Below are 60,948 nucleotides of genomic sequence, written 5' to 3'. Positions count from 1 at the left end.
ACCAAAGAATGAAGTCAATGAAACAAGCAGGTTAATTTGATTTAGGTACAACTGTATTTGTGTATTATTAATGAAATAAGTGTCCTATACTGAGTGTCTGACATTTGTACATAAATTGTCTGCATAAATATACAAGTTTAAAAAATTATAGATATTATTTTAAAAGACGAAGTTGAAAAGACACCAAAAGAAACAACAGAGTAAGAAAAGGATGTTTTTCGTTTCTTTATTTCACTCATCATACAACAAATAAATATGACAAGGAATGTAAGACATTGTAAAACAAACGTACAACAAACTATTGAAGAATGGCCCCCCTTTTCAGCAACCCTGTCAGTTTTATTTTTCAGAAGTGGCGCAAAATCTTGGTATGAATTGTTACTAACACGTAGTCTGATCTACTATAGACAAACAAAAATTTAATAAGAAATAAATAGGCTTAGAAGATTGATGAGATATTTAAATTTGGATACTACAACTATTTCATTCATTGAGGTGGAGCAGGAGGAGGTGACTGAAACAAACTGGGTTTTCCAGCATTAAACTGGCCATACATGTTGGCCATCATGAAGTTAGGCTGTGGAGCTGAAGACTGATTTTGACTGAACTTGTTAGTGTGCCCATTTTGTCGACCATAGTTAGAACCATTGGAATAGCTGCTGCTTTTGTTTCCTCGACTACTGTCTCTGCGGTCATTTCCTCGGGAATTATAATTATTTTGGCTGTAACCACCCCTCCACCGACTACGTCCTGTAATAAATGGGAAAACTATTAGATTATCCTATAAGTATTGGCACTGAAAGTACTTCAACAGTACTGATAACTGTTACAATATTGATTAAAAACCTGACTTCAAACGAAACAAAAGAATTTCACATGAATCAATGTGTAAGAACTATAAATATACAAGGTATAAATTTTTTGTGGGCATAACTACCTATTCTATTTGACTAAATAGATGTTTTCAAAAGCAATTTCTAGATAATTAAAAACAACAAATGCTTGGCAACAAAAAAGGAAATAATTCAGTGTTAACTTTACAGTGATTTGAATTAATATGCCAGATTATTATGTATTTAGATTACATTGAAGAATACAAAAAACTGCTTCTCAAAGAAATTCCTCAAAATTACATTTATGCTTATTAATAGTGGAGCACTAAGACAAGACAGAGTCCCCAAGCAAACTATCATTACTGTATTTATAAAATTAACCCATTAATAAATTCAATTTTAAACAAAACTGGAATACAAATTACTTCAACAGTCACGAAGTACCAGCTCATCACTTCTATTCACAGCCATACCCATTCACAAACAATGAAATTCACTTACCTGACTTGTTTTAACAATAAATAAACTGACCACATTCCACCAACTACTTACGTTGTTTCTTTTTAAAGAGCTTGATAACTAATAACTTGAGTACATGCAGTAACTAATAACAATCCCAAGATTTTAAATACATAGAACACTTAAGATATTTAAATAATTTTATGCTCTAGCAATGAAAATATGATTATCTCTTGAATTACAGATTAACAAACCAACCATATGACCTCCTGATAAATCTTGTCTAATACCTCTACAAACTCTTTTAGTAAATCTGAACTGAGTACACACAAAAATTATGCATCTATTGAATGCAATAACATAATAAGCAAGAGCCTACAAGACCCCCACTCTTATCACAGCCTAGTAAATATTTTGCATGAGGTTTTATGATGCTTTGTTTGTATGCCACTTTCTTTATAAGGTATGGAAGATTTCAGATGAGTAGAACTAGGCCTGATGCACAAGAGATCATGTAGACACACAAGCTGTGCTACTCAGAACGGCTGATATAGGTATCAACACTTATTCAGGTTAACCTGAAGATGACCTAGGAAGGTCAAAACGTTGTTCTCTCCTTATCAATAAGTGTTAATACCATTACCAGCCATTCTGAGAAACATTTTTATTTCAAGTGTGTTTCTCATCAAGATGTGCTACTGTTCTGCAGACCTCTAACCCCAACTTACCACAAATTACTCTTGATATTATATGCATTTGTATTTCTCAGAAAACTGCCTGGAGGGGCAAGAAAACAAGTTGAAAAACTTTTGTAAATAATACATCTTCACATACGATGCATTATAACTAAAATGTCACTGCTTTTTACTAAATACTAGTTCACTAAAACAGACAAGACAGATAACTTTGTAAAGGCCAATTTTATGTTACTGGATATGGTAACATGAATGAATGTGCTCTGTATCATTGTAACGTTTGTAACGTCAGGTAGACAATACTTTTAAAAGTCAATATATTAAAAATAATAAACAAAGATATAATGTTACAAGATTTAAGCTACAGAAAGTACACATGCTTTCATGTTATAATTTGATGTCATTCTAGAACATAAACAATTTATATATCTATTTCACAAGTTTTTATGATGTTGATCAATTGATCAAACCCTTACAGATATAATAGTTTAAAATAATAGATAAATTAGTTTTTTCTAAAAAAAGTTTGATAATAATCCAGGGGTTGTAAAGATTTTGCCTGTGTAATTTAAAAAGATTTTCTTAGGTATAAAGTAATTTTTTTTTCATTTTAAAATTAAAAGTTAGTTTGCAAATTGGATAGTCAACATTTGAAAGAAAAACAATGATTATTCAAAAATTAAAAATATTTATATTTTGCACATGAAAACCATAATGTTTACTGATAATATGCAACATTTCATGAAGATATGCTTATGAACCGAAAAGTTGTAGTATGAAAACTGTAGCATGCACAAAAAGGTTAATTAGTTAGTCCATAGGAGACTACCTCATTGCAATGGTTAATATGTTGGTCCAAACATTGATAATCAAAAAAAAAATTTTTTTTTTTTATATATACATGAATATTGACAACATAATTTTGTAATTTCATGTTCTGATCAGCCATTACCTGTAATGTATTTCCTATGGATAGACTGAGACATGATTCTACAAGAGTTAAGGAGTGGAGAGGACAAGATTGATTTATGCTGCAGTCAAGTCACAATTTTCCAAAATGATGATGCACGAAAGTATCAGCATTATTAAAATTTTATATTTTACAAGCAAATCACTGTGTGTGAAGATGACATAAACCATTTTGATTATGCAGTTTAAACAATTATTGACAAGATAAAAGAATAAACTAATAAATTTACTGTACAGATGCTTTTCATTTACTAAATGCATTCCCCATTCTTACTAGTGTGCACTCTCACATGCTTTTGACAGCATCCAGTGACTGATTCAACAATTGTTTATCTCTATGACTGAATTTTCACTTCATTACAGATGCATTTGGATAAATGAGATTTCAACGTGCATTGGTATACATGAATAAACTACAATCACTAAAACAAGAAATGATAAAAACTGACCACAAAATTAATATCCAAATTTATTGGGTAACAGTATAAGCTAATTTTTCCTTGAATGACCTTCACAACCATTTGATACTTGTTTGTGACAGTTTTATTTAAAACACCCATCATAGTAGGGATGTACTTAATTAGATATCAAGATCAATGATTTATGCTAGTCATGCCAAGTCAGTGCTCCAAAACAAGAATGCACAAAAATAAACATTTAACTCTCTCCAGATGGGCCAAAGACCAAAGGCCATGCCATCACTTTTGTAAGTTACATTCAAAATTTTATTGAACTATATTTTATGAATTTATCTCCTTGAATTTGGTATAAAACTGTAATTATAGTTTAAGTTTTTATATATTTTTTAACTTCTTAATTTAAAAGTAAATATTTAACAAATGCACCTAAACATGGTATTTAAATGCAACACTGGTTCAAACTAGATATTTGTGATGCAAAATCTAGAGTAAATATTTTTGTACAAACCAGAAACTCAAATCCCAATATTTCAAAGCTAAAACAGAAAATAAACCTATCTTTTTATTTGCTGAGCTATCACTATATTTAGTGAACCAAACAGGGGAGTAGCCCCCATTCACCTCTATTTTTGGAAGTGGTCCTTTATATACACCCACTTCTATGTATGACATGTAAATAACCAACTGGAAGCTCAAAATGTCTTTTTAATGATTTTTCAGCAATTTTCAAATAATGGGGTTCTCTCTTTCAACACAAACCTTTGTGCTGATAAGTTGAGTCTAATCTTTTAATAGTTTTGTTTTTCTTTAAGACAGAAAAACAGATTAACTTTAATGGACTCCTATGATATCAAAAAGTAATTTATGATTTTTTGGTTATTTATATGTTTATATAAACCTTAAATTTCATTTTATATCCTCCATGTATGAAATTTCTTAAAGCTTAGCAAGATAAGGCAAGTAGCAACAAGTATAAAGGTCGTAACTGGAAGAGATAATTGTGTACTTTCTTTATTTACTGTTATATGTCTTCAGAATATTAAGTTTAAGAACCTGTTTGCAAATAGTAACAATTTATATACATATTATAATAAAATTGAAATGAGACTGCATTTTACCAAATACTAGTTCACTGAAACACAGCCAAGACAGGCCAATTTTATATCACTGGATGTGGTGACTCGAGTTTATGTGCACCACATCATTGTAACTGTATTGTTAGTTAGGCACAGCTTGAAAGGTCAATATAATAATATATATATATATATATATATATATATATATATACATTAATGTTACAGATTTAAGCTATTTAGTCAACATTTATGTTTTTGTTTTATAATCTGCAGTTATTTTGGAACATGAAATATAATTTTCTTAAATGTTTGAAAAACTATCTGATCATAAGGATCTTGCAAGTAAAATTTGAAAATTTTTGATGCACAAAAGTATTTTATATCTTAAACTGAAAATTACTTTGCATGTCAAATAGGCAACATTCAAAAGTAAAAAAAGGTACGAGAAAAACATTAACACCCTTTACAACTTGATATTTTGTATAGGAGGCTTTTGTAATGTTTTTACTGAATTGCCAAATTTCTTGAACATACTAATTTAAAATTAATTAAACATGATATTTACCCAAAAAAGTAAATCCAATTGCAAGCCTTCATACCATCAATAAAGTTAGTTAGTGTAAAAAGAAATGTCCTCGTGGGAAATTCAATGATATCAACATTCTTAGCAGCAAAGCAAGCAGATAATCTAGAGGGTACAGGCTGCACACCTAATTTGCTTTCTTGTAACCTTACATATAATTATTATTATTGTTGTGAATAACTCAAGTGAGATTGGTCATTTGGAGAAAACCAGTAACCACTGCATAACCATGAAACTGTATATTCAAAACTTTTAATTTAGTGAGTGTACCTTCACAAAATTTGACAACAGTTTTGTAAACATTATAAGTTCTTTGTACACAAAATAATCAGAATTTCTAATTTAGCATTTTCACTCAGTGTTTGAGTGAGAATTTATAATCATAGTTTAAAACTCTGACAAATCTCAATGAAAGGTAATTTTCATGTTAAGATTAAAAATTTTTCTTTTTGTAGCTTTCAAATTTCTTTTGCAGTCTCTAGAACATCCTAAATGAATATCAAGCTGTTTATCCAGTAAAATTAGTTTATTGTTATTTTCTTTACTCTTAACACTAAACAAATCCAGTCCATTTTATCATCCTTGTAACCACCTCCACAAAAGAAAAATTAAATCTAAATTTTTTTTTTCTATAATGACTGTAGATTATAACAGAAAATACTATTTATCACAAACAGCCTGAGACTTAGCAGTTTACACCAGTTTTTAATTAATGTTTTTGCTCTCTGAACACACAATAAGCAAATAAGCTTAAGTTATGTTAAAACACAAGTACAGTCAGATAATGTACTTACAGAAGTACACACCAAACTGATAATCTTTTTTACATAGTTACTTTTATAACAATAAATAAAAAAACTTAGTACTCATTCATGAGCCTTTAATTTTTTTGTATAATCAAAATTCTCATAAAAGTTACCATCAAATGTTTTACCAAATTTTTGATTCAAATATTCAATTACGAGCATAACATTGTATATCAGAATTAATGTGGTAAAGCATTGTAACTACAGCTATTATACTCTGTGTATCCAATAACAAATGTTATTACGTCTTATATAACAGAACAGCCCCTTTAACCCTTTCATCACAGACTGAACAGAGTCCAACCCATTTGTAAGAACAAAAGTATCTATGAAAATAATTGTTATAATTATTCATAATATCAGTATATCCTTACAAAGTTTTCCAGGTTTTTGGTAAACATTATAAAGCTTTTGTACACATAATAGCAAGTTTTTAAATTAAGTGATATGATTTTATTAATTAAAAACATTTTCTTATAATTTTTTTTTAATTTCAGAATGTTGACCATCCAACATGCAGAGTAATTTTCATTTTAAGATTAAAAATTCTTATGTATCAGAACACTAGTAAATTTCATATACAAAATCTTCATAACCTCCACAATTATTAAAATTTAAAAAAACATTTTACCTTATTTTCACTAATGTATCTGTACAGGTAGGTTCTATTTGACTGATTTCATAAAATGGCAGCCAGGACATAACAGTTATGGTATTTACATATCCAACCTTATTTGAATTAATGGTTACATCATTGTAAAAATTTTGTGTAACACCTCATTAATAAAATCTTACCTCGTCCACCACTGAACCCCCCAGAACCCATCAGTTCCATTAGTTTTGGGTTTACTATCTGGTTAGCTTCCTTCAGCACAGACACAAGGTCTTTAACTTGCTTGGCATTACCGGGTGTGAATAATGTGTAAGCTGTTCCAGTCTTGTTTCTACGAGCTGTGCGACCAATACGGTGAATGTAGTCTTCAGAGGAATTTGGGTAGTCATAGTTTATCACAAACATTACATCTTCCACATCTAAGTTGTCACAAAATATGCAACAAGACACATATAAAAAAACAATTTGGTAATTAACACAGTTGCTAAAATACCAATTATAAAATAACTATAACAGAATAAACTAATGCTTTGTGTATAGTATTGTCATACAACCCACCAACACTTAAAAACAAAAGTTTGCTTCAGAAAATACCCAGTGGATTACAGAACCAATCACTTAACACATACTTAACTAATTTTTAGTCCAGGCACGTATATTCACAGGAAGCGTAATTTCAAGTACAACAGCTACAGTTTGACATTCCAAATTTGCTTTTAATAACCAAGAATTCTATGTATATTCTTTTATCTTAAAAGGAGGTATAAAGTAAACCACCAGTTGCATATAAGTAGTATTTTCCCTATATAGCTATAAATAAAATGTTAATTACAAATAGTGTGCAAATCAATTAGAATGCCTAAACAACCAGTTTTAAGAAAGTTAACACAATACTTGTTGATTAACTGCAAAAATTAATTTGTGATTACAGGAAATCAGTCTTACAGGAAAATATTACAAAATTAGTGTATAAATGATGTGCAAGTTTAATTTATTGCTAACAATAAATGCCAGTAACAGCTTGGTATGTTTGTGGCATTGTGTCAGTGTTTTCTTAAGTCTGGTGAAACTTGATTCAAATATTCTTTAAGTTGTGCTCAGAGGTATTCTTTAGTACAGTTTGTAGATTTGTCAAATGTGAAGCCCAACAAATCTGCATTTGTTCTACGAAATTAAGGTTTGAAATTTGTGGCAATCATTAAATACACTGGAGAAATCCTGATGTTCTTTTCTTTGCCAAATATTTTTTTTTTTTTAAGTGTGTTTGAAACATTAAGTTCTGCCTAATATATGGCATGATGGATTAATATGGTATGTTGACCTATACATAATTAAATCAATTTTGAGAAGATGGCTGAAACCATTTCACAGATTCACTACAAATCCTCCTCCATGCTGTGAGTTAAGTTTTCCTTTTCAGGGAATAGAATTCAATTTGAAGATTTCTAATATTTCTTTAAGTGGGCCCTTTCTTTTATCCCTTGCCTTATTAAGACCAAAGGAGCAATGGGGTGTCCTAATAAGTTTGCACACTAGTGTGTATGTTAAAAATAATCATACATGACACTATGTAATAAACTAGATGATGCGTGACCAATCACCTTACTAGTTGATTCTGCCAGTGAATCTTCCAAATTTTTTTTTTCCCTAAAAAGTTCAGTATGTTACAAAGAATACAAACTGGTTGATTTACCTGAGGTTATGGCATCCAGTCTCCTCTGCCCAAACTGCCTGGTGTGCTCTCACTTGGTGTGCTCCAGTCACTGAGAAGACTGCAAGCCCCCAAGGCCTATTCTACAACCACCATGACAGATTAGCCAACAGGAACAAACTGTATTTGTGTAAGTGGAGTTAACAGACAGCTGCTGCTCCCAGTTACCAGACTGAAATACTAGAGCAGCTGTCTCCTCCCCAACAACAGGTACCAAGATGGACGTAGGACCCTCGCTGAGGCCCCAGAGAGAAAGAGGATGACATGACAAATGCACTGATGGTACACAGAGAGAGAGGCTAATTCATTCATGCCCAATTTTACAACTTTAACTAAGGATGAAGGTAACCAACATTAGAGGCACCGCTACATTCACATTACAGTGCCTCTGAAAAAGAAAGAAAAAAATAGTGGTTAGAAAAATAAATTTCTCGTTTTTTTAAACACTATTTTATGTGAGCTATTTGGTAATACTTCAATATTAGAATTCATGAAAAACTATGATACAAGTAATAAAGATGTTGCTACTCTCTCATCATGTCATGACGCACCCTCAATACAATTTTTTTAAAAAATGAATGAAGTATTAATTTGTGGCAAATTTTAAGTATGTGAGGTAGTTGGTAACGATCGATACTTGTATGGAAATTACTTATCTTTTTTGGCAAAATTGGTTAACTGAAGAAGTAAAAATCAGTTACTCTGACTTTTTATTTAATATTAACTATATATTATTTCCTTGAATAAAAAAAAAAATTCATATTAAGGTGAGGAATAACTCCATAAGAATTACAATTAGTGTTAACTTACCTAATCCTCGAGCTGCAACATCTGTGGCTACCAAGATGGGCGACCTGCCTGCACGAAATTCTGAAACAAAATATACAAATTACTATTTGAAAAACAAACAAAACTGATTCTTCCAATATTTAGCATTTTTTCATTTGGAACTTATTTTATTGGGCAAGTACCCATATTTTAACTTTGGAAATACTTCCAATATGTAATGAAGTTACAAGTATGTAAATTTCTGAAGATGTCTTAATAATAATAATAATAATAATAATAATAATAATAATAAAAAAACACCTGTAGAAAGTTACAGTGAAGAACTACATAAAAGTATCTTTAATAATAACTGCATTAAGTGCTTCTGTGAAGCCAAGGTCACTTTAGGTTATCTGAACTGAAATATAATGTAACACCTCAAGGGTGTTAACTTAAATTGGAAACCTTAGTGACCATCTTTACAGCAACTTTTACCCAAGAAAGCACATAATACAAAAGTTGAATGGCCTAAAACAATGGACAGCCAAACAAATTCCTCAATTTTCTTAAGTTAAAAACTAAATACATGTACCCACATGAAAATTTTAAAAAGCAATGTTCTTTTACTGAATAAAAGACAGAAAACACCTAGTTCACTCAAATACTTATATCAAAAAGATTAACACACACACACACTTAACAACTGAAGTACATAAGAATACAATGTTAAAAAAGTTGCTTAAATATTTGATAAATTTTGTTCATGTCAAAAAACTGTGTAAAGTTTCATTCCACTTAAAAATTCAGTAAAAATTACCATTTAAAACCCAGTCTCTTTCTGGTTGGGATTTGTCTCCATGAATACACATAGCAGGCCACCTTTAAGAAAATAAGACAAATTATTTTTTTAAGTGTGTAAACAGTAGCCTGCAAAATGTAAACAAATTGTTCATGTATGCATATATTTTAGGGAAAGTTTAACTTAGTAAGTGAAATTCTATGCAATAATTTTCATCAAAAATTGACAAGTTATACATATACTGCTTCTAACCTATAAATGAATCATTACTAGCTAAAATTTCAGTCAAAAATGATGCAGGTGTGTGCTTACATCTATTTAATACCATTACTTCAGTGGTAAAAACTGCTAAATTACACCACCAGTACAAAAGCCATATAGTCAAAACATCTAGTAAATGACACAGAATAGCTATGAAAAAATAAATAATTGCTCAGATGAAATAAAACGGTTTTTCCATTTCAGATATGATACTTGGACGAGTTAACTCGTCTACCCCAGTTAAGGGGTTAATGTGGCACATGTATTTTCATGAATTTTGGAAAGCTTTCAATAACTGCCACCAGTCTTTAGTACATAAAAAACCAATTACTTTTAAGATTGTATATCCCCATTATAGATTTTTCTGTAAATATATGGTGTTAAGATAAAAAGTACTTTTATTCATTTGAAAAGTTATAAATTTTATTTGCATTACCTGTAAAATGTCCTAAACTTTATATTTTATTTCTTTTCTCTACCTGTTTATACTTTATCTTATCACCCTTTGAACTGTGTCTAACAACTTATCTCACAACACAAGTCGTGAATCATTCAGAAAACACGTAATTCATGTTGTTGTAATAAATAACATAACACACAAACTGCTCACAAATATAATCAGTGAAGAATTTATTTCATTATTCATTATCTTACCTAATGAGCTTTTCATTTTTACATAAGGTCCTATATAACAATAAATGATATACATGAAACAGTAATTACCTTTGACCTAATTATTTTTTTGCTAACAAAGTTTAAGTCCACTATTTTTTTTATTGTGATACCAGTAGACTAAATTTATTTACTTAGCATAATACACCTAAAAACAAAAATTAATCACATCTACAGAGAAAACATCATCCTTTAATTATTATAATGCAATAAATATCTGACTAACACAAGAGAAACTTGACATTACCAAATACTTTCAAACTTAAAAATAGCCTGTATTGCAAGTAACATAGCATCATATAATAAGACTGTTCATCTATTGGTTATGAATGACATGTATAACATCAGACAGAATTACTGGAAATTTATGAAAAATTATTATTAGCTGGGTATGACAAGTGAGCTTTAATTATTTAGTTTATGGCTACCTAAACCAATCTTAAGACTATAAAAAGAGAGAAATTCTCAATAGCTGCATCTGTAATAAGGTCTCAAGTTTCTCAAGAAATGAAACTATGAGCTAACAGTTTATACTTAATGCCATGCCATGACTATAAATTAGTCTTTTCCTTATAATGTCTACTTCAGAGAGAGGTATTAAACAAGTAACTAGAGAGAAGACCCAGAGATCAAATGTCAAGATTTTCAGACAAGGGGAATTTGAGTATGTATTTAAAGATTTCTTTATAAAACTTAATTTATTAACTATGATTTGGTATCAAGTGTATTCATACACATTAATAACAGAGTAGCTTAATGGAACTTTCAATGTGTGTAAAATACTCTAATGTGCACTCTGACCAATCTGTAGCAAGAGGGTTAAAATTTTGTAAATGAATTGTAGTTATTAATTTAAATCACAACTTTGTTTATGCTATAAAAAATAACATACCATAATGGTATATTTGTAATTAACATACCCATCTTTTCTCATTCTCTTGGTGAGATCATCAACTTTCTTTTTTGTTTCCACAAAAATCAGTGTCTACAAACAAGAAAAGTAAAACACAGGCAAAATAACAAACTATTTTTAATCTTAAAGTATTCTATAGTGAATATATTAAAATGTATAAAATTCTAATATACAAAGTTCACACAATTTTTCAAGTTCAAAAATTTCATGTTACTTCAACAATTCTTCCATATCAGTTTCACACTAAATATAAACATATATGAAAACTGAAATATTTGATTACTAAAAGTATTGTACATATATCTAACAGCATGTAATTTATTTTATTCATGTCAATTTTGAAGGTTGATGAAAACTACTTTAGCAGCATTTTCAACAAAACTTCAAATGAAACATACAGAACAAATACAAAATCACTTTTAACAAAAACAATTATTTTACAGACAGTACATTTGGTTATTTATTCAACTTGTGAAATTTGTTAAATAATTATCTCCCTTACAATCAAACTACCAATGGACATCAGATGAAAACACATGGTAACAGACATAAGTTTTGGGTTAAAAATTGTTAATTCAAAAGAAACTTGGGGGAAATGCAGGAGTTATAAATCTGAGTGGTAAGATAGTAATGCTAACTTTAAATGTGTGTGTCTATTATATATATTGTTAAAGTTAACTGAAAATTGTACAAAACTCAAACTATCCAAATCATTCAATTTGAGTGTGATGTCCAAATGCAACTGTTGTTTTACCAGTGAGAAATAATCAGGTGTTTTTCACGAAAATAATGAATTAAAAGCAAGGAAAAATATGTATACTTCAATACTGGATACTTTGTATCTTAAGTATTTAAAGGATAGGATTTTTTTTTAAAAGTTAAGCACAAAGTTACACTATGGTCTATTTTCCTTCTGTCCACCATGTGTATCAAAACCCAGTTTGTAGTGTTGCAAGTCCACAGTCATAGTGCTTTGCCAAGAAGATTTAACATTACTATTCTGTATGTATTTATATGCATTTGGTTGTATATATAAATCACAAAAAATAACTTATTTTCAACAATATTCAATTATAATGCAGATGCAACTTGAAACTCAAAATCTAAGAGGAAACACTATCTACCAACTAAAATAAAAAATCCATACTAATCATTTAGCATAATTACATTTTTTTTAAATATAGGTTTTCATGCTATATACGAGTTCAAAGTCGCTGAAAGTGAGATAATGTTTCTAAATTATATTCTAAAGCAAATACTATTGCAAGAGAGGTAAGACTTATCAGACTCATGTAGTAGCATGGTAGATGCTTTGTTGCTTTAAGTAAAGATTCCCGACAAAATATTTTTGGTATTATTAACTAAACATAGTTAATCCCACAAAAATTAAGGTGTAGTCTATACAAAAATAACCCATTTCTTTTAAAGGTTAGAGTAACACCAATGTTGAATTATTTGATCTAATTCTGCAATCTCATATTTACCTGAAGCACAAACACAACTTTCAAAACTTGGAATTTGGAGAATTTTGAAAGTAAAAATTTTATCTGCTGTAAACAGCTGTAGCTGTACTGATGCAATAACGTCAGTCAGACTATGAGATACGGCAACATAAAACTACTTTGAAGTACATGGCTCTTGCACATGAGGGGTACACAGTGTTTATAATTTCTCCCAAATGTACTCTAATTTTTGACAATTTTGTCAAGAGGAGTGGATGTATCAGTACATTATGTATAATTCTTCTTTTCAGTTTAATTTCAAGCTGTTTCACATCATCCATTGATTGTATTCAAGTGTTCAAGTTGCAATGCTTCATGTCAAGTAATCAACCATAAATGTTTATTTTCACTTATTCTAGTATACAATGTTACAAAAACCTACATGTACTTACACCACAAATATGACAACTAACTACACTGCCAAGTTTTATCACTCGTGCTTACAAATATGGATAAGCATAATTTTTTTTATAATGTTTGATTTAAAACACACACAAAGAATACCTTATTTTCCTTCTCTCCCATAATTTCTTCCAGAAGTTTTAAGAGCCTAAAATTATATTAGAAAAAACAAAAAAAAACAAACTAATTAAAATACAAATTATGCAAAGTAAATTCAATACAAAATACATGTTTATGGGTAAGTGGAGTAAAAATGATTCTTTGTTATGGAATGGTAAAATATTTGAAACATTTTAAGTTATGTTAACTTTACACTTTTTTCTTACTGTAATTAATTTTCACAAGATGACTGAAAAAACATTCAGAGACAGGCTACTGTCAAAATTTTTAAACACCAATTTAAAAAGTCAACATGTAGATACTTTCCTTTTCCTGAAATGTCCTTTATTCATTAACTGCTATGCCTTTCCATAAGTATTAGTTTATATTACTATAAAAAATGGACATTATATTTTATGAAGCTGAAATTTTAACAAATCCACTGCTTAACTTCAAATGTCTGAAAAAAAATACTTACTTAGCATCTTTCTCATGATCATCACAGACATCAACAATCTGGAGTATGTTATGATTAGCACTCAACTCTAGTGCACCAATGTTCACTTGAATGTAGTCTCTCAAGAAGTCTTCTGCAAGCTTACGAACATCCTTTGGCCAGGTAGCACTCCACATAAGTGTCTGACGATCAGGCTAAGAGTCCAGCATGATATCTTAGTATTGGTTTTTTGTTTTTTTTATGATACAATCATACAATAGTGTTATACAGAGATTCTCTTCTAGTGACAGTTCACTTGAAAATTTTTAATACTTTGAAATATTCATGAAATATATCACATTAATTAGTCAGTGTGCATGTGGTTTTCTTAAAACAAAGCCATATTGGGCTATTTGCCGAGTTCACCAAGGCGAATCAAACCCAATTTTAGCATTACAATTTCAAAGACTAACAGCTGTCCCACAGGAGAACAATTAGTGAGAAATCTTGTTATGGTTTTAAAATATGCATAGTTGTGAATGCATAGGTAACAAAAAAATTGTGTGTGTGTCTTGATTATCACAACAAACAATACAATCTATGAACACATGCCTTTGCAGTTTAATCAATTATAAAAAAAATGAAACTATGGTAAAAGTATAAATGGACAGTAACTTTACAGTCTATTCAAATCTCAAACTGCATTTTTGAATCATTGCATGTTTTTACTTTATGCTTTAGTCTTCTCATTCAGCCAGTAATTATATGATATTGAAAAACAAAATAATAAAGCCCAACATGATTATGTGGGTTAAGGCGTTTGACTCAATCTGACGATAGTGGGTTTGAATCCTCGTTGCACCAAACATCCTCTCCCTTTCAGCTGTGGGGGCATTATAATGTGACAGTTAATCCCACTATTTGTTGGTAAAAGAGCAGCCCATAAGTTGGTGGTGTGTGGTGATGACTAGCTGCCTTCCATCTAGTCTTACACTGCTAAATAGGGACGGCTAGAGCAATAGCCTTTGTGTAGTTTTGCGCAAAATGCAAAAACTGTTAAATGTCTTAAAAACTTAATATTTAGTCTAAAATTTATACTTTCTTTATCATAAAATATAATCAATGCCTTAGTGATCTAACATACAAGTTGTATTACAACTGACAAAAATACTTACTCTAATCTGTTCAACAATTTTCCTTATTTGAGGTTCAAAACCCATGTCCAACATTCTGTCAGCTTCATCTAAAACCAGATATGTACATCTTTCAAGGTTAGTTTTCCCCATTTCTAGAAAGTCAATTAAACGTCCTGGTGTGGCAATGCAGATTTCTGCTCCTGAAAGATACAAATGTTTGTTAGCACAAAACTCATTCTGCAGCATAGAGCACTGTTCACACAATCTTTGGTACAATTAACAAAATGAGTACCTTGGTCTCAGTGATCCTTCTTCCATCTCCTATAGTGTTGTATGTAATGGCCACATTTACTGACTAATGCTGTTACAGAATTTTCTCTACAAAAGAATTTTTACATTACACCATGATCAATGTTATCTCTCAAATATACTTGAATGACCTCTTCAACAGTTCATGTGAGCCACTAAGAGGCAGAAAATAGGATTGCACAAATTCCCACTTGACAGAAACTGATGTTTATTTGGATATATGGTTGATACCCCTCTGTCATGGTTGAGTCAATTCTCACTTGCATGGTAATTATTAGCCCACTAGCGTGCAGTGTTCGATTTAAAACTTTTCTCAACTCTTAATATGATTAACTCACTGTTACAGGCTTATCTACTGCCACTATTAAGCAGAAACACTTTTAGAAGATGCTCTTAGTTTCTGCACTAACGTGTAGTGGGATCAAACAAATTAGGTAAAATGAAATCACCTTATATTCTGACATAAAATATCAAAATTTTACTTAATGTATTAACACTTGAAAAATTCTATCTCGGATTGATTTACTCTTGATGTTTGCCATGTTTTTCCCTTCATTTTAAAATACATAATGTTCCATTTGTATCATACTGCCACGTGATGAATTCTGTAGGGAGAATATTTTTGTCCACAAAAACATAAGAAACAGTATGGATATTGTAGTGATGAGTTCAGAAAAAACAACACTCATGCAAATTTCAATTTTTTGAAAACTAACTGAAAAGAATTAAAACATGAAGATAATTTTAGCCCAACTCCTAGCACACCCTATAAAGCAATTTTCTCCATTCATAATGCTATAATTTATATTTGTGTGTTTGTGCAAAAACTGTACTCATCTTTTTGGAATGTTGTATCAATGGTAGAATAAATATCTTGGATTTTGGTACAAGAGTACAGAAACTTTATCTAGTGTGACAATATAAATTTGTCATACCCACTAAGTACCATTCAAACAACTTCAGCAGTTATTCCTCTATTAAGTTATATGATTTAGAGAATCTTGTAACCACACCAGCTGTTATTTTCAAAAAGCTATTTTTGTGTAGATTATCATGTTTACAGTTCCAAGGAAAGTCTCTACTTTAATAGTAGTGACTACTGTGTTCTTGGATTTTTTCCAGTGTGCAACTGATTGCCAGTTATGGAACAGGTTAATATATCTATGACAAAACTAAGTCTTCCTCTGCTACACCTATAATGTTTCAACACCAAATATTTCTTTTTAACAAAGTGCTAAAATGTTTGACTTTTTTTTTTTTTTTTTAAATCACAGAACAGGAAGATCTTCCACCTAAACAGTAAATTTTAGGAAGCATATGCATTGTTCTTTTTAAACTGTAGGCCAGAGCACAGGGATGACCAGAGATAAAGTAAATGGATTAGTAATCATTTATTCAAGATCAAGAACAAATTTCTGAAGTAAAATATACTTTATTACATTAATTACTAGACTTTTCTTATAACCTTAAACAGTTTTGAAAGTTTACTAATAAATCAATTTTTGCTCAAAACTTAAAAATATTTAACTTTACTATGTACAACTTTAAATTCACAATGAATTACTGAGGTAAAAAAATAAATTCCTCAAAACAATTTAGTTGTGGTTCTTCAAAAGAAAAATATATTTTCAAATTACCACGTTCCAGATCTCTTAATTGAGGTCCTTTGGGTGCACCTCCAAATACACAAGTGTTTCGAATACGAGACATTCGCCCAAAATCTGAAGCTACCTGCTGAATCTGTTGAGCAAGTTCTCGGGTTGGTGCTAAAACTAAAACCTTACAAAAAAAAAAAAAAAAAAGCCCAGAATGTTTCAGTAAACCTCGACATTTGATAACTGGCAAAATATAAAGCAACATCAAATAAAAAATTACATAGACAACTTTCCAATAGTTCTATATCATAATTTTCAAAAATATTACAAAACATTTTACATGGAGAACATATTTCACATCTTTTTTAAAATTTATTTTTAACAGTTTCACTGTTTTAGTTTATGTAATGGATACACTTATTTGATTATTTACAAAGTAGATACGAGTAAAATTTATTCATCTTGTATTACTGAAAGTAATGGAGTAGAGTTTTAGTAATTAAAAATCATAGATTTAAACCTTTTTTCGAGTGAAAGCAACTAAATGTACAATTGTTCCAATGTGCTTTGAGTATCACATAATGCTCAAATGAAATTTCTAATAAATTAATTAACCAAAACAACCAGCTTCAATGGTTACATCCAAAGCATCGGCTGCTTATCAAATAAATGCAGCTGTGTATCATATATAATACTCAGGTGCTTTAGCATTGTACCATGCATCACATGTAATGCACATGGAAGGGACACAAGTAGTCTCAGAATAAAACACTAATTTATCAACATCCTACTTCAATATATGCATTAATGTAAACCAAGCACATTTTCTCACTACATCTCCAATTTCTTTACCACCAAATCATCACTTTTACATTGACTGTTTCTTGATGACAAGAAACCCACTTGAAATATAAATGCATTTCAGAACAGCTGGTACGGGTATGAACACTTCTACCGATAAGAAGAGAACAATGTTTTGACCTTCCTAGATCACATCCAGGCTAAGAACCTTAACTTGAAGATGACCTAGACAGGTTGAAATATTCTTTCCTTATCAATAAATGTTAATACACGTACCAGCCATTCCGAGATACATTGTTTGTTTTGAACTTCACACAAAACTAATCAAGGGCTATCTGCTTTATACTTGTTCATAATTTAGCAGTAATAGACTAAAGGGAAGGCAGCTAGTCAATGTCACCCAACAATTTCTGGGTTACTCTTTTACCAACAAATAACAGGATTGACATTCATGTTATAGCTTATTTTCATAGACAATATAATTAAAATTCTCAGGTTCTGATACAGTTCAAAAATTGTTTAAAAATGCATATCAAATAAATTCAGATCAAAATTGGTAAGTCATTTACACTTAAATAATAATAATGAGAGAGATAAAATTACGTGCAGACTATATTCTAAATATCTTTGTACAATCGTTATACTTATTCGCACAAGTTGTAGGTTAAAAAGAACCAATTCTCAATGTACTGGCAAGTCAAACAATTTATATAACACACATCAGGCAATTTTGTTTAGCTTAAGATGTTTTTAACATAACACATTTTCATTTTGTATACTTAATAACATGGGAAACAGAAATGGGTTTATTTTATTTTTCTGAACAGTTGTATCAATATATCACTTTCTCATCAAGCCATCTCTGCCAGTAAAAATTAACCCTTCTTGGAAAACTTAAAGGATATTAAGTAGCCATTACAGCTTAAAGAAATATTTTCTTAATACTCACAATAGGCCCATCACCTCTTTCCAGGCGTGGTTGATTACTTATGTGGATAATTGCAGGTAGTATATACTGCAAGAGACAATCATGTTAAAATCTCTTTCTCATTACTTAATTAATAACTACAGGCAAACAAGGTAATGAGATACAGGATTTGTTATACAACTCAACAATATGATACTTTTTTTTAATAAAAATTGTTTTTGGAGGTATCCAATCTTAATTAAATTGCAGAATCAAAATTTTATGTACTTCGAACTCAAATAACAGCTGGTAGTTAAAAAAACATACTAGGTAATCGATATTTGTTTTTCAAAATAGTGTATATAATTTTTCAAGAAAACAAAAAATAGCCACACAAACTGTACATCAACCACTAGTTCTCTTTTAAGTACATAAACCTATTAACTATTTTTCACACTAATTTAAATCCAGTCAGTTCTAGATTGCTGAAAAGAAAAGCTTCAATTTCTTATCCATTAGCTTTTTAGTAATTTTTCTAGCCAACTATTACATTCTGACAATGTGGTTTATAACTTAACTATTTATTTCTCAAAGATTATGTTAATATAACATACCATGTACAAGACTCATTTACTCTCAAATACCCAAAATATTAAGTTCTGTATATCTATTTTTTATAAATACCACAATCTCAAATAAGGAACCTGAAAGCAAGATATTTTTAAAACACACAAAACAAGATCTGTAAAAACATCAGAGTAAAGTTTTTAAAATGAACTTAAAGATATTAAAATATTTTCCCTGTGACATCTTAAAATTTAATTTAGCATGTTCCCCTAAACATAATTAAATCAGCAACATTGCCAAGAATGTTTAATTTTATAATCTAAATCATACCAAGCATCAAACACTGGATTTTGTTTGTTGCTGTTGCATATAAAACAGTTTTAAAAAAAGAAGCAATTATTAGATACATTATACTTACAGCAAGTGTTTTGCCTGACCCAGTCTGAGCAATGCCTACCATATCTCTCCCACTTAGACCTATTGGCCAGCCCTGACTCTGAATTGATGTTGGCTTTATGTAATTCTGTTGCTTAATTGCAGCAATTACATAATCTGTAATATAAGCACAGTGATTACATTAAACAATACTTCTCAACTGTTAAACTAAATTAAGTTGATTTATATTCAAGCTTACAGTTTAAATTTTGTATCATTTGAAAGACAGAAATGTAGAAGGAAAGTAACATTGAAAACGAGCAACTTTTTTTGTACAAGATTAACCCATGGTGAATAATTAAATACACAAAATAAAAGCAACATTCTTAAAACCTTTTAGTGAGTCACAATAGTTATTTTAATATTATAATAATACTCATGTTTTTTACTGTCCTCTCGTATGCTACATAAAAATGCAAAATTTTACAATAAGATGAATTTTTGTACAGGCAAGATGTTGAAGATCATATTCTGACATTTGAGCTAAAACTGGATTGTTCTGATGGCAAACTTTAACCTATTCATGAATTAATGGTACTTTTTAAGTATTAACTGTAGTGTATTAAGCTTCCTTCACAGCTGAGAGAAAAGATTTTTAGAAAATTAGGAAAACTGATGTCTTCTTAGCTAAAAATGTGAAGTTGTGAAGCCCTTTATAACTTAAAATAAAGAGAACAATGAAGTATATTTAGCTACTTAATGTTAATATCAATGATGAAATGATCCAGATTCGAAAATGGAAGTTTCAGAAAGTTCTACTTAACTCTTATTAAAACATTTTTCACTCAAGCAGACTGTTTATGACATTAACTAAACTTTTTTTTACAGAAAATCTTAACTGACTTCAAAAATCTAAAGCTTCTGAGAGGTACCCATTAATTTTGCATTTATTTCCCAAAGCAATGAAAATTAAGATCTCTCTTTGTTGAAGATTAATCTTAACACCTAGCAATAACAGATTTAGTCTTTCATTAAATTCAACCACAAATTTCACCTCAGCAAACCTACTTTTTTTTTTTTTTTGTCAAACTTGTAGTTTTCCTTTATGGTTTGACTATCACTCAGCTGCTTTTACCCAACACGACATTCAACTTAGAAATATGTCAGACTAATTTAAATACTCAAGGGTAAAAATATATTTACACACAAGTTTAAGTTTTGGAAACTTCAGAGCAGCAGCCATTCTTTTAAAATTTATTTCTTTTATAGTAATTGTGAAATATTACTACTAATTATGTGGATCACAAAGTTTCACCATTATAAATTTCCCCCTGAATTTGTACACAAGTAGTCAATTTGCACAAATCTGTTTAAAATGTTTTAAGATCTTTTTTTTATCCTTACATACCAAGTTTGTCTCCAAAATAACTAGGAGATCAACAGGGGGGGGATCTACACTAAGGTAAAATAGTACTAAAATTACCAACACTTAAAAATAAAATGTGCTAATATACACAAATAAATAACCACAAAGAACAGGTTCAGTTACTTACCTGGAAAGTTGCATTCATGAAATTCCTGAACATGTGATGGAACGCTGCGACCACGAACTGTGATTTTGTGCATTCTTCTAAACATTTCCATTTCATGCTGTGAAAATCCAAAAATTAGAAAATATCCATATTAAAATATTTTTAGCTCATTTCTCAATATCCATTTACTGAAGATTAGAAAAATCACCATTACTGTACAACTTTAACAGGAGGAAGATTGAGTTTCTAACTACAGATAGAAAATACTATTTAAATGTAGGATTTAATTATCATGATATGATATGAAAATAACAGCAGAAAATTTAACAATATTTTTAATGAAATCTTTATTAAGCATACAGTTGATTTTCCTGTAATGAAAGAATAATCTAGATGTATTATAATTGAAGAGTCACTTATAATGTATGATTGTCACATACAATTCGAGCTAACTTAACTAGATAGTTCATAAAACCACTAACAAAATTTTTTATTGTAACACTACTGATATTTCCTTTTAAATCTAAATATTTATTAATCTCAATATCCTGAATAATTTACTGTAAATGCAACAGTTAACATTACTTTAACCACTAATCTTGTCAGTTAATCTTGAGTTTCTGTAACGGTTGCCAGAGCATAAAAGTAAAATGTTCAAGCCAAAATCATGTTTCAGGAAGTATGGTAAATTATGTAAAAACAAATTTACTTGTGGTCTAGATGTTACAGCTGGATGCTCCATGTAAAAATTTTTTTGGAATGGCATCAGTTTACTCAGATCCCACTTTGGCTTCCTTAGCCTATCACCTGGTTGCTTTCCCTTAAAACCATTACTTTTCTGTATCATTCCACCTCTTCCTCCCCGGCTCCCAAACCCTCCACCTCTTCCTCGACTTCCACGGGTCATACTGTTGTCTCTCATTTGTGGACCACTTCTACCTCTTGACATACTAAAAAAATTAAAATGTTTAAATACATCTTGCTGTTATTTAATGTTTATTATGTTGAAATGGGCAGTTCTGATATACTTAAAACATCTTACTACAAATACTAGCTCTGTGATTCTACTGTCACAAACAGAGTGACTAAAGGCCACTTATGTTAAAAATAAAATGCAAAAACAAATTTGTTCTTAGATTTTGAAATTATATAACCCATCACTCCTAAAATTCAAGTTCATAATTCTTTTCCAACACACAGAGCTTTCATCACAAGACATGACTGTGGTTTTGCCAGAAGTGACCATTATTCCTGTGCTTCTGCACCATTTGCTCAGATTTTTTGCATCTTGATTTCAACTTTTGCTTTGCTAGAGTTTCTGCTATGGTAAGCACTTGATACAGACTTTAGTACATATTTCAGGAATGCTACTTGTTGTCAAACTACATTAATATTTCAACACTAACTTCAACAATTTGGCTTCTGTACTGTATACTTCACCTTATCTGGTGCAAAGCAACAAGACTATCTGTGCCAAACAACTGGTGAAATTATTATAAAGTGCAAAGGAAAATTAAGTTAAAACAAAAACTTAAAGGTCAGAGGTTCTTAAAAATTAAAAATATTTGTAAGGTGGACTGTGTCACCATTGCCAATGACACTGTCCAGCATTAGGGGTAAACCCATTGTAAAAATATGTCTAAAATGGTGCTGTCACTCATGGTCATAACAACAGCACAACAGTAAAATACCGAGTGTCACACATTGGTGCATCAGTCCAAGATAAAAGAAAATGATGAGTTAAAAAACTGACCAATGCATAGCCTAGTTAGGACAACTTCCTCATTCCATTCCTTAAGGAAACAGAATTGCCAAAATCCAACAGAAGGTTTTATCTGGAAAAGCTTATTATCATGTTGCTCACTCCAAGTCAACTACCAACTACCGAGGAGCTGAGCCTTAAATACAGGGCTATAGTCTATGTATGGAATAAGCATGGCAATGATAACAACATGGGATGAGCTGACCTGTGGAGAGAGCAATGTCATCCAAGAACAGACCCAACTCAGCCAACTGTGTGCTTGAATACGAAGGCAAAAAAGAACAATGGTAGACCATTTATTCTGGAAGAGCATATCCAACAGAGGAATGAAAACTACCCCAGGTGGAAAGCTAGAATAAGGATCAAAGTTTTGAAGCATACAGTAGAGACAGTTGCAAATGTCAGAGATTTTGGGAGGTTCATGAGACTTAGTGTACTAACTACAGATTGGAGAAGTGCACAAAACCCCTGTGCAGAGACAAAGCCCCAGTTGGGAAATAGAAACCAACATCTTCAAGGCTGAAATTCTGGCAGAGCCATAGACCAGACTCATAGTCCAGTTTCAACTGAATGTGGGCATAATAGATATTCAGCATAGAACATCAACATGCTCACCAAAAAGTAGAAGAGAGGACACATAGGATAGCCAGTAGCCTTATACATAACACATAGCTGCTTGGTGTGTGGAATAAAAGCCAGTTTATGGTAAAACAGAAGTCTCAAGACCTTTGCCTCAGGGATTACAAGAAACACAACTTCACCAAGATGAAGCTTGGGACTGAGGTGAATACCCTATTAGTGAAAAAAAGAGATCAAACCATTTGCTGAGGTCCACTTCAATAAATGTTTGAGAGCAATCTGGAGTTACTGCTCAATGAACCTCATGCTCAACAACTAACAAAAGATGTGGAAGTCATCGACATATACTCTGTTTGCAACTGTAGGGAGGAGTTGTCCAGTAATGGCATTAATATTTGTAATAAAAAGTGTGATACTCAACACACAGCCATGAAGGATTCCAAATTCCTGTGGAAAAAAATGGGAAAGTGTCAAACCCACACAAACTTGGAATCACTGGTCCATGAACTTTTTTTTAAAAATAAAAACAGGCAAATGGCCACACAACCCATACAAATGGAGGTCTCACAAAATGCCATATCTACATGTAGTATCACAAGCTTTCTCAAGATCAAAAAGAAAACTCACAACAGAAACAAGATGTCGCCTGAAAAAGGATTCCCTAATTAAGAATTCAAGTCAAATCAGGTGGTCCAGAAAGCTGTCGTTGAAATCCATGCTAGCAGGTGGAGGAGGTTGTTTGATTGAATTCATTCATGCCACACAGTCATCTATCCATAGCTTCCAGGATCAAGTTCTGAAAAAGCAGTGAAAGAAGACCAGTTGACCTGATCCAACTTCCACCGAGACATGTGTGCTGGATGGCAGTCTCTCTCAAAATGATAGAAAAATGATTGCTGGATCATGGGATAAGTCAATCCTCCAAGAAAAGTAAGAAAAAAGGGAAGGAGAGCATATAGAGAGATCAACAGCAGTAAAAGACTAACTAGATGCATGAAAATAAGTATAAAAACCAGTATTGAAGAGAAAAAGGTTGTGATCCAAGAGCATATGCTCTATGGAATGACCCCTCCCCACCAATATCAGCAATACCCCAGAGAGGGTTATGCCAATTAAATTCTTCCAGGACTAAAAAGGGAAACAGCAACTGCTTAAGGAGAGCATCAAGGTCCAACTGATCATAAGTTTCTTTGGGAGACAGGTAGAGAGAACAAATAGCAATGGTATGACCCAAAAAAAGAAACAGGGATGGCTACAGCCTCTAAAGGTATTTTGAGTGGTAGAGACAGGGTGGACACATGCTTATCAACTACGAATGCCACCCCTCCATGCACTCGTCTACAACACAACCTGTCATTTCTGTACAAAAACTACTGAAAGGCAACTGCATCAGCAGGTTTCAAAAACATGTCCTGTTAGGAGACACTCAGAATAAGAATCAATAAAATCCTTAATGCTATCTGTATTTAATGAAAACCTCAACAGTTTCACTGTATCAATAAGGCCATTTTTATTTATGTGAAAGAGAATGAAGCAAGGAACCCTTCTGTTTTCAACCATATTTTTTCTTTATTGGACAAAGATCTATGGATCCTGCCATGAGTCAAGTAGGCAGGTCTCTATCTATATGCAGATTTCAGCAAATGAGGGTGCAGATGAATAATTATTTTGCATCTCAGGATTGGAAGAAGATGGACCTGAAGAAACACCCAAACCAAAAGTTATAGGAAGCAGACCCAGACAGCCACCAGAAAGAGTGGCAGGGACAGAGATGGGAGCAGATGTGGACTCATCAACTCCTTTAACCATGCAGGGCAAAAGGCTCTTCAGGTGTTTAGCAAACATCTATTTTGGATGCACAGAGATCTGTCTACACTCCAACTGAGATGGAATGGGAGATAACTTCTGAGCCTCTGTGTAGGAGTTACTGCTCACTGTCTTAAAACATTGAACCTCTTTCTCCTTCATCCACTTAAAACAATAACTAGAGTAACAGGGGTGCAAATCACTATAGTTAACACATTGTGGTTCCAGTTCACACTCATAGGCATCATGGTCTTTGCACCACAATGAGCACATGTTAAAAGAACCAATGACATGATATCCTATTAAGCTGACCAAACCAATGATACTGGAAACATCCGAGTGGATTGGGAATATATGGCCATCTCTTACAGTTCAGATAACCTGCCTTGACTATGTCAGGTGGATGTGGTGATGTAAACTACAAAATCAGAACATTAAGGGGCATCATAATTCTGTCTTTGTGAGTGAAGATTAGGTGCACTACAGAAACTCCTTGGCTGCAGAAACCAGCAAGGATTTGACTCAGGAATGTTCTTTGACACCTATCAACAATAACTTCTTGTGAGGAAGGGTATATTCCAAATACTCTTTGAATTGAGGAGGAGTTTGGTGTGTTGTGGTGAAAAAGTTTCCATCAATGTCTCCTGAGCACAGCTTCCTTACTAACTTGGGAGAGCCAGTAAGCCCCTCTAATCCTTTTGAATGAAAAAGGGAGACATCTGCCCTAAAGATTTCTCAGACAATGAATGCAAAATGCCAAACTGATGTGTTGAGTATGACTTTGATAACTGTACAACAGAATGTGTACATATGTGATCCATATGTGATCATTTCCCAATAATCTGTTTTTCATTTTTATATTTTGTTCACAAATAAGGGTATCCATAATAATGTAATTATTCAGTGCCCACTGTCCCCACCCACCACCAAGCCCCTATGAGGGGATGCACTGAAATGCCAAACAAGAACACTTCAGCAACACCAGGGTTTTGCAAGTACTACATCCAAACATCAGCATCACACACAATGTCCACACTGATACTTGGTTGATCCTAGCCAAAGCGAATCAGTTGATTGACCCTGGGGACGGGGCCACCCAAAGGTTGCCCATCTACAGGAATTCAAGGCCAAACAACTATGGTGGAGGCACAGAGAGATCTGTCAACAATCCCACTCATGACAAACTCGTGGATGAATGTTCAGATCCTTTAGAAGGTAAACTGAAATTACAGAACCTGGTCTGGAAGGTCCCTTCACCTTATACAGGAATCCAACTCAAGTGGCCCTATCTGGAAATGGAGCTATTAGATGCACTTGTCATTTTATGTATCTTATCAAGTTAAAAGACAGCTTCCATATATGCATGCAGGTGAAGCTTAGGTAGTAACTGTTATAGTCCATGTCTCTCCTGCACATAATTGTGGTCACACTGGTTAACTTATCTGCATTAATGACTAACACTACCATGTTTCTAAGCTCCTGTGATAGTTTTATGAAAGTGCCAGAATGAAAGCTGTGGAACAAGCATTACTAAAGAATTCATTCCACATTGTGTCATGGCTCTACAACTTTTTACAAGTTCCTTTTTATCTACTTCATGAAGTGTTTTGTGTTATATTCAACCACTAATTAAGTAAATGTGTTGCCAGGAACCTCATATCTTTAGCACAATATGATATCACCTTCCATGTATACAATGTAATTTGGATTTGTATGTGTGACTTTGGACATTGTAATGGTGATTTTTCCACTGAAAATTGTCATGCTGTTTATAGTAGTTGCTACTGTCTTGTTGAACTGCAAGTTACCCGTGTCTTTGGAATGCATGTGGTATGAAGTTCAGTGTCTTGGAAGGCCATGATGCTGTAAAATTCCAAACTTCTCAAAGCATTACTTAATTCTTTTGCTCCCCAAAACAAAAGAAACTTATAATTTTTATATACATGTCATTTACCAGATCAATGTTAAGCTCCTTGTTTTCTGTTCTTTTGCTTCTGGATAGTGACAGATGAGATCCCAATGTTGTCACTTTAAGCCTAGTTGTATTTACACCATTAAACTAGCAATTTATTAAAGTACAAAATCTTAAATAACCCAACAAAAATACTATGAAATATCTTCTTCACATTTAACTGATTGAAGAAATAAGTAATATATTTATCTTTAACAAAATTCACATTCCAAATTCACCGAGGTCAATAATGATTAAAAAAAAAAGCAATAATCCATTTACAAACAGCTGCAGCTTTATAGCAGCAAAATCATTGTTATAAGATACTTAGGGTAATTGAAGTAATTAAAGGAAATAATTTTAATATTTCATACCATATTAATAATTTATTTTACAATCTCATTTTAAGAGAAAAAAAGGGAAATAGGCCAATATTATACTTTTAATAAAGTTAATTTATTCTAACATTATCATACATTGAAACACTGAACAGTCTATCAGACTAATATCACTAAACATATATAACAAACCCCAAAAGTTTGTTTGTAACAATTTCCTGATACTTTTCACAAAATGTGACAATTCTACAAAACTCACAACACAGATTTCCAGAAAAACCTCCAGGTACTATCAGATACCTATACAATAAACCAAATCACCTCAATCATGTAAAAACCAGTTTCAAAAGGTAAATGCCAACTTTCCATAATAATGAAGATTTGCAGTATTGAAAATAGTATGGAGAAAGAAACAGATCACTAACATCCTCCTTGACAACGTATACACCAAAATCGATAAACAGTAAAAATAAAGCAACAATTAGTGATACAGCCCCTTCTGTCAAAATTCTCTCCAAAAATAGGCATGTTAACAGCATCAAGTCAGAACTGTATTCAAAAAACAATAAGAATGCAGTTTATACACACTAAAACCATCTAGACCTTATGGAAAGCAAAAATAGCATTTACAACTACCCTTGAGAATATGAACTCCAATATAATGAAGACCAAAAAAAATTAGATTTCAAGAGCATGGACATACAAGACTTTTCAATACCAATTTTTTTACAGTAGTTCATTATGCATGAGTAGAAGACTAAGACAATGAGAAATAAATGGAAAAAAAGGTCCTTCTACATTTACCTCCCAAAACATTTGGACAACTTCGTACAAATCAGCAAAACCTGTAAAACATTCTTGGAAGTCCTAATGGGTGAGCCTTGAATGAGTGAGGAAACACAGAAACAGGTAAATCAGCTATGAGTTAATATCTAATAATAAAAATTCTGTAATTAATCATAAAACTTAAGTAACTATACAGGCTACTAAAAATGACAACACAATCCCAACCTTAAACTGTAGACAATAGTATATGTGTACACCAAGTTCCTTAATTTGTTTAAAACAAAAAAGGAAAATGTAGTAAAGACTATTATCAGTATTGCAAAAAAATTCCCTATTATCAGATAAAGTTTGTATTGTAGGCATAAACACATGCACATTTCAGATTCTAAAGCTTAACAGACTTATATCAGCAACACGTGCAGTATTTACTTTTAATACCAGGTACCTAATCACATTTCCTTTGAGTATTTAAAAATATATTTTGCTATATCAAACATCATTATTGACTGTATTTAAACAATTTTAATTTTTCTTTACTTTTTGCAATATAATTTTTCAGCTTAAAAACCTGTATGGCTCATTCATTCACTTAAGTGTACCACATTCCACAAAATCAGTAACATTTCATCATAGAACTTGGAGTAAAACTGGGAAAAGTATTATTTTACACAGATTACTAAAAAAACTGGGTTATAATACACAAATATATATTAATTATAATTATTAAAAACCTCAGATTAAAACTATATAAATCAAAATTAAATAGCAAATTTTAAACTGATAAAAGTCAATTCTTTGTGACAGTAACAAGTAATGGATACTGCCACTGAGTCTTAAGTAAAAAACAAACAAACACTTGAGAACACAAACTGTTTTGTTTATCCTAAGCATCTAATGTACCACTATTAAAGTATGTGTAAAAGTATTATTCTGTAATACACAACATTAACAAAACTAACTGTAACCCATATTTAATTTATATGTTCCATCCTTTGAAACCAGATTTTACACATTGATTAATATTTCTTCAGAGTAAAAACGCAATTTACAATATAATGAGATATACCGAAAATTATATTTCATCTTTTCTTGGACAATACTTTCACATCTTTTTTTCAATGTTACTCTTCACAAAACATGTGAAAGCATTTTTTACTAAAATGATTGAAAATGAGAAATGAAGGTGATAGATTAAATCATCCGATATTTTTTAGTCTAAGGACTTTGTGCCTTATCTTTATAAATATAAGATACTGACTGACTGAACCGAGGCAATGGGGGTTTTGTGATATTCTTCTTTAGACTTTACAATTGTAGTAGATAATTATAATAGCGAGTGAATATATTTTGTTTGTTTTAGTAACTTTCAAAATTGATATGGTTTTATTTTATTTAGTTGCAAGATTTTATTAAATAAAATAAACTACTGAAAGAATATTTTACTACGCACAAATGAAAAGGTTGAATATGGTTGCGCAACGGATCGATTTTCCTAGTATTAGTGCCACGTCTTAAAACCTCTTAGTACTACTACCACTGCAAATCATATCAAGTTACAACCAAGGCTCCAACATATTCCTCATTTAGTGACTTACTTCAGCTATTATACATAGAATACATTGTTGTAGGATACATATTAGTTTTATTATAACATAAATATAATAGTAATATATAAAAAAACATTCTTCTTACATTCATTTTACATCCAACATGTTATTACTAAAATCTTCCATACTACTTACCCCCTATCTCCAGATCTACCTCTGAATGACATTGATCTTTCTGTTGAAGAAGGACAAAATTCAGTTCTTAGGAATTAAATTTTAATTTCAACTACAATTCACACTACAGCGTCACAAACCTTGACTAAAATAAAACAACGTTATCTTCCTGTCTTCTTCAACACAAAGACCGCTGAAGCAATTGCGGTAAACACATAACAAACCCAATTCATTAGCATTCACTCGCTTTATAAAATAGATCAAAAATAACGTATAAAAAGGGTAATAATATATAGAATAATAAAGTATTAAATTACTTTATTTTTGAAGCTTAAATTCTTTATTAAATATTAAAAATTGGTTAATGAACAATCTATTTTGGTAAAATGTAAATTAATTGGATCTCTTGCACGTGTACAGATCAAAATAATGTATTACTACAGCAAATTGACGTCATTTTAAGCCTGGTCTGAGAATAAAGATAACGCTACGCTGGTTACAAGTACTACTTTCTAGGAAATTAGAGGAAGGGAAAAGCTCTAAATTCTCCCATATTTTAAAATATTTTTCTACTTTATTTAATATTTCAACTTGTTCAAGCATTAAGCTCAATACACATTTCGAATTCTTCTTTACTAATGTCAAAGTGTTTTTATAGAGTTAACAAAGTGTGCTTCTTTTCAGTATTTTATTCACAAACAAATTAAAACCGCTTTTTTGTCGGTTATACTCGTAACAAAGTAATAGGTATGTAAAACAATAATTGAGATAATAACATTAATTATTATTTTTACGGACATCAAATTAGTTGCGGCCAGTAAGTACTATGGTAAAGCGTTTTATGTGGATAATTAAAGATTAAAAATAGTAATGACTTCTGAGAGACCGAGAAATTAGGTCAGTAAGTTAAGTGGAAACCATCTTGGCACAAGCGCATGGTCTAAAAAATCTTCAAATTGCTTTATTCTTTTTGCCTTTATGCATCTGCTGTTCTGGATAGCAGATAGTATCTACTCTGACCATTGAGATGTTGTAGAAACTTATCACGTTATAATGACTTAACGATTGCAATGTTTTGCCATTGGACAAGTGATATAATGATGTCTTTATGCCATGAAAGAGTGATAAGTCATGTGTTACCGCTATTGCCAAAGAAAGGATACGAGGTTTTTTGCAAGAACGAAGCTTCTGTACTTGTTCAGTGCTACCTGGTTATTCAAGTGTTTAGTTTTAGAGAGGTCTATTTCGTAAGAAAGAAATATGTTGATTGATTCATTAATCCAATAGATGCTATATCCTATTTATATAATTCAAGTATACACATTGTTTTGTTTTGGCTCTAATAAAGATGCTTTAACTTTACATGACATATGTCCAGTCATCTTATTTATTATACACGCACTCCCCCGTGGCACGGCAATACGTCTCAAGACTTACAATATTAAAAATTGAATTTCGATATCCGTGGTAGGCAAACCACACGTAGCCCATTGTGTAACTTTGTGCTTAATTACAAACAAACGAAAAACTCATACATACCTTAAAGCTCATTTGCTTTTACAATTCAGATTATTTTGTAAATTTCCTTCTTAATCCTTCCATTATTAAATGGATCTATCTGATTCTTGCAGGGAAATCAGTTTATCTGAGTATACCTCAAGTAGATAGGAAGGAGAAATTTTGGCGACATGGTCAAATTTTGGACCTAAGTTATTGTGGATTTTATTGTTGTATTAATGTGCTTATTCTTTTGCCTGATCTCTTGCTGTTGAACGAGTTTAAAGGAATGAATGTAACTGAAAGAATACTTTAATCTTAAAGTAAAAGTATTCATGACCACGAGAGAGAACTTACTTCTGGAGAGAGACAGATGAACGAAGAATATGCTAAATGGAGGATAAATCTTCTTCTGGACATAAGACTTTGATCATGTTGTGAAGTTTTCCATCATTGATCAGCCGATAACTTAGATTCAGAAAGATCTATTGATATCTGGACTTCCTAGACTAATGGATCAACCTTTGCCTTTGAGGAGTGATCTTTGTTTAATTAAAGTGAGAATAGCTGAGGACTATTCATATAGACTGGTGTGTGGTGATTCTGAAACGAATTTGGGAGGTCTCTAAACGACTCTCAGATTCTTAACAGCTAGAGTACTACAGCTCTAGCTCCATTCCAGACCATCAATGAACAATACAAAGCTGGGATTGACACTGCTGAACAATATTTGTTAATACGAATGGTTTTTCTGACAGATAAATTAGCAATCACTCATATACAAAGATCATAAATTACAGGGCAGTGATTCTTTCTGAGTTGAGAAATACCCAACACTGTTAGCCAAAACTTTGATGACATGTGTGGTAAAATGTGGCTGTATGATAAATTGCAGCAAGAAACTCGTTGTCCTGAACCAGGAATTTATTTACTTTCCAGGTAGTGGAGTTCTTGAGGAGATATCTGAAACACTGGAAACATAACAACTGGGTATTTGCCGATAAACCACAGACTATAGGTCCTTATGAGTGAAGACAAGCAAATTTACCCCAATATTCAGAGACGCATCAAAGAAGATCTGAACCATTTTCTGTAGCATTTCAGACAGAAAACTCCAAAGTACTTTATTAATTTTAGATAGGCCAACATTATAGCGAGCATTTTTAGCGAGTAACTTTCCTGTTACTGACAACAGATGAGTCTATAGATGTCTCAGAGGGTTGCCGTTGGCTCATCACTTTGGATCTGACATATAGATATTGACACATCATGCTGGACGACGGGAACATGCCTGAGACTGCTTTAGGGATAAGAAATGGCTTTTATAAATAATTAATTAAGTCATTCACTCTGTGTAATACACTTGCCACGATCGAGATGTCAATGGAGCTCATACTGAAAAGACTGGAATGGAAGAGATGCTTGTTCTATATCAACAGTTATATGGTCTGTGGTTGAAAACATGAGAATGGTATTCCAGTGGATCAGTAAGTTAGGCTTGTCATTGAAACATGGAAAGTGCTCACTCATCTTCAGAGAAAGGTGAAGTTTCTATAGACCTAGTTAGGATACAGTACTGTGCAAATATTTTGTTACAGTGTCAAAAATTATATTTCTTATTACTTTCAAAGAACAATGGAAGGTAAGTCACAGTAGAAACATTAACATTTTATCAATCTTCATATTTAGTACGATAAACATTCGGTGGAAGTGATCGAGTTAATATTAACAAACAGTTAATATTTTCTGTCTCCCTTTTGCGACAGTATTTCAGGTATTGTTGCAAACATATTTAATCAACATCTCCTTTAGGATTTTACTTCAAGTGTTTTTAATACATCCCTATAAAGTTTCTTTGGAAGTAACTTTTGATTTGTCAAGTCTTTGATCTATCATGTTCCAGATTTGTTCAGTTGGGTTGAGATTAGGGCACAGTGGTGGCCATTACATCATTTGAATGACTCAAGAGCTTCTTTCTTAACTAAGTAATTTCTCCTTAGGTTGGATGAGTGTTTGGGGTCATTATCTTCTTGGCAGAGGAATCCTTTACCAATAATACGTAAAACGTTGGTTAAACCATGAAGGATCGGTATTTGATGGTATTTACATCGCTATATTATTCCATCTATTTTGCAAAAATCACCTGTGCTTCACAAAAAACAATCTCAAGTCATCACACTGTCTCCAACATGGTTCACGATAGATGCTATGCATCAAGGTATCTTTAATCTATCTTCTGCCAAATTTACAACTTATGTTTTGACTCAAATACTTCAAACTTGAACTTATCTGTCCATAACACCCAGTTATTAACTTCAACAGTCCAGTTTTTGTACTATTTAGCAAGTTTTAATCTCTTGACAATACTTGGGGATAAAAGTAAAGTTTTTTTAAAACTGCTACACGACGAAATATTCCATTCATGTTGAGACTTTTTGATACTGTAGATCTAGACACTTTTTTGTCATTCGGTACATGGTAGTTTATCTCACGCTTTAGATTAGTGGCAGTCTTACTTCTGTCCCGAAAGCGGCATAAACGAAGATATTTAATATCATGATCATTGAGTTTAGGTGTTCTACCTTTCCTGTTTTCAAATTTAAATGTTCAGTCTCATGATTAAGGGTTACTTGGAAGTGTCTGGGAAGTACTTCAAATCTGCAGCAATTTGTTGGAGAGTCCATCTAGTAAAATTTAATATGTAATGTGAAACACTATTTTTATTAATGTTTATTTGTGGAGTGCAATCAAATTTATTTCTTCTAGCATATACCGGTATCAATTCCAGCTCCTTGCTGGCTTCCTTATCACTATCTTCATTTAAACAAAACCTTTATAACATTAACTTGGTACAAGTATGTGGGAATTCTAAAGAATGGAGGCAGGGCCGGGTGGCTAAGGCGCTCGATTCCTGATCTGAGGGACACGGGTTCGAATCCCCGTCGCAGCAAACATGCTAGCCCTTTGAGCCGTCGGGGCGTTATAAAGTGACGATCAATCTCACTATTCATTTATAAAAGAGTAACTCAAGAGTTGGCGATGGATGGTGATGACTAACTTCCTTTTCCTTAGTCTTACACTGCACAATTAGGGACGGATAGCAGAGATAACCCTCGTGTAGCTTTGCTCGAAACTCTAAAACAAAATCTACAGACTGATAAGTAATCTTGCCATAGTTCATTAAACTGTCAACAGGGATCAGGAAGCATTACAATTCTATGATGACATGAAATAATTAGTTAGTTTAGTTATCACCGTGAGATTCCATCTAGGAACATAGGGTCGCAATTGCTTGCGGATTCTTCAACAAGTATTTAAGTGAGTAGGTTGTTAACACACCGCACCGAGCCGTCCTTAATTTAGCAGTGTAAGACTAGAGGGAAGGCAGCTAGTCATCACCACCCACCGCCAACTCTTGGGCTACTCTTTTACCAACGAATAGTGGGATTGACCGTAACATTATAACGCCCCCACGGCTGAAAGGGCGAGCATGTTTGGCGCGACGGGGACGCGAACTCGCGACCCTCGGATTACGAGTCGCACGCCTTACGCGCTAGGCCGTGCCAGGCCCTATGAAATAATTAGCCTTATAAAATGGAAAGAATGTCAAAATATTCTATTGTCCTAACACTTTTGCACAGTACTGCAGTTGTAAGTGAGAAGTACATGTATCATATCATGTTACCAATGACTTGCAGCCAATTTCTTCAAGCGGACAGCATTTCTAAAAGTCAAGACATACTTGGCAAATGTTGTATGCTTTTGCCTCTGAAATGCATATTTGTGTGATGAAGAAAGAACTGCTTACAGTTACAGTCTTTATATATGTAAAAACGGGTCGCTTGGGTTCAGAAGTTTATTTTTTACGTAGAGGAGCGAACAACATTTCGACCTTCGTCGGTCATAGTTACAGTCTTTGTAAAACACTATCACCACTACTCATATGGTAGGAGGTATACTGTTTGGGTAGCCTATGCTATGCTGAAGTGGCTATTGGGCTTTAAATATCCAGAAGGGATGATAGCATATTGGAACATAATATGTCAAGAACATAACTATGTCGTAATGCATCGTACATCGAATCAACCTTATTAAATATTTTAGGTAAACGCTCTGTTACTTTTAATTTAAACAATTGAAGATGTTACTATTATGATATTTTACCTTTCTATTATCACTAAAGAATATATCTTTATTCTGAAATATTCCATCGGTTCAATAAGCAACCCTAAATTTTAGCTTTGCAAATCTATAAACTTACTGCTAACCCACCAGAGACTTGTAAAGATTCTAAGAATGAGGTGTTAGTAATTTTGAAATATAAATAAAATCATTAAATATTCTTAATTTCAAAAATTTACAGAAGCAAGATAGGTAGCTTGGACAGTGTTCACATTATTTCTTCAATATTCAAATCCCTAAATATTATATACCATGTCTCATACCTTAAGTTTGTTTATTTCCTTTTTTTTTGCCATTGAATATTCGCTTTAAGCTACCTATCTTGCTTCTGTAAAATTTTTAAGGTCTCTAATCTTGATTCTTTATTTTTTTCTGTCGAATAGCAACATTGTCCCATCTAGAAAAGATTAGTATAATAAAATACGTAATTGGTGAATAGTGCTCTCTCACGAGAAACAATGACAACCTCTGGACTGACTTCATGCAGATTGGATGGCTGTTGCTTCTGATATCATTTCCACAATGTTAACATTGATAGTAGTACTATATGTATGAACACTATGATTTACGCCGATGAACATATCACATGTTATGTATATAATTGTAATATAAATATATACACTGCTGGCCAAAATCTTAAGGCCAATAAATAAAAAGAAAAAATATGCATTTTACGTTGTTAAACTCAACCACTTATTTGAGTAGAGCTTCGAAAGATGAAAATAAGAAAAGGGAAAATAAAAATAATTTTTTTTAGCATTTATAGGGAAAATGTGAACTCTATGAAATTAGCCTAAATACTAGCTGGTCAAAAGTTTAAGACCATACCAGGTCCTAAACAGGTTAGAAAATGCCCAACATGAGGTCTCAGTAGTGAGTTGCACGGCCATCATTGCGAATAACTTCAAACATTAGCTTTGGCATGGTCGATATAAGCGTTTGCAGAAGGCTAGCTGGAATGTTATTCCAAGTGCTGAAGATGGCTTCACGAAAATCATGCACTGTTTGGAATTGACTCCCATTTCTATAGACTTCCTTTGCCATCCACCTCCAAATATTTTCAATGGAGTTCATTTCGGTTGAACACGCTGGATGGTCCAAAAGAATCACGTAATTCGCCATGAAAAAGTCCTTTGTTCTGAGGGCATTGTGGATTACAGCGTTGTCCTGCTGAAAGTTCCAGTCATTTCCACACAAGTGAGGACATTCAGTTAATAAGGATGCTCTCTCCAACTTGCCAATGTAGCCAGCTGCTGATTGACACCCCTGTATAACCCGAAGCTCCATTGTTCCATGGAAAGAGAAAGCACCCCAGATCATGATGGAACCTCCTCCACTGTGTAGTGTAGAAAATGTCTCCGGTGGGATATCCTTATCGTGCCAGTAACGTTAAAAGCTATCTGGACCATCCAGGTTAATTTTTCTCATCAGAGAACAAAATCTTCCACTTTCCTACGTCCCCTGTTTGGTACTTCTCAGCAAAGTTTAACCGAACTGTTTCGTGGTGTGGAAGGAGGCGTGGCCTTCGAAAACGTTTACGGTTTTTGAAGCCTTTCTCTCGTAGATGCCTTCGTATTGTTCTTGAGATGCATTCTGCATCCGTAAGGGCCTTAATCTGGTTCGACGATCGGCTGGTGTCTTGCCGGACAACCCGTCGAATCCTCCTGCTTAACGCCAGCGAAATTTTCTTGGACTGACCACTTGAAATTCTCGTTCCGTATCCCTCAGGGTATTTTAAGAAATTAGTAACAGCAGTTTCACTTCGCCCAATCTCACCAGCGATGACACGTTGAGAGAGACCTTGCTTTTGCAGCTCGACAATTCTGCCACGTTCAAACTCTGTCAACGTTTTAGCCTTTGCCATGTTTTTACCCATTGTAACACAGGAGATGTCAGTGGGAGATGTTGAGAACGCTAATGCTTGAACACAAATGACTAAATTTCGAGGGCCTGGCATGGCCAAGCGTGTTAAGGCGTTCGAGTCGTAATCCGAGGGTCGCGGGTTCGCGCCCGCGTCGCGCTAAACATGCTCGCCCTCCCAGCCGTGGGGGTGTATAATGTGACGGTCAATCCCACTATTCGTTGGTAAAAGAGTAGCCCAAGAGTTGGCGGTGGGTGGTGATGACTAGCTGCCTTCCCTCTAGTCTTACACTGCTAAATTAGGGACGGCTAGCACAGATAGCCCTCGAGTAGCTTTGTGCGAAATTCCAAAACAAAACAAAACAAAATACATAATACATTTTGACCCACAGTGAAATCTGTTGCCTCTTCAGTATTGTCACCAAATCTAAAAGCGTAGTTTAATCATAAGAAATAAATTTCGATGTTCCGGTATCTAGATTATCCATCTTTTCTTGGCGAATCTTCAATGAAGACTTAGTCATCTTAATATCTAAGTTTCAGATATTCTGGCTTTTCACATTAGTAGATCAGTTACTTGTATTGATTATCGAATGTAGGGCGTGATGGCTGATGCCTTGGAAATTACTTTCAGCGGTGGTCCAGCTTCTTTCATGCCATCCGTGATGACAAGCTGTTGCGTGTGGAAAAAGCAACAGTCAAATCACATTCAAGAATAAATTCGGATAAATTGTTTGGTAGTTTAGATACATCCAGAGGTTTATATTCTGAGTCATTCTCTATAGATGAGTTATTACCAACTCTTGCACTAGATGGAATTTGACAGTTCACGTCCAGCCTTGTAATGTTAAATACGTTATCAGATGTCACATACACCTTGTTGTTGATGCTAAATAGATTTATTATTTCTCCAGATTGAGCTGCAATGTTATCAGATGTGTGACACCTCTTGAAACGATGATATGTGAGCATTAGTGTTTGAATTTTTGAGTCAAATTTGAAATGATCAGTAACTCCAAGAGCATTTGTGTGCTACTCCAGATATCCTCAATGACATTGATGTTGGATACAAGTTGTAGTAGAGAGATGGCTTTTCGTTGGACTTCATTAAACCTTCTATCGATCAACGCTGTAGACAAATATTTGCGACTGAGAGGAATATACCAAGAATCCATGGCCGTCATATGATCTTGGAAACATTTTGACTAAATCGCTGATAAAGATTACAGTTTATCGGCAATAAAATTGATGAGCTTGAAAGTGATGTGCTTCTGACGAGAGTCTGTAACATATATTTAGTTGATTCTGAGCAGAAGTACCAAAGCCAGATGTAGACTTCTGTAGTTCTGTTTCCTGGTTACGCTAGAAATAAAAAAGCGTATCTCAATTATATAATATGGAATATAGTTTATAATAAAAATAGTAATCTTGTCTTGTTTGTAATTAAACACAAAACTACATAATGGCCTAACTGTGCTTTGCTCACCACGGGAATCGATACCCAATTTCCAGCAGTGTAAATCTGCAGACATTCCGCTGTGTTACTGGGCAAAAATAATAAAAAAACAACAACATAATAATATGATGAATATAGTGCGAAAAGAGGAAATTTAGTTTAACTTCAAAATTTAGTTTAAAATGAAATTCTTAAAATTTTATCCCATCTTTATAACATAGAATATAGTTCATAATAAAAATAAAACATAACACTAAGTAAATTAAAATAATAAAAATACAGTTTAATACACGAGATATGTTTAGTTTACCTATATTATATTGCATAATTTACAAATTACATAATCGATATTAAAAAAATAGTAAAAATATTTCCTTTCAGATGTGCCAACGAATTAAAAGAGGTTTTTCTGAAGTAAAAGTGGTCCGCTTACAATATACTTAATAATAAACACAAAAGAAATTCATAACACTAAATGGATGAAAATGACAAAAATTTAGTTCTAACAAAATTATTTACTTATATTATATAAGTTACATAGTTCATATTAACAAAAATAATAAAAGGCTTTCCTTCAGATGTGTCAGCAGGTTAAAAGTTGTTTTTCTTTAAGTAGAAATACTCCACCCACAATATTTATACTTTGCCTTTTGATGTGATAAGAGTTTGCAGTAGGAAGTAGGAAGTTTTCATGTAACACTAACGACAGTTTAGTAGCCATCTCAAGTTATCTCAGATGATTTTACGTGATTAGTAACTATGTAATGCAACAAATGTTAAGGTGGCTAGATAGTAATGACCTGATTTAACTCACTCGCCACAGAAATCTTTTACTGCCCATGTTACGATGTTTTGAAAAAATTACATTTAAAATTTAATTAAACTACTTGTTGTTCGTGTTACACCAATTAGCATAGCGTAAAGTCTTACCAAATAATAATATATAAATTTTAAGCTCTTAATTTCATAAGGCAATAGTTAGAAAATTATGAATTTTCCCCAGTGTGAGAAACGTGGCATTTTTTCTAGCCATCTCTTCTTCTCTAGTTTATTTATCATCCGTACAAAACGTACAAAATTTAACGTTAATTACTCATCATAGTGTAGTTATCACTCAGACAAAAAACAATTTTCATAGCCTTCAATTTACTTTTTGGTTACATAACCAATCAAATAGAAAATCAGACCCATCATGCCATACCAACCTGTGATATTCAATACAATATTATTTATAACCAATTGAAAGCCATCGTTTTTATTTATCAAATGACGTATTATTTTATGTTATTTTCTGTACTGAAAGAGAAATTAATGTGCTGCAGATGTAACAATGACAATCTAGAAATATGATGAACACCACAGTTGACATTCACTCTTAAAATATTAACCATTCACTAACTCATTCAGCGAATACGAATACCGTGTCATTGCATTCAAATAGGAATACTATGCCATTACAATCGAATACTTTAATTTTACCTATTAAATTATTAAAATACAAGTACGAATACACTCAAATGTGTATTAGAATGCATTCCAATACAAATGCCTATGTCTGGTATATATGTATATACATATGTTGAGTGCAAAGATTAGACAATCTGTCATAATATAACAGAATATGTAAACAAATTAGTATTTTTAACATTTCTCTTCTTCTCGGCCTGCCACAATAAGGTCGGTCGTGGTTTTACTGTTCCTGATCATATTTTGTCTTATAGTAGCATTTTGCATACTCTACAAGGTGAAAAAGGTATTAATAAGCAATTATGAATTTATCATACTAATATTCCTTTCAACCATCTATATCTGATGGAGTTTGGGTTGTAACACTTCTACAACCCTTTTTTGTTGTGACGATCCTCAGCTCTGGTGGGCCGTTACTGCTGTGTTTTTTATCTGACTCTAAATGTTTTCCAAATAAAATACACAGTTACAAAATTTCTGCCCCATTTTTGCCTAGAACCACCATAATTTTCGCCATCCTTTATTTGCCTCTCATTATAGTTAACTTCAAAGATGGCTACTACATCTGTAGTATCTATACAATTTGCAGTCATACAGTGTTGGCTGTAAGTCGACACTTACCATTGTTTTTCTTTTGTTTTTAAATTTGTCGCAAAGCTATACGAGGTCCATCTACGCTAGCCATCCCTAATTTAGCAGTGTAAGACTAGAGGGAAGGCAGCTAGTCATCACCATCCACCGCCAACTCTTAGACTACCCTTTTACCAAAGAATAGTGTGATTGACTGTCACATTATAACGCCTCCATGGAGAAAGAATGAGCATGTTTGCTGTGACGAGAATTCGAACCCACGACCCTCAGATTACCACCTCGCCATGCCAGGTCGATACTTACTATCATTTGTCGTCGTGATTGTCGATTCGATTCTTAAAACTCAATTTAGTATTGTATCTTAAAGTTTTCTAGATTTCTAATGTGGGAAACAGTCTAGACTTTTGTGTAATATGGCCGAAATCGATTGTGCAGTGGTAAAAAAACTGTCATCCTATCACCAGCGTCGTTTCCGAAAGGGCAAGCACTCTGTACATGAGCAAGTGATACACGACATAAATAAATATGCAAAAATAAGTTAATAAGTTAAAAATAAGTTAGAGGTCAATAACCTCTATGGTACAGTTATCATGCCTACCATATAAACAATTCATTAATTACATTCACAGCCTTATGCAATTATATATGTATGCAGGTAGTAGATTTTGCGACTCCATGTAAACTACAGACTACATTAAAACTACTGGGTATTACCAATTATACAGCCGCCGTTATTCGTTAGATATCTGAATAAAAGTTGAAACTATCCTACAAAATGAACGCTGGTACGTTTAGCAATATTACCGAGGTTTTAATACAATATTCACAGTCATTTTTGCTATATGCTGGCTAAACAATATTAAATAAAAAAACATAAGAAGACAAAGAGGATTGCTAATATGAACCACTTCAGTGGGTAATGATTATAAGTTATTGTATATATCATACCCAAATTAACACTTTATTTTTACTTTATTATAGTCCTCCAGTAATTCAACAGTAAGTCTGAAGGCTAATAACGACTTCCGTAGACTTACTTGCTGTTCCATCGAGAGACACTCGACAGAAGCCATTATATGAAATAATAAGCTAAAAAAGTAGATATATGACACGAATACACTCTAGTGATAAAGATTTCGTGTTGTTTGTTCACTGATTTAAGTGTTTTTTTTTCATTGCCTCGTTTATTGTAACTTCCTGCACAACGTATTTGAATCCTACGTTTTGCCTAGATAGATTCTTATCCGTCTGACATTAAAATACCTGAATACCACAGAAGTTGTCATCTTTTCTCTTTAGCAATGTTAAAAAACAAGAAGAAATATTAGGTTATTTCAGACGTCTATCAGTAGAAATGACCACATCTAGGAAAATACCTATTGCATAACTTTCGGTTCATTCAACTGAATTCAACCATAAAGTTATGATAAAAAAACAACTAACAAAAGAAACAACAAGTGCACTGACATGCCTGATTTAGACTCTATATTCAAGTACTGGAAACAAAGAAGTCCGTGTCTCAGAACGGCTGGTATGGGTATTAACTCTTTTAATGATAAGAAGAGAACAACGTTTCGACCTTCATAGGTCATCTTCATGTTAAGAAAGAGAGAGTTTGCAAGTGACCGTTGCCAGACACATGTCTTAGGGACGAGAGTATAAACGGTTACGGGATTGTAGGGAGTGTTGCAGTTAGATGTTAGGTTATTAATTAGTATTGGTATGGAGGTGTTCCTTTATATTGGTTTAATTTTTAAAGTTACATTTTTAATTCTAGCGGGTTTCTCGTCATCAAGAGCTGCAATGACTCGTTATTTATGATTCCTGTACACGCATTACTTTTGCATTTCCCATTTCTTGATCAATACGCGTTAAAATATGTTATTGAAAATATATGAAAATAAACAAATTTAAGGTCTTATGTGAGATGTTTATTTATGCGGCAAAATCCACAAATGAGGACGCATGAGGTTCAAATTGTAAAAAAACTAAAACATCCATTCAGATTTTCAAATGAATAAACAAGTAGAAAGATATGCTTAAAACAAAGTAAACTCAAGATTTTAAATTAGAATACATGATAACAGTGTAGAATACCCTGTCATGCTACATGCAAACTTGAACATGGAAATGAAAATATTTCATATAGGATTGTGGGCTTTTTGTTGAATAGAAATTATGCACAACTTTTCCCCCCTTCTTCGGTTTTTTCGTTCTATAATATTATAGATAACAATTAGTTATTGTCTTCATTATGGCAGGGGTAGCTCATAAATCAGACGATACTCTTACCTTCGACATTTGCTTTGACTGATTTTCCTAGAGAAAAAACGTTGTTCAATGGGCAATATGTGCTGTGTCTATCGCAGGGATCGAACACTGAATTTTTACTGTAGAGGTAATAGAATTTATCACCAAGGAACCTAGAAAGAGATTGCTTATTTATATTGACTATTGTTTACCAGTCGACTCTGTCCAGCTATTTTAAGACAAGCCAGAAGTAAAATAAATTATATGTTATAATACGGCCTTCCAGTACAGAGTTTGTTATTGTCTACAGATAATTATATGCAACTATTGCTAACGTGATGGGCCTGGCATGGCCTAGCGCGTTAAGGCGTGCGCTTCGTAATCTGCGGGTTCGCGCCCGAGTCGCGCCAAACATGCTCGCCCTCCCAGCCGGGAGGGCGTTATAATGTGACGGTCAATCCCACTATTCGTTGGTAAAAGAGTAGCCCAAGAGTTGGCGGTGGGTGGTGATGACTAGCTGTCTTCCCTCTAGTCTTACACTGCTAAATTAGGGATGGCTAGCACAGATAGCCCTTGAGTAGCTTTGTGCGAAATTCCAAAACAAACAAATGCTAACGTGATCCTGTGTGTGAATGCTCAAAGCGCGACTTCATTTTTAATTTTTAAACAAATTTTGATCTGTGGTCAGAGCTTTGAATTTTTTATGTCAGCAAAGCAGATATTTCGTGGAATTTGCTGGATGGATTAGAAAACCGGGATCAAATGGCAGTAAACTTATGTAAGCATAATAAGAATATGTCAGAAAAACTTTTTACTGTATTAGTCTTTGACTTTATTCTTCTTACATATTATAGAATGTGAAGAAAATGAGCTTTTCTATGTATTTTAATGAGATTTAACTTTGATATTGATTTTGTGTCGCTAATCTTGCCAAGGATTTTCAGCATCATAACATATTAAACATTCAATAAATATTTGATAGCGAGCATTATGCAAGTTTTATTCAAAGCTATTAAAGTGTCGCTATGGAAACAAACTTTTCTTAATAAAGGCTATTTCAACTATGTCAAGTTTATTTTGGGTCTCATTACATCTGAAGATTATCATTTGCAACTAGCATATACGTAATATATAATATGTGGTATGACGTATTGTAATTTATTTCGGACAAGCCTCCGGTCTATTATGTTACGTATTACGATTTCAAATACCCTAAAACCGATTTAACTTGTAATTAAATGTAGACCCTAATTAAATGTCAATATGTATCAAATTTATGACATTTACCAAGAAGACATATTGACTGTCCAGCATGGCTGGTGGTCAAGGCATTCGACATTAAAAACTAAAATCTGTATTTGAAAACTGATAGTATTTACAATGAAAACTGTTTCAATTATATTTACTAGGAAAAATGATTCGTTCTCAATACATTTGTACTCATTACGACACTTTTCCCTCTTTGAGTTAATTAATGCTGATTTTTATTTAAAACAGAGCAGTCAGAATTTTATATATAATTGTTTAGAAGTTTAATCATGGTAAAGAAATTAAATACACAACTTTGTATTTGTAAAACAACAACAAAACAAAACCGAAAAACATACATGCACATTATTGAAAGTAATGAATGTTTGTTACTGATCAATGTACTTTCAAAATACGAAGGTAATAATGTTTTTATGTACCCTATGCGCACGTGTCCAGGTATTTAGAAGTTATGAGTGGTGAAACTGTATTGAGGTGATTTGAACTGGAGACGAGGGTACCGTTATACTGGGCTTGCGCACTCACTCGATAACTATTTAAATACAGCTACACTTGCGCTTAAATACTCTTTCTTTGTTGAATCAGGAGGCTGACGAGTTAAATGTGGAGCTTGAATCAGAAGGCTGACGAGTTAAATGCAGAGCCTAGATTAGTTTGAATCAGCCTGGTTTCTTTTTCCAGTTTTGGAGATACTGTTAGTGTAAGGACGTACAATATAGAGTTTATACTGAAATGAGATCTGTCATTATGTACTGTTGCATTTTCTTTCCACTTCTCTCTCTTACAATGTTTAGTCTGTGGCTGAAAATGGATAATATAAAGTATATATTTAGGCCAAATTATCAAATTTCTTTGAAGTGGTCCAGAAGTCAAGGCAACTACAACCAGATCCCAACAATTTTTACAAGTAATTCATCACATCTGAGGAGGGTTATTCTTTTATGGACACCATTTTTCTCCGATCGTGAGTGGTGGTCTATATCATTAAAAAAACTTAAGTGTCCGGTGAGTGACTGCGAAGTGACTAGCAAACGAAGTCGTTTTAATGAAAGTCAAGTGGTAGTGTTCCATTGGAGAGATATTAAATTATTCGATCTTCCTAAATACCACCCTCATTTTCAACGATGGATTTTATTCAACATGGAATCCCCATTTCACACCCCAGCCAATGTTCTTCAAGCTCTCGGGGATAACGTGAACTGGACGGCAACCTATCGTATTGACTCTGATGTTTTAGTGCTATATGGTAGATTCCTCCCTAAAATAAGAAACAGAACTGTAAACAGCAATATGAGTAGCTCTGGGGTGGATTATACCTCAAAAACTGCGGTGGTTTCTTGGTTAGTAAGTAATTGTCACACACCCTCTAACCGAGAAGGGTTTGTTAAAGAGTTACAAAAATTCATTAAAGTTGATGTATATGGCAGATGTGGTCAACAGATGTGTAATCTGAATTCCAGGGCAGAATGTTACAGTGCCTTAGCAAAAAAGCATTTGTTTTATTTGTCTTTTGAAAACTCACTCTGTGAGGATTACATTACAGAAAAGTTGTACCTAGCTTTACAAAGAGGTTTAATACCAGTTGTATTTGGGGGGGCAAACTATTCCAGTATCTTACCTGCGAATTCTTATATCGATGCTTTAAATTTTTCTTCTCCTAAACATCTGGCGAATTTCTTAATTAAGGTTTCTCAATCTAAAGAATTATACAACAGTTACCACGAATGGAAACAACAATACGAGGTTGAAATGTTATCGCACAGTTGGTTTTGTGATTTATGTAAAAAACTACACAACAGTGACGAAGAAAACAAAAACTATCAATCATATGGTTTGCATAAATGGTGGTTTGAGAAGGCTGATTGTAAAAGTTGGAAGAAAGATACTTTAACCGGAGGTAACGTCTTAATTAATGATAGCTGAAATGATGTAAGCTTGTGATTGTCAAATAAATGTATATATCTCATATTTTCCCCTATGAATGAGGTGATAGTGTTCAATAACTAACCTTCAGGAAAATGCAATACAAGTGTCATTCCGAGTCTATGCATGACGTAGGGTTTGTTTAAAATAGAATATATCTATAACTGTCTATTTTATTTATTATTGGTGAAGCTAGTTTCTCTAAATTCATGTTTTGATTAATTTCGAGTATTTTTTACATTACTCATTTATGAGTGTGGCAAACTTATATAATAACAGAGTGATATACGTTTCGTTTAATAGACCAGAAGAACTAATTTTACTGCAATTTGTATTACCTTTTTGTACTTCATTATCTGCTTTCTTGAAATATTTGTCTTACTGTTTTATCTGGCTGAGTAAGTGCACGTAAGATATACAACATTGACACTCAAATACTTCCCAATGAGACTTCCATCAAAATTCAATGATGGGCAGTATTTTGAAATACAATTCCAGAATGATTATCAGAAATAGAAGCAAAACAGATCCGGAGAAAATTAAAACGGTAGATTTAAGAGGACTTTGAAGCAGAGATGGAAGAGAAAAAGACTTCGGTGGATTTCTTTATTAATGTTGACAGAAACTGTACTCGTCAACAAAGTGTAACGTTTGGAATTAAAACAATCCAAAATGAAGTGAAGCCACACTTCTCATAGAGCACATTTACTTATACATACATTCAAGGCATGTCACTTTCAACTTCTGTTAAAAATGACATCCGATACCATATAAACATATGTACGTTAGTTCACTGGCTCTAAGAAAGAACATTAGGATGATCCTCATCAGGAAAAACTTCAAATCTCTGACAGTTTAAGTCAACAAATTGTTAGTATGTTAAAAAACAACAACAAAGCTTTGATGTCCTATGTTTTGAATTTTGTATGTATGTATGTTTATTTACAGTTATATTTCTAGCATCCTGGACAAAGGAATCAAATGAAAATATATGACAATAAACAAATTTAAGGTCTTATGTGAGATGTTTATTTAGCGGCAAAATCCACAAATGAGGAGGCATGAGGTTCAAATTGTAAAAAAACTAAAACATCCATTCAGATTTTCAAATGAATAAACAAGTAGAAAGATATGCTTAAAACAAAGTAAACTCAAGATTTTAAATTAGAATACATGATAACAGTGTAGAATACCCTGTCATGCTACATGCAAACTTGAACATGAAAATGAAAATATTTCATATAGGATTGTGAGCTTTTTGTTGATTAGAAATTATGCACAACTTTTCCCCCCTTCTACGGTTTTTTCGTTCTATAATATTATAGATAACAATTAGTTATTGTCTTCATTAAGGCAGGGGTAGCTCATAAATCAGACGATACTCTTACCTTGGACATTTGCTTTGACTGATTTTCCTAGAGAAAAAACGTTGTTCAATGGGCAATATGTGCTGTGTCTATCGCAGGGATCGAACACCGAATTTTACTGTAGAAGTAATAGAATTTATCACCGAGGCACCTAGAAAGAGATTGCTTATTTATATTGACTATTGTTTACCAGTCGACTCTGTTCAGCTATTTTAAGACAAGCCAGAAGTAAATATAGGTCTCTTACTAAATCTTATTTTAAGCTGTGATAGGAGAAGGCATGATGTTATCCCAATTCTTTCCAGTTTTATGTAAGAATACGTTTTTACTTATCTGATTCTCCCGTTCTACAAATACATCTGTACGAAATAGGCTTAACTTGTGGATTTTTAAAATTGATTACTTGTTATTTCACGGTCGTGAGATCTCGGACGAGAAAGGGAACGCGAAATTTCTTTTACAGAAATATTCTTAATAGGACAGTGTTATGGTTGTCTCTCATGACTTTGAATAATTTTAAAAATAATAATTTTCGTTCAAGTCCAAAAACGTTTTTTGCACATACACACACATACATATATATATTTATGTAATAACTTATTTTTTTAAAATATTAACAATAGGCCTGGCATGGCGTGGTGATAAGAGTGCTCAATTCGTAATCTAAAAATAGGCGTTAATTTTGTTCTAGATTTGGTTTAACGAAAGTTTTATATTTTACCTATAAGAAAGAATAATAATTATAAATTATCCTGATGCATTGAGAGCAGAAACTTTTACAGATGATGAACATTTGCCAGATATCATCAGCATGTTTTGATGAAGGAAAAAGGCATGTTTGCTACTCGAGCCGCATTTCTTACTTAAAACAACAACTGCAACAACAAAAAACAGTGTTTGCTGTATCGCCTACACATCTTCTATAAGAATAAGAGTAAGTGAATTATATCATCGACTATCCTGGTTGAAGAACAGGGTAAGTAAGCTATGTCACTAACTATCTTAGTTAGAGGAAAGGGTACGTGTGTGTGTTTTTTTTCTTATAGAAAAACCACATCGGGTTATCTGCTGAGGCCACCGAAGGAAATCGAACCCCTGATTTTGGCGTTGTAAATCCGTAGATTTACCGCTGTACTAGCGTGGGTCCAGGGTGGTGAATTATATCATCAACTCTCTGGTTCCAAGAACAGGATAAAGGATGTATATTATCAGGGCCTGGCATGGTCAGGTGGGTAAAGGCGTTTCACTCATAATCTGAGGATTGCGGGTTCGAATCCCTGTCACACCAAACATTTTTGACCTTTTAGCCATAAGGAAGCTTTAATGTGATGGTCAATCCCACTTTTCATTGGTAAAAGAGTAGCCCAAGAGTTGACGGTGAGTGGCGATGACTAGCTGCCTTTCCTCTAGTCTTACACTGCTAAATTAGGAACGGCTAGCGCAGATAGCCCTCGTATAGCTTTGCGCGAAATTAAAAAACAAACAAACAAACAATATATCAACAGATATATATTTTTTTAAGAACAGGGTGAGGTATAGCATAAAACCCTCAGGATATATGACAAACTACATTTTATTTAAAAAAGTAATTTGCTTGTTGCATCGTGAGCTTACTTTATTTCAATATTAATGCTATTAGGATTTATACGATATATAATTACTAGTTTGAAATGGTTTACATTTTATACCATTGAAAAACAACTCTTGTTTAAACACTGTGTGTTACGTAACCATCTGTATTTACTGTTTTAAGACACTACATGGCCAGATGGTTATGGCACTCGACTTATTATCCGAGGGTTGCGGGTTCGAATCCCCATCACACCAAACATGCTCGCCCTTTCAGCCGCGAAGTCGTTATAATGTTACGGTCAATCCTACTATTTGTTGGTAAAAGTGTAGCCCAAGAGCTGGCGGTGGTTGGTGATGACTAGCTGCCTTCTCTCTGGTCTTACACTGCTAAATTAGGGATGGCTAGCGTAGATAACCGTCGTGTAGCTTTGTACGAAATTGAAAAACCAACAAACAAATAAGACGCCACTTACATAGCAATAATAAATGTTTACAACGTCTCTTGTTTAAATAACAGGACAAAATGTTGGTTAGAAAACAATTTATGTATGCAAAGTGTTTTACAAACGACAACTTGTTTTATTATGCATTTACTTAAAAAACAGGCTATGATTTACTATCAATGCAATATCTGGATAACAGGACTTATTTCTGTATATTTGTTTATGAACATAGTAGAATAAGTTTCAGTGTCTCATAGACGTTGAATATCTAACACGTCTTATGTAAAAAACGAAGTTTTGTTCATGTATTACAAATATACATGAAATATCTTTGACAATGTCTTCTCAAACAACAAGAAGATATTAATGATGTAATGTCACATCATTAATAACTTTAGAAAATCATGTTTTTAAAACTGTTCGTACGTTAAAAATTGCCATATTCATACATAAATCATAACAATTAAAATGACTCACAATGGAAACTTTCTCATCTAAATTACATTTTAGAAAAGGCCCATAACACCGGCTTGTTATTAATCTGGTTGCTCGGCAACACCGTAACAACGCTTTTGTTGTTCGTCTATTCAAACACGTGCTTGGTACAGATCGTTGTCAGATTATCGATGTGAAAAAACTGTTTCTGAAATATTCTGTTACCACACACTTTAGACACACGTTAAAATCATATTACAGAAAAAGGGACATTGAACTGTATGGTATGATTTTATATAGAAAAAAACAAGCGTTTTAAGCGTATTTATAACAGTATGAAACTAATAGAATGTTTGAAATATCCTTCAAATATTACCACATCATTATGAGGCTAGTAAAAGCGGATTGTACCTTAAATTTATCATATGTTTATGATTATAAATAAGAAATATCTTATTTCGTACTGCAATATTTCATTATTCTTGATATCTAACAAAACAAAATTAATTTAGAATGTTTTGAACATAAAAAAACAACAAATAAACGATAACGCATATAAAACAGTCGAAACCTGTTTAGTCACGATAAAAGTGGTTCGTGGTGCCAGCATAAATAACCGTGGATGTCTTTATTAACTATGTTCAGAAAAATCGTACTTTTATTCCTAATCTTGTACTGTTACTATTACTGGTAACTCATATGCATAAAACATCATTAATACTATTAATAATTTTTGATCAGTTGAGACTTACATTTACAGCAACTTCATCTCTGATTATCTAATCTAGACAAATTTTAGAAAAGATTATTCGGCAAGGCTTTGTGTTCCTACTAAGTCTGGCAAACAGTTGGTGTGAATTTTATCTTTCATACAGAAGAGGTCCAGCATGGCCAGGTGGTTAAGACGTTCAATACCTCGCTCCCAGAAATAAGCACTAATACACATGACAAAACAAACCAACTGAATACCATAATAAAAATACATCATCACAGAATTTACAACAGAATACACAAAACCAAATTATACAACCAACTGCATTAATATATTAATTATAATCTTGATAAAAAACATATTATACCTCCAACATCCAAGGTGCAATAGCTTCCAAGAAACACAAAATCGAAGACGTTATACAAGAAACTAACCCTTAATTATGATATTAAGCGAAACATTAATATACAAAAACAATAGATTTAAGATACCAAACTATACAGCAATAAGGAAAGACAGAATAAATAAAACTGATGAAAACAGAGGCATAATGATGCTATACAAAACAGACCTCTCAGTCACAGAAATCAGTATGAGCAGTAACAACGAACATGTTAATGTGGATATTCTGCTAATAAATAGAATATAAATCACAATACCAGGTATATATTGTTCACCACCTAAACAACTAGATTTAACTTTACTCAACAACATTTTTTCCCACAACCAAAACTCCACAGTTTGGCTGTAACTATACAAACAACAATGGAAGAAATCTATTACAGTTTATAGAGAATAATAATATAGCCCTACTGAATGATAATACCCCCCCCCACACACACACACACAGCGTATGCCACTAGCACTAGTGACATACTAGATTCATGTCTTAGCACATACAATATGAGCCAGAAACTAACTGAATTTCAGGTGGGAAAAGATTATGATAGCGACCCCCTACCAATATGTTGCGTCTTCGATCTCACCCCACATAAAAATACAACCTATAGAAAAGAAAAGTTTGATTACAATAAAACACATTGACAAGACTATCAAAAGGAATAAGACAATCAATTACCTAATAACGTTTAGAAGGATTAAAAACCATATTGAATTGGTTAACTACTGTCAAAAAATAACGGAGTGCCTTCAAAAAACGACAAATAAAACAAAACCATAAAACAACAAACAACACATGGAAACCAAACACCCAAATAATAACCCAAACCAAAAACGAAGACAATTCATGACAACAAGAGACACAGAAACCAGAACACAAATAAACAATATAAGAAATCATATTAGAGCTCAAATAATACTAGTAAAACAAGATAAATGAGACAACTTTTGTTCAAAATTAAACGATAAAACTGACCCGTGAAAATCTGGACACACCTTAGCCGACTCACCAATGACAAATCAGCCACCAGAAAATATCCTACACTTGAGTATAATAATATAGTAGCTTGCATATATGAAGGAAAAGCCGAAGCTTTCAAACACTAACTACAGAATACATTTAAAACCCATACTGATCCAGATATGAATGCTTATTTTTACAACAATGTCACAAATTATATACTAAACAATAAAGAACAATTTGAACCAATTTTCCCAACAAGTATATCTGAGACAAATACAAGCTACATAATCAACTACGAAGACACGATGCTAACGAAAGAAATATCAATACATAAAAAACACAAGAAACAAATCATCGGGTGAAGATGATATAAAGCCATCCTCCTAAAAAAGGGCACTCCGAAATTATTTGATAAATGAATAGCACTTTTCAACTTATCATTATCCTTTGGATACATACCAGTTTCTTGAAAGCATGGTAATATATTAATGTTGCATGAGGAACGAAAGCCAGCCAATAAACCTAATAGCTACCAACCAATCAGCCTGACCAGCTATGTTGGCAACATTTTAGAACGCATAATTGGTAATAGACTGTCCATATACATGGAAATAACCTCTAAATTGCCTGAAGAACAAGATGGCTTCAGGAAATTTAGACAAACAACTGACCACTTACTCATACTAACTGAAGAAGTAATAGATAGCTTCAGCAAAAACCAATGCATTGTCGCCTGCTTTCTTGACATTTTGAAAGCATTTGACACTGTATGGCACAATGGTCTGCGGTTCCGTATGTATGAAATGGGACTACCACGGGGAGTTATTCGTTGGCTATCTAACTTTTCGGAAAACAGAAAATGTATAATAGATATAGAGGGAATCTTTTCTGAGTATTTTACTCCAGAAGCTGAAGTTCCTCAGGGAGGAATGGTTAGCCCTATACTTTTCATCATGTATGTAAACAATATGCCACTGAATTATCCTAATCATGGATTTTCCTTACAGTACGCTGATGATGTGGCAGTCTATAAAAGTGCCACAACACCAGCAGTAGCAGCCACAAACATACAACATCAATTAAATAGAATAAGTAAATACTGCCAAAAATATAAAATCAAAATAAATACATCAAAAACACAACTAGTCGTATTTACCAAGCTGATAGAGTACAAAATAGTACAGCCTGAAATATATATGAATGGAATATTACTTCAGACTGCCACATCGGCAAAATTTCTCAGTCTAGCCTATGTCTCAAAATTAACATGGATTAACCATGTAAATGAAATTAAACGTAAAGTCTGGCGAAGAACCAACTATGCTAGGAGTCTAACTGGCAAGAAAAGTGGAGCATCAACAGATAATATATTAAAAATTTACAAAACATATATTTGACCAATAATTGACTATGCAGCTCCAGCGTGGGGGCGTTATAACGTGATTGTCAATCCCACAACTCGTTGGTGAAAGAGTAGCCCAAAAGATGATGGTAGGTGGTAATGACACTGCTAAATTAGAGACAACTAGCGCAGACAGCCCTCGTGTAGCTATGAGCGAAATTCAAAAGATACCTGTCAATGAGCTGCATATACGCTTATTCTTATAAATTAAATAGCCACATATTGGAGTATTATACTTCCTTTTGATTGGTTGAGCAGTGTAACAGCATATGATGTTTTTATTTCATCGATGACTGTAAAGGCATCCAGAAAGTTCAAGCTTGAAAACCAGTGCTATGAATAGGTATGTAGGCCGGTGTCGTCCAACGTTCTGAGCCTTAGCAAACGAAATGTTCCTCCCGTGAAAAGGTACTTGAGTACGCACAGCGCCGTTACAAACATGCCACTTTCACTTGGCGTCGCTAAAGTTAAAATGGGCTCCAAACTCGGATACTTTGTATCTTTACTTAGTCATTTAAACTTGATCTCTTCAGGTCAACCTGAGATCCCTTATTAAATTTCATTAAAACTGGATCAGCTAGTTCTTCATAACAATTTGCGTCACCAAATGGAAAAATCTACTTTATATATATATATATTGCACTGAAGATAAAATTCTCAAACTGTAATTTTTTGGATAATTCTTAATAAATGTCGAAATATGAGACGCACATTAGTGAGGTTGAAGCTTTAGCTATGCTTTATTTTCCACCTATTTTAATGTTTCTAAATTGATGTTCATAATTCGTAGTAATGGATATTTGTAAATGCTCCTGGTCTGACATTAAAACACCTACACATATCAACCTAGGAAGCAGATATGATTATATCTACTCCAACAAGAACACACTATCACACTAAAACGAAGGAAACATATTTCATTATATCTTTTGTACCAAGAAGACACCATCACAGTACGGCCAAGGAAGCAGACATGATTATATCTGTTCTAACAAGAAGACGCTTTTACAGTGCAACCAAGGAAGTGGAAGACATTATTATGTCTCTTATAACAGAAAGACACCTTCACAGTGCATACAAGGAAACTGACATGATTATATCTGGTCTGATAAGAAGCCACCTTCACATCTCAATCAATGAAGGAGAGATGATTGTGTCTGTTCTAACTATAAGACACCATCACACTGCAAGTAAGCCATCAGGACAGCAGACGTGCTATAACAGTACTCTGATTCAGAGAAATTGAACCATCTATTAGGAACAACAGCTAGGGTTTAGTTACATTTTCAATTCCAAGTCTAGCAAAGTTTAGTATAGTTGTTTTAATTTGATTATCAATTTTCTGATATCAAATATTGCAGATAAATTAAGAGCAGTGTCAACAGAAACATGAATTAAATGTGACACATCGTTGACACGCAGGAGTTTAGTGACACTTTCACAAACATATTTTGCATGTACTGTGTAGAATAAGATACAAAGGCAGTAGCATCATACTGCTAAAATTATTTTGTAAGCAGCAACGCAATGCAAACACAGTTTAAGATAGCAACATTAGAAACATATAGTGATACAATTTCATAATACCTTTTACCAATATAATATAATATAAATATATTGAATGTGGGATCTGCAAATCCATCTAAGGACTCGTCAACAATCAGACATACTTTATCTTTTACTTGCTCTTTGATTTCTCTCTCAAGTGTTCGAAAGATTTTATATAAGTAATTTTCTATCAAAGTAGCATATTTTGGACGTTTTTTAGTTGCTAAACAGTATTTCTTCACAAACTTTCGATCAGCCACATTTAAACCCACACTAGCTTTGGAAACTGTTTCAGTATGTGAGTAAATCACTCTCTTTCCTTCTGCCTCCTTATCTCTCTGTCAGATCTGCATTTCCAATAAAGTTCGTTGCACTGTTGTATAACTATATTTTCAACATCTCATTTTAGAGAAAAATGATGTGCTATACAAAGGTTTTCATTTATCTTGTGAAATGGTTTATTTTGTCTGTTAACTTCTTTCTTTAATAAATAATTGTTACATGTAATTCTTTCTCCACAATATATTAAGTTACCCAGTGAACATGTACTTTACATTTTCTACTTATTATTTAAGAATTGGAATTATTATTCTAAAGGAAATTATAATTCCGAAATCAAATAAATATAGTTTGTTAACATCAACTCACCCTTTATATTCCGCACTACTACTATGCTGCCTAAATTCATTTTTTCTTTCGTTTTGCTCGGTCTCTCAAATGTTTCTGTGCATTTTCCAATCACTTACTCTTGTTTTATTTTCAATTTTGTTATTTTGTAGCCGAGTTGCGGATACTAACTGCATTACAGAACGCCACGCTGTCTCGTAATGAGAAAAGATTGACCGTGACATCTGTACTAGGAAAGCATAACTATGAAATGAAGCAAAAAACGTAAAGCTTTTGTTTGTTTTTGAATTTCGCACAAAGCTACTCGAGGGCTATCTATACTAGCCGTCCCTAATTTAGCAGTGTAAGACTAGAGAGAAGGCAGCTAGTCATCACCACCCACCGACAACTCTTGGGCTACTCTTTTACCAACGAATAGTGGGATTGACCGTAACATCATACACCCCCACGGCTGGGAGGGCGAGCATGTTTGGCGCGACGGGGATGCGAACCCGCGACCCTCAGCTTACGAGTCGTACGGCTTAACACGCTTGGCCATGCCGGGCCAAACGTAACTCTGTGTTACTTTAATAACTGCAAAATGAAAATTCAGAATCAACATTTTCCTAACAGGAGGTACATCTACCCTCGTCGATTTCAGGACTGTACCTTTGCGTTTGAATCAGGGAAAATTGCACACACGTTTATTTATATGCAGAGTTCTGTTCATTTGGGAAGTTTTCGGGTTAACTCGAATTCAGAGAAAAGCATCCGATATCAAAATCTGGTTAAATCAGGTAATATCCGTTAAATAAGAACACTTAATTATAGCTGTTCAAAAAGAATGTCGCAACTAGGAATATAAACGTGTTGATATCTGTTCTAACAAGAATACACCATGATACTACAACTAAGGAACTATACATTATTATATCTCTTGTAAGATGATGCTACCACATTGCAACCAGGGAAGCAAATGATTATATACGCCTAACAAGAATACACTATCACACCGCAACCAAGGAAGTGGACATGTTTATGTCTGCTTTAACGAGAAGGCACCTTTCCAATGTAACCAAGGAAAAAAAGAGATTATTATATTCGTTGCAACAATAAGACACTTTCACACCGCGGCCAAGGAAGCGAACCTAGTTATATCTGTTTTAACAAGACGACACCTTCAAGTTAAATTGTTAGCACGCATGATCACCTTAAAAAAGTTGTAATATGTTCAAAACGAGACCGAAGGCTCGAGCGCTTTCGAGTAGTTGACTGTTCTTCTTCAGGAAAATGTATCTTTACATTACAACAAAAATCATACATTATTATATCTCTTGTAAGAAAAAGATGGCATCATCTCGTAACCAAGGAAGTAGACATGATTGTTTTTCAAAATATAACTTTAGGCGTTAGAACTGATTCACTAAAACACGGTTTGATCAAGCGTTTTTGATTTCGTGTTTTATGCATGACAATCGCTTATTGAGCGTTTCTAGTGCAACTTGACTTAAGGTCCGCAGTAACGCAACTAATGTGTGTGCATACGTGTGTATTGATTTTCATGCAGATCAAACTAGTTTTCGTGTATATACTTATATATTTTTTGTCTCTGCCACATTTCCCAACCAGTATCAATATATTAGATGCTTTTAGGTACAAAGTAGGATTTATGCATCAAATTGCAATTCTTTTTAACAAAAGGATCATAAAAACAAACAATACTTTATATAATAACAATAATAAAATATTTAATATGATAAAAAACACAGGTTTTTGTGATTTGAGAAATAAAAGGTAGCAATTCAACACATGAGAAATACAGATACCACATAAAGTGCTAAAACTACTTCATAGATGCATTTTTGGAGGGTGAGAGTGAAGCGATACTGGCATTGACTTTTGTATTTCAAAACTCTCCTACAAATATGAATTCCTCACTTTACAGAGTGATTCAGAAAGTTTTTGGAAGGTATTTATTCCAAACCGACATTGAAGAATTTTTTTCATTGTCTCGTGCTGTTTTATTAAAATATTGTTTTTGCTGCAATTACATTAGATGAACCATAACATAATATGATATTAAGGTTTTATATGTTGCATATAGTGTCGTAATGATTACAAACAGAATATTCCATATTCACTTAGTTTAGAAAAATATAATATTGAGTTCACTCAACCTATCTGACATCGATTGTAACGTTCTAGCTTTGTACATGACATTATATATTATTAGAGGGTTATTAGGTTGTTTTATTCTTAATAACTATGTCAGTGTGTGCATTTTGAATCAATTTTAGTATAAAAGTATAACATATACTTTTGTTGCTGTGTTAAAAAATGTTGCTTGTTTATAAAGGTAACCTTCCCTCTTACTTGCCTTCACATTTTACACTTAAATAATTAAAACAAACCCCTTTCATTATTGGATTCTCTAAATTAGGAAACAACAAATATATATTTTTAATTTTGTACTTTACACATTTCATTTTATACTTTCATAATACAACCTACTAACAACAATATTATGTTATACTTTTATTGATATGCAACACGTAGATAAGTCATAATAATCAGTTGTAAGTCATAGGAGTCATAGTCAGCAGATTATTTTAAGATGGATTCAAAATTTCAGGCTTTCAGGTTCTTTCCTCTTGGAGCTATGATGGTCACACATTCAGAAACACTCATGTGCGTGTCTATCTGTTTGTGATTTCTAATTGTAATGTAAGGAATAACTTTCTTCCACGTTTTTTTGAAAGTTTGTCTCATTGAAACAAATGTGCGCACGCGGGTATATAAGTAATAATACTCAGTTGCAAACACTCGAGTTAGGCACCCCACTACTAAAGGACTATGTTGATAACATGATCTCTTCAACACAATTTCAAACTGTTCGAGAAGGCCAAAAGTCGAAGTGTTGCGCGTTTCCTTCAACATCTAATCTGCACTTCCATCCCTCCAAAGATAAATAATCAAGAAGATAAAGACTGGGAGGGGACATCATATTCTTCAGCATATGATTTGGAGAAGGCTCCACTTCAACATATTTAACTTAATGACTGAGACTAAACTGAAATCTAAGATATGTACCATAATATTAGTGATATATAAATTTTAGTTTTTAAAAGTTATAGTTTGAAGAGAGAACCCATTGCTTTCACTCTATATGAGCGTTAAAACATGAAAGAAGCTTCAAACTCGTTGTGTTTAAATTACAAAGAGCAGTGATATCATTACTTTTAGCCTGTTCACAAAGAGCCACGTGCTTAGTGTTACGTGGTTACCAGTGAAATCTACATTCTGAGAATTAATTGAAATTTTCAATATTATCATACTACAGTTGAAAGTAGGGATTATGGGTAAAATCAAGTACATTTTGTTGTAGCAATCTTGGTGGCGCTTCATACTACCCTTAAAATAAAACTACACCATCTGTATGTATGCAAAGAAAGTGTGGTTGACTGCTGCCTCTTTATTGATTAAATGGCTTGTTTTCAGGTACCATGATAATAGCACTGCAAACAGCACTCAAATGAGCACCACGCAAAAAAAAAGGAAAAAAAAAAAAGACAACTGTCGAACTACTGGAGACTACAGTCTACAACAATTGTATCGTTGCAGTAGAAACCTAATTAAGACACGGTGTGTATAGGATACCATATGGCCACCTACACTGTTGTCAGTGGCAACCAAAACTGCCATCTATCATCTTGACCTTTCGGACACGAAAATAACAAGTACTGAAGTTTACTATATTGATTTACAATTATTTGCGCATAACTCACGTACGTTTTGTTACACATCACGTGGGGAAAACCTATTTTTTGTGTTTAAAAATATTTCTGAGTTATTAAACTTGAATTAAAACGGAAATAAAAGAACGTAGTATTGCCTATGTTATCAACTGTACAGTGCAACCGTTAATGCTTCATTTTCTGAGTCCATATCACAATATGCATGAAAGATAGCCACACAAACAGCAGATTTTCTGAATGTGTTTCAAACTTTATCTTTATAGTATTTTATTTCTATCAAGGTCAGTTTTTCTTTCTCTCAGACGCAAATGCTTTATTTGTCTTGAGCGTTTTTTGTGAGTGCTTACTGTATGCGTGCACCTATACGTGTTTTATTACACAGACACAGACAGATTTTGGTTCGCAGAATTAAAATTATTCGTCATACCATGTCGCCATCTGTGGGCATACGTATTCAACATTACCAAACACAAAAAGTAATCAATTCACTCGAATAAGAATTTTCTTGTGGAGTGAGACGGTTTGTTTGTTTGTTTTGAATCTCGCACAGAGCTACACGAGGGCTATCTGCGCTAGCCATCCCTAATTTAGCAGTGTAAGACTAGAGGGAAGGCAGCTAGTCAGCACCACCCACCGCCAACTCTTGGGGTACTCTTTTACCAATGAATAGTTGGATCAACCGTCACATATAATGCCCCCACGGCTGAAAGGGCGAGCATGTTAGGTGTGATGGGGATTTAAACCCGCGACCCTCGGATTACGAGTCGAGAGCCAAATCACCTGGCCGTGCCGGGCCAAATAAGACAGTAAATAAATAAATGCATACTGTAGTTTCGTTATTTGAAGCAAAAATCACACTTAATATATCATGCGATTATTGACGTTATGAACACTACAGTATTCTCTCTTGGGAAACTTTACTCTTGTGTTAATTTATTTTGTTCTTGCACAGGTAAGACTAAATATTATTATGCAGACATGTGTTTCGCTTCAGAGCAAGCTTATAAATGTTTCTTGTTCGAAAGAAAACATAAACGATCTCACTCTCTTAAAAAATCAAGATAATAAA

The 60,948-nt window shown here is 33.1% G+C and overlaps 1 protein-coding gene across 3 annotated transcripts; it reads right to left on the bottom strand.

Moving 5' to 3' along the window:
- Nucleotides 1–212: 212 nt before the first annotated feature.
- LOC143225923 (putative ATP-dependent RNA helicase DDX17) lies at nt 213–30,422 on the bottom strand. 3 transcript variants are annotated; one of them, XR_013014199.1, is made up of 15 exons: nt 30,203–30,422; nt 21,948–22,188; nt 21,260–21,356; nt 19,750–19,883; nt 18,807–18,872; nt 17,099–17,240; nt 15,192–15,352; nt 14,059–14,231; nt 13,584–13,629; nt 11,585–11,649; nt 9,750–9,811; nt 8,975–9,034; nt 8,147–8,552; nt 6,636–6,872; nt 213–750 (listed from the first exon to the last, which is right to left on the bottom strand). XR_013014199.1 is itself a non-coding variant. In XM_076456169.1 (15 exons), the coding sequence occupies exons 3-15, from the start codon at nt 22,185–22,187 to the stop codon at nt 488–490; spliced, it is 1,746 nt and encodes a 581-aa protein (XP_076312284.1). In that variant the 5' UTR covers nt 22,188; nt 28,479–28,554; nt 30,203–30,373; the 3' UTR covers nt 213–487. The 3 variants fall into 3 exon arrangements, 2 of the variants coding, with proteins under 2 accessions (XP_076312284.1, XP_076312283.1); XM_076456169.1 differs by lacking the exon at nt 8,147–8,552 and adding an exon at nt 28,479–28,554 and having other exon boundaries at nt 30,203–30,373; XM_076456168.1 differs by lacking the exon at nt 8,147–8,552.
- Nucleotides 30,423–60,948: the final 30,526 nt, after the last annotated feature.

The sequence above is a fragment of the Tachypleus tridentatus genome, chromosome 9 (genome assembly GCF_004210375.1).
Source record: "Tachypleus tridentatus isolate NWPU-2018 chromosome 9, ASM421037v1, whole genome shotgun sequence".
Taxonomy (NCBI): Eukaryota; Metazoa; Arthropoda; class Merostomata; order Xiphosura; family Limulidae; genus Tachypleus; species Tachypleus tridentatus.
This window is presented reverse-complemented; position numbering and strand designations above follow the sequence as displayed.

Coding starts and splice junctions, on each gene's coding strand:
- LOC143225923 (XM_076456168.1), bottom strand. CDS start 30,234: ATGTCATTCAGAGGTAGATCTGGAGATAGGGG. Junction 11,650..13,583: donor TGGGAGAGAAGGAAAATAAG/GTATTCTTTGTG, acceptor TCTTGTTTGTAG/ACACTGATTTTTGTGGAAAC. Junction 6,873..8,974: donor TGTTGCAGCTCGAGGATTAG/GTAAGTTAACAC, acceptor GTGACAACTTAG/ATGTGGAAGATGTAATGTTT.